The sequence below is a fragment of the Peromyscus eremicus genome, chromosome 3 (genome assembly GCF_949786415.1).
Source record: "Peromyscus eremicus chromosome 3, PerEre_H2_v1, whole genome shotgun sequence".
NCBI lineage: Eukaryota > Metazoa > Chordata > Mammalia > Rodentia > Cricetidae > Peromyscus > Peromyscus eremicus.
Window position 1 is genome coordinate 81,917,400 of NC_081418.1, and position 72,089 is coordinate 81,989,488.

The 72,089-nt window shown below is 38.2% G+C and overlaps 1 pseudogene and 5 gene segments (V, D, J or C); all 6 read right to left on the reverse strand.

Annotated features, from left to right (window-relative positions):
- Positions 1 to 7,102: 7,102 nt before the first annotated feature.
- On the reverse strand, positions 7,103 to 7,666 carry LOC131906361 (immunoglobulin kappa chain variable 12-41-like). The segment is given in 2 exon segments: positions 7,103 to 7,494; positions 7,618 to 7,666. Coding segments are annotated over 2 exon segments (441 nt in total).
- Positions 7,667 to 10,962: 3,296 nt separating this feature from the next.
- LOC131906362 (immunoglobulin kappa chain variable 12-41-like) lies at positions 10,963 to 18,583 on the reverse strand. The segment is given in 3 exon segments: positions 10,963 to 11,066; positions 18,024 to 18,413; positions 18,535 to 18,583. Coding segments are annotated over 3 exon segments (543 nt in total).
- An 11,373-nt stretch (positions 18,584 to 29,956) lies between these two features.
- On the reverse strand, positions 29,957 to 30,451 carry LOC131906363 (immunoglobulin kappa variable 1-39-like). The segment is given in 2 exon segments: positions 29,957 to 30,279; positions 30,403 to 30,451. Coding segments are annotated over 2 exon segments (372 nt in total).
- A 7,256-nt stretch (positions 30,452 to 37,707) lies between these two features.
- LOC131906364 (Ig kappa chain V-VI region NQ2-48.2.2-like) lies at positions 37,708 to 38,424 on the reverse strand. The segment is given in 2 exon segments: positions 37,708 to 38,105; positions 38,376 to 38,424. Coding segments are annotated over 2 exon segments (447 nt in total).
- Positions 38,425 to 53,423: 14,999 nt separating this feature from the next.
- On the reverse strand, positions 53,424 to 54,199 carry LOC131906365 (immunoglobulin kappa variable 1-5-like). The segment is given in 3 exon segments: positions 53,424 to 53,461; positions 53,686 to 54,027; positions 54,151 to 54,199. Coding segments are annotated over 3 exon segments (429 nt in total).
- Positions 54,200 to 69,204: 15,005 nt separating this feature from the next.
- LOC131906366 (immunoglobulin kappa variable 1-5-like) lies at positions 69,205 to 69,755 on the reverse strand (annotated as a pseudogene).
- Between the last annotated feature and the right edge of the window lie 2,334 nt (positions 69,756 to 72,089).

The window sequence follows — 72,089 nt, forward strand, 5'->3', positions numbered from 1 at the left end:
AAATTTTAAGTTCTAATGCTGCAGAGAAGTTGAGAGCATCTGTAGGAAGGGCATCTCTCTTCCAAAAGATGTATAATTAATTCATTTCTTCACTTTCTATTTAATATATGTATTACAAAATTTTACTATGATCTAAAATTTGTTAATAATAGTTTTTAAAAACTCACATATATAACATGAATATATTCCCCATGATGCAGTTATCTTCAGAGGTTACTTGACACAGCCCAGAGTCATCTGTATGGGTTTCATTTGCAGGGAGAGCCTAAATGGCTTAGCCTATAGGAATATCTGTGAGACCCAACATCATGATTATAGAAGACTTTCACAAAATAGAGCAGTAAATAAGACTATGTCCAAGAAAACCCTAAATGCCACATTATCCTTCTCTTTACAATTAATACCTTCTTCATTTATCTCAGTCTAATCAAATGATTTTGAACCATCAAAGCACTGAGAAAACATGCATACCATTTTGGTATGTCAATTCCACGGATGTTCAGACCAAACACTGATACCATCTAGAGAAAGAAGAAAAAAGTCAGCACTCTTCTTTGAAATGGAATGAGACAACACTATTGCTCTGTGGCAACAGCCATTAAACTAGTATTCTGCTTAATGGTGGTTTGGAAAAAAAACCTGAGTGAAGAGGTACAATAAGATAGACAGACTAAATAACTACTGTGAACAATGAGCAGTGAACAGTATCCTGTCACTGAAGTGTTGGCTTTTAACTCACATTATTATCTGAGAATGCCAGAGAAGACTTTTCAAATTATGTTTTAATTATCACAATGTTGACATTCCTACATTTGAAAAATCTTGTAAGAGTCTGACCATGACATTTTCAAAGGCTCTGAAAGTTTTACTTAATATCTGGAATTTAGATTGTATTCCCATGTTTTGAATATATATGTATATATATGGATGTGCAGCATATCTACACACATATATGCACAGATCTTGTTGCATGGAGATTTTTCTATTGACTTTTTTATATTATTTGCCTTGGTCACTATTTTGTGAACATTGCTACTTCAAACCTTTAATTCCCTTGTGCTGTAATGAACCCAAAGCTTTCTATCCTGACTTCCATAACATGCTGTGTTTAGACTTCCTGAGGCAGCCCAGTATTATTCCTCAGGGGTCACAATAAAAAGCCAACTGTGGTTACTGTCAGGAAATTTTCAGAATTTTGATTCTTCATGGCATATTTATAACATGTATGTGAGACATTTCAAGTATCCTCTGCAGTTTTCAGGTCAGCAGAATGTGAGATATCATAGAACAGATGGAAAATGATGAACTGCACTAGCTATGTGGGAATCTTCTGGAATTTAATGACTAGATTGGTTATAGAAAAATATGAGGATGTGATTCTCTTTTCTCTTAATGTAAAAATGCCTTACTGTTATCCATGTTGTAACAAGAGATGAAGAGTCCACAGCAGATTAGGAAGTTCTGTTTCAAAATCATTTATATTATCTACAGTGGTCATAACAGTCACAATTTAGGAAATTTGCTATTGTTCACCTAAAATATTCGAGGAAAACAATTTTCATGTGAACATTTTTAATAAAATACATCATAAATAAAATTGCAAAAAAACACACACCTACAGTTAGAGCAGCCATTTGGATGGAAGCTGTGGAGTCTTACATAGGACATTACAGTTCTACTTTTAAATATATTTGTAAGCACTATTCTACCTCCCAAAATGAAAATTCTGTAATGAAATTAGCATGAGACAATTAGCTATATATACTCTTTTGTAGCTCATGTCCATTACCTAGATTCAGTCCAATTTCCTATCTTAATTTGAAGCATTTCTTGTTCTCTTTTCTACATATGACACTATACACACATGTTCACTTGTTTACATATATACAGTTATCATTGCCTATATTCCTCATAAGAGGGAGAATGTAAGATTTTTCTTTCTAAGATAATGTGGACACAATTAATATTAAACACTGTAGGTAGATCAATTTTCCTGAAATATTGTAATTCCATTTTTCTTTGAAGCTAGATAGTATTAATACATACACCAAATTTTCATTATCCACTCATCTGTTGGTGGACAACTATCTTTATTCCAACAGAGATACAAGATATTGAGGCTTCTTCAAAAAACACATTTTAATTACCTTAGCAGTCTTGTTTGAAGTCCAATTTGATGATGATAATGATGATGATGATAATAACAATAATAATAATAACAAGTAATGAATACAATGAAACATCTCCTTTTGTACAATTTTACCTTTTTTCAGCCATATATGATAACAATCTTACAGGTTACATCAAATCCATAGTGTAGGATTTTAAATAGGGCTTGGATATGGAGAAGGGGCTCTCAGAGAATGTGGCAAGATCTCAAATAAGTATTTTGGCGAGGGCTAGGCCACATGACTGTGTCTCAATCCTTCAAGTCTCTGAGAAGGCCTACTAAGCAGGAAGGGTTGTAGAAGACATACGGTAGAGTTTATGTTTATTCAAGGACAACAGTAGGCCCTTGTGGCTATTTTCCATTTTTCCTTTCCCTGGCTCTCATGGAACCCTACCACAGTATGATGTAACACGAATTCTACTGTCTTTTAATAAAAAAAAAATAGATCCATGTATTGTGGTAAATGCTGAAATATCAGAGAGACAAAGGAACAAGCCACTGCCAAGTTTCATCTCACCAAATCCATGAACCTTCTCACTGAAATACTCTGAGACCTCACCAGAAAGGTTCCAGCTGAAAAAGCCTCTAGCTTTCCTGCTGAAAAGCCTTTAGCTCCTATTTCCTCATGCCTTATATACCTTTCTATTCCCAGCCATTACTTCCTGGGATTAAAAATGAGTGTGTTTTCCAGTACTAGGATTAAAGGTGTGTACCACCACTGCCTGGCTCTGTTTTCGCTCCTAAACTGAGTCAATCTTATGTAGTCCACGAAGGCTTTGAACTCAAAGAGATCAAGATGGATCTCTGCCTCCCGAGTGCTAGGATTAAAGGTGTGTGCCACCACTGCCTGCCCTCTATATTTAATCTAGTGGCTTGTTCTGTCCTCTGATATTCAGGCAAATTTTATTAGCATATACAATATATCATCACATCTGCTATATCATTTTGGAAATCTCTTTGACTCTCTTAACTAACAACTTCAAGGAAGGTCTCCCCCGCCCTGCACTAAGGTTTTTTTAGATAACTATGACTCTTTGTGGTAAGCACTGTGACCCCCAAGTTGCACAACTTCTTCTAAACTTTATATAGATATCATAGCATATATATATATATAGTTATAATAATATAATAATTTATATATTTAAATAAGCATAGTATAGCAAGTTTCCCAATGGCTTTTCCAAACATGCAGGGCTATTTGTTATTCATCCCTCCATCCCTTTACTTTTTTTAACTTCCTACTTACTCATTTTCTACCCTGATACCAGTTAAACTCCTTCTCACCCAATTTTTTTCCATTATCTGTTTGCCAACACAAACCAGTGCAATAACAACAAAAACTGACAGAACATTGTAGATGAGGAAAATCTCCTACATGAAGGAAATTAATGACTGCTAATAAAGGAAAAATCTGTTATTTGCAGGGAGGAATCAATTAACAAGTATCCAACTCTTCAAAGTCACCCCTAGATACATATGAATATGAGCAATGTAAAATGGATTCAGCAAGAGCTATATATAAACGTCTCTAACTATTATATTTCTCTGTGTCTCTCTCTTACTCACTCACTCCTCTCTCTCCTTCTGTGTGTATGAGGATGGTGGTGGTGGTGGTGGTGGTGAGTGTGTAGCAATAATAACTGAAGAAGACATCAAGAATTGAAGAGGATATGGCAGACGGACATGGGGATAATTGGAGTGGAAAGAGGAGGATTTGGAAATGATGTAAATACACAACTACATCTATATAGACACACTTACCCCAAAGAAAATCCCAATAGCTCATAAACATGGTAAAAATACACATATAGATTGAAAAGATATGATTTGTAGGTCCAAGCTTTTTCTTCTCTGTTCTCCTTTGGCTCAACCTATTTATACAATTTCATTAGTAAAATACCATCACATAGCCTTCTCCCCAGCTTCAAACTGAATTTTTGTTTGTTTCATATTTCAAGCAGGACTAAATACCTTTTGCCCCAATACTTGTTAATATTTTTACATTACCCTCATTCATTTTGTCAGCTACCTGTCTGGACTTCTGCCTTCCCAGGATTTGGGATCTTGTTCAAAGAATTGGAGACACAAACATAGAGTAAAACAGGAAAGGATTCTACTCAGAATCAAACTGAAGTAAAGGACAGATAGACTGCAATAGAGTATCATTCCCTTCATGAAATTTACTCAACAGATAATTCTAGGAGCTTCTGCTTGTCATCCACAAGAAAATATGGTTGCTGAAAGGTCTAATGTATGTAATTTTTTATTTTGATTGATACCCTTTTTAATGTACATATTTTACCATGATATATCTTATTGCAATCTTATTGCAATCATATGCATGATAGATCATGAACATGTATAAGATAGTAAATAGGACATTTTTGATAAAATGTTGTTTTAAGAAATTTTTTATATAAAGTCAGTTGTAGACAGGATAGGTTGACTACTCCTACTACATTATACCTTCATGGGCATTTTTGGCCATGATGGAGGATTTTATTAAGCCATTGGTTAGAATGACTTAATTACTTTCTTTGGAAAGTGGTGTTCATGCAACTTTGTGAAGTTGTGGTTCCAAGTTAATTTTTTTTACTAGAAAGGAATGTGTCCTTAGATCAACCCCAGTGGGTCCAAGTTGCTGAGAAATGCCTACACTTACCTGTCCATCTTTGACTAAATATTTCCCTATAGTGTACTATATTGGAAATCTCCCTTGCTATGGTGGTTTGAATGAGAATATCTCCCATAGGTTCACACATTTGAGTGCTTGGACCCAAGTTATTGGAAATTTTGAGGAAAGATAAGTTGTTGGAGGAAGTATGGCACTGAGGATTGTCTTTGAGGTTTCAAAAGCTAAATCCATTCTCAGTGAGCTTTTAGCTTCTCTCTGCCTACTATTTGCGGATAAAGATATAAGCTCTTAGATATTACTCCAGCACCATGAATGCCTGCCTGTTGGCATCCTTCCCACTGTGTTGATCCCCAGCTAACCCTTCAGAAATACAAGCACTCAAATTAAATTCTTTATTTTAAAAATTACATTGGTAATGGTGTCTTATCACCACAAAAGAAAGGTAAGCCATTAAATATATTATAATCAAGCTACAATTTGTAGAATCAGAGAGGTTAGGCATAGATGAAGAGCTGGGGGGAAATGTGGATCTCCTTGGGTGGGGGAAATGGAAAAGATTTTATTAGTGGACTGGACCTGGGGGGACAATAATGGGAGGATCAGATGGGAAGGAGCTGAAGGAAGGAACTGAGGATGTGAACAAGGAGGAGAGACAACTAGAATTGAAGAGCATTTGAGGAGCATTTGAAGGGCTCTGTGGAATTCTTGGCAACGCAAACTTCCTATAATATATAATAGTGACCCCAATGAATTCTCCAAATAAGGAGGGAAACAGAACTCCTACTGGCTATCACTTGTCACCAAATGAAGCTCAATGCAGGGATTGGGTGTCATACAACTGAGTTGTTGGCCAAATGGCTTCCATGAAAATCCCCAAACAACCTAGGCTATTGACAAGACACTAAGTTGCTCTCCTTAAACTAACAGTAAGATTCCATTGATGAAGATAACACCCACACAAGTCACTGAACATGGAGAAATCAAGCTAGTGCTTACATAGAAATTCCATCCCCGTTTTCTACTGTCTATGACATGGAAAGTTTCTCTGCAGGCTACCAAGTGAATACCAACCCAACCATAAAACCTTTTATCTATATCTGTGCTACCTGCAAAATATGCTAGGGTAATGATGGCAAAAATCTTATGAGAGTAACCAACGGATGTCTGATTTGACGTAAGGGTCAATCCATAAGATGGAACCCATGACTGACACTGCTTTGATAACCAAGAACTAGAGTCTAGATGACTCAGATACCTAAAGTAAAACCAAACTGTAGCTGGAGGGCTTCTTTCTGGGTCCTGCCACTCTCCAGCACTCCCATAGCCCTTTTATAAAATAAACACACAGACGTTTATATTATTTAAACAGTTTGGCCTAATGGCTCAGGAATCTAGCTATCTAGTTTTTTATCTTAAATTAACTTATTTTTATAAATGTATATCTTTCACATGGTAGCGTCTCCTCACTCAGCCTTCCTGTTTTCAGAATTTTCTTTTTTGTTTGTCCCATCTATAATTTTTGTCTGGCTACTGGCCAATCAGTATTTTATTTATACAGAGTGATATACACAGCACCGAATACTACTAAACAATATAGTATTGATATATTGATTGTGAAGATAATCTCTTCCCAGTATCAGTTTTTCTGAAAACTAGCCCTGTAGGGTTTGGAAAATATTTAATACTTATTATTTTTATTCTATGTGTACTGGTGTTTTGGTGGTATATTTGTTTGTACAACATATGAGTACAATGCCTCAAAGGCTAGAAGAAGGGAAGGTCTAAGATACCCTGGGACTGGGGTTATAAAGAGTTGTTAGCAGTGGTATGTGTGTTGGGAATCAAACCTAGGTCCTGTAGAAGAGCAGCTAGTGTTCCTAATAACTAAGCTGTCTCGCCAAACTGCCTCCTCAGTATTTTAATGTAATAATTAGACAAAATTTTTCTTTCCAAGGCAACTCCAAATTTGTGTGTGTGTGTGTGTGTGTGTGTGTGTGTGTGTGTGTGTGTGTGTGTGTGTATGTGTGTGTGTGTGTGTGTGTGTGTGTGTGTATGTATGCTGTGAGTAGTTGGGTATTGACAACACTGTTGTATGAATCTCAGCTGTTGCCGTAACTCTGTTACTCTGGGAAAGTTATTTTTTTCATATTAGTCATAAGAAGCATTCCCTTGTTTTTAATGTTAGGCCTGGGGAAGGGGACTTAGGTTTAGGACACTGAACAGTTTATCTAAATAAATACAGATCCACAGATAGAGACATGACATTGTCCTTTAACTCCAGGCAAAGAGGAACAGTTTCAGTAACTCGAAACAGCAGAAGTAGCAATCAAGACAGCCTGGGCTTTCACTTCTGCTTCCTTGATGGTTTGTGTCATGGCATGAACCACTGTGGGAGAGGTACCGTAGTAGTGTTGACAGTAATAAGTCGCAATGTCATCAGCCTGCAGGCTGCTAATCCTAAGAGAATACTGTGGGCCAGATCCACTGCCACTGAACCTCGATGGGACCCCATCTGCCAAGCTCTTTGCATTGTAGATCAGGAGCTTGGGAGATTTCCCTGGTTTCTGCTGATACCATGCTAAAAAATTATAAATGTCCTCACTTGCCCGGCATGTCATGGTAACACTTTCTCCCAGAGATGCAGACAAGGAGGCTGGAGACTGGGTCATCTGGATGTCACATCTGGCACCTGAGATTGGAAAATTGAAAACAAATTCCCACACAATTAATCTTATTAGGTGAAGACTTTCCCATAGATGAGGCAGCAGTGACCACACTCAGAGGAACATATTTCCAATGCTGACATCCTTACCTATAAGCCAGAGAAGCAGCAACCCCAGGAGCAGAGTGGGGGCCCTCATGTCTGTGCTGTGACCTGTGTGAGGCTGACTCCAGCACAGGGTGTGACCTGACTATGAAGAAGTCCTCAGGGCAGTGGGCTGTGCTCTGGGAATATGCAAATCAATGGCTGGGGACATCCACAGGACTTCCCAAGTCAGTGACTCATTAAAGGGCTGTGTTTCACTTGTGTCAGATCAGAGAGGCAGTAAAGGTTTATTAGCAGAGAATGTGTTCCTCTTTGGAAAACAATTACAGAACCAGAATATGAGTTGCCCTTTATTTGGTCTATATCATATGCAATGTAGAATTTCCTTGCAATTTTACACCTACTCAGGGAATGAAAATGATGATAAGACACAGGAGGAGTGTCAGAAAGAATAGGATATGTTCAAAAACTAATTGGCTTGAAATTCAATACCAGGGTAACTCTGAAGTGTGCGGTCATAATTTTTGAATTGATGGGTATATTAAACAATCTGCAATAGAGAAAAATTATGCACCCTGCTCTATTTCTCTCCATTAATATGAATATATTTCATGTACTAACACCATATATTGTATGTTTAGACTGAGCAATAAAATAATGCTCAAGTACACACAGAGTTTGTCTAAATGGTAATTTATTTCTGAGTTGACAACTGCATTGTAAAAATACAGTTTATACAGAAATGTTTTTTATTTGGATTATGCTGAATATCACTGAAGATTGTAAATAAGGTTTTAAAGATTTGGTCTTTTGAGTATACAATTGTTTTGCCTGTATGTGTGTCTGGTACTCACAGAAGTTGGTGCAGTATGTTAAATCCTGGTACTCGAATGATTTCAAGCCAACATGCCAGTGCTGGGAATTGAACCTGGGTCATCTACAAGAACAAGATATGTGCTTAACTGCTGAGCAATCTTTCCAACAAGCCAATGAAAATTATATTTCAGTTGATTATGGCCCTATTGCAAATATACAGTGACAGTTATCATTTCTCACCTTTTCATTATCTGTCCTTAAGACTTACTCCAACCACATACTGACTTTCACATTCTCTGGTGCATTTCATAGAAGCACAGAACATTGACATACACAGTAACTATATGGAGTGTATTTGTTCTGCAACAGACATTAAGGAGTAAAGTCATTGTTGCTCATGCCCCAGGTCAAGAAAGCGTCTCCTGGAAGACAGTCTCTGTATGCACTGGACCTGCCTCACATCTGAAGGAATCAACAGAGAAGACTATATTTTGTCTTATTCTCTTGGAATTAAGACTTCACTATGGACACATCTGTTTAAGGTTGGATTGACACAGTTTCTGGGCATGTTCAGCTGCCCACCTCAAGCTTCACCTCCTTCATGAATTGGCATTCTCAGCAAATTCTATAGGTATTATTGGACATGAGATATGATACAATGGAAAGAACTGAGTCAGTCCCTATCCATGCTAAATCAGTCTTTCTTCACACTCCGTTAGAAGCCCATTTTCTAGTACATGCCATTGCTTTAGAGAAAATAACAATACAGTTCATAAAAGAACTAATTCTTGGGCTGATGTTTAAACCTCCATGGAATCCATAATGTGCTATCCATAGAAGTGTGTTAAAGGGTGAGATTATACAGAGAAAAACTCAGTGTCAGTAAGAGGGTTTGCCTAATTATAATACCATGAGTGAGGTCCTTGGAGTGTGGTCTATGTATTGACTTCTGAAGGAAACTGAGAACCTACACATTAAATAAAGTGCTACTCATATAGTGAGGAAAAAGAAAAAGCCTGCAGAATCTTTCCACAACACTGACAAGGCTTTGGAGATCATGAAGTTCACTCTCAGATTGGTTCACAGCCAGTTTCTTCATGGCCTCAGATATAGGGGTGGTTTGGCCCAGTGTCTCAATTTTAAGAAGCTGTGGACAATCCTCCAAACCAAAAAAAAAAAAAAAAAAAAAAAAAACTTACGGGGGAAAAAAGGTTGATTTCCATATATTCATACCATTATCAATAGTCAAGGTACTAAAAATGGAGAAAGAAACTTATCAATAGCCAATGAAATGCCATGCCTTGCTAGTCTTTTCACTTTCTATAATAATCCTTTGAGACTTTGAGATTAGGCTGGAGATTAGGTTGTCAGGTGTACTAGGTAGAATATTTTCTTTCAAAGTCATTGATTGACATGAGTTCTTCCTATGCCCCTTATATTCTCAACTTTTCAAATTATTTGGGGTGCTAAACAGCAATCTCCACTCAGGCTATATGTTTATTTAATCTAGCAGCTGCATCAGCTCTCTAATGGATTAAAGTCAGTGGGAATATAAAAAACAACAGACGTGACAGTGATCCTCCAATCCAAGAAGATTATTGCTTGAGGCCAGAGCCCTAGAACAGGATTTTCTCCATCTGTAACACAAGGAATTATTAGGATTTCTAGCCTCTACTGACTGTGGGAAAGAAATGAGCCAGACCACACCTACCAAATGGGCAGGGACTAGTGGAAAATGCTGGAACTAAAGTGAATCAGCAACTAGAAACTTCTTTTGTCCCTACTGCTACAATGACTGACTGCCCAAATGTTGATGATCTTGAATGAAATACTGTCATGATCTTGACATGTATTATTGCCTCCACTGTTGGAGAGATTGTTAAAATAAGGTCATGGTTGGTTCTTTGTCCAAGTGGAGCCCAGAAAAAAAGTCAAAAATAGTTCATGGCAAATTTTAATGTGCTCAGAAAAATTAATGAATCAAACTTGGAAATATTTATTCCTGTGAATGTGATAATCAGAATTAGGAAGAATTCTACATAGATTATCACACATAAATATGTCAGAACACATATCATTAATACAATACTGGATAATAAGAAGTAAGAAAATATTGGATTTTGATGCAGGTTAATCATGGACTGCTTGCCTACTGTAAAAAAGATCCCTGGGTTAGAGCCAAACATTGAATGTGCCTGATGGTGCACTCCTGTAGTCCCAGCTCTTTAAATTAGGAAGCAGACATTTCAGCCAGAGCTACATGAGACCCAGACTTTATCAGGAAAAAATCTAATTTGAAACAGGTTAGGAAATATTGATGACAATTTATTAAACATAGTTACATGAGTAAACATAGTAGAGAATTTATTATCCCCAACTCACACATCCAATCCACATTTGAGTTACTTCAGATAAACTTTATATATTGGAAAAAGTATTAGCCAAGAATACAATTAATATATATAATCTTTGGAACCCCCAAGCATGTATATGATCAGAAATTATGTTTGACAATGCTGTGTCAAGGCCATCTAATTTAGAACAATTCACCCTCAGTAACAAATTATAGCTTAGTTAATATGGTTCATTGTGGAGTATTGATGTTTCCTCCATGGTCACTTGGACACCTGGGAGGTGTTGCTGCTGCTGCTGCTGCAGCTCAGGGTCAAGCAAAAACACTGGCATCACAAACAACAATGCAGAAAGAAGCAAACATTTAAAACCTAAAAGAAGGATCATACTGAATATTTACTGCCTTGGAATTTGTGTGTGTGTGTGTGTGTGTGTGTGTGTGTGTGTGTGTGTGTGTGTGTGTGTGTTTGTGTGTGTGTGTGGTTTTTGTTTTGTTTTGTTTTTTTGTTTTTTGTTTTTTCAAGACAGGGTTTCTCTGTGTAGTTTTGGTGCCTGTCCTGAATCTCACTCTGTAGACCAAGCTGGCCTCAAACTCCTGGCTCTGCCTCCCAAGTGCTGGGATTAAAGACATGTGCCACCACCTCCTGGCAGAATATTTTTTTAATTACTCAGTTCATTCACTGTATGTAAAAACACAGTTGGGGACTTTGGTATATGCATATAATAGGTGTATTTGTACCTCCAAACTCTAAAATTTAAAGACTAGATAATACAATGTTCTATATATAGATTTTATTTTGCAGAATGAAGTGTATTTATTATAAATTAAAAGATTTACAACTTTCTTATATTAGTGTTTGTTAGGCACACCCATTCTCACCTTGTGGCACATTATTAAAAAAAAAAAAAAGAACACAGTAAAATGTCCAGTCAGTGGTTGTGCATGCTTTTAATGCCAGTACTGGGGATAGAGATGCAAGTGGATTTCTGTGAGTTTGAGGCAAACCTGGTATACAGAGCAAGTTCCAGGATAGGCTCCAAAGCTACACAGAGAAACCTTGTCTTGAAAAACTAAAACAAAACAAAATAAACAAAAAAAAGCAGTAGGAAACTATCATCAAAATAAAATTTCCCACCCCAAGAAGAGTTGACAGAGAATTCTGCTTTCATTGTTTAGTTTCTTCCTAGAGGAGACACAGGCAGTCTCTGATGAAGGAGAATCTGGGGAAGAGCTGTTGTTCCTCCTGGAATTGGAAACCAAGACAAAGCATGGGCATGGGAGTTTCTGCTCAATTCCTAGGGCTGCTGATGCTCTGGGTTCTAGGTGAAAGAAGGGTTATATCTGTAAATTTCTCCAATCATAGTCAATATTGCTGTTTGGTCTTTGAGGAAAATTCTGTAGAAATATTATTTTTGTATGTATTTGCTTTTAATTTTCCAGTCTTAGGGGCTAGATGACCCAGTCTCCATCTTCCCCATCAGCATCTATAGGAGAGTGTCACTCAACAATTCCATGCCATGAAAGTCAATATATTAACATTTGCTTACACTGGCACCAGAGGAAAGCAGGAAAAGTTTCTAAGATCATGATATATGATGAATTCCATTTACAACCTGAAGTCCCATCATGGTTCTCAATGAAAAGTCAGTTGTTATTGCTATATTAGAATCTTCAGTATGCTTATTCTTAGGGTAATATTTGTAATATGTGTATGTAAACTTTGATGTATCCTTAGCAAATTTCACTTCAGTAAAAGGAGAAACTTCATAGAGTCATAGAGCAGATGGAAAACGAGCAATTTCACCAACTCTGCAGGAGGTTTTTTTTGGAAAATAATAAATAAAATAATTATAGAAATATGAGAATATAACTTTTTTACTTTAATGGAACAATTTCTTACTGTGATCTATGTTGTAGCAAGGCATCGAGTATTATTTTAGTATTAATTGAAGTTCAGGACAGATACAATGCAACAGAAAATAAGCAACCACATGAAATTTCCTCAATAGAGAATTCTGGGTTCTCAAATTTGTCATCCAGAAGAAGGAGGTGTTGGTTGCTGAGGGGTCTAATGTATATGATATTCTGTTTTGATTAATAACCTTTTTCATCTCATGTAAACTTTTCCCGTGATGTATCTGGTAGCAATCATATTTGTGGTAGATCATGCATATGCATAAGATAAGAAATAGGAAGACTTCCATAAAGTGTTATTTTAAGGACACTGTTTATTGCCCAAAGTCAGTTATAGTTTGGATTGTATAACGACTACTTCATTATATTTTTCTGTGTCTATTGGCCATACTAGGGCTGCTATGGAACCATGGGTTACAATGATCTAATTGCCTTGTTTGGAGAGTGGTGTGCATGCAGCTTGATTAAGTTGTAATTCCAAGTTGCTAAGTATTTTCTTTGGAAAGGGATGTGTCTGTAACTCAAGCCCAGCTGAGTTCTAGGTTGATAAGCTATACCTACAGTTAACTTACCCCATTCTGACTTGGTCCTTCCCTAGAGTGTTCTATCTAAGAAATTGTACTTGCAACAGTGGTTTTAATGAAAAATTTCCCCATAGACTCACACATATGAACATTTGGTTCCCATTTCATTATGTTTGCTAATGATTAAGAGGTGTGGCCTTGTTGGAGGAGGTGTGTCATGGTCAGTGTACTCTAAGGTTTCAAATTTTCAAACCATTCTCTCTGTCTGCATGCCACTGGCAGATAAAGATACAGGTTCTAGAGCAATTAGAGCCAGGCAGTGGTGGCACACACCTTTAATTCCAGCACTCAGAAGGTGCAGGCAGACAGATCTTTGTGAGTCCAAGGCCAGCTTGGTCTACAGAGTAAGTTCCAGGTGTAACTGTAATTTTCATGTGTCCACACAGCTCCTGCGTCCTTGTGTTTCCACAGCCGCTCAGACCCAAATACACACACATAGGATAATATTATTTAAAATTGCTTGGCCATTAGATCAGGCCTACCACTAACTAGCTCTTACACTTAAACTCAGCCCATTTCTGTTAATCTAGATGTTGCCACATATTCCATGGCTTTACCTGTGTGCCTGTTACATGCTGCTCCCTGGTCAGTGGGCTAGAGTCTCCTGACTCAACCTTCCTCTTCCCACAATTTTCTTCTGTTTGTCCTGCCTATACTTCCTGACTGATACTGGCCAATCAGCATTTTATTTATACAGAGCAATATCCACAGCATCCAGGACAAGCTCCAAAGCTACACAAAGAAATGCTGTCTAGAAAATAACAACAAAAATATGCAGGTTCTAAGCTCCTGTTCCAGTGTCATGTCTACTTTCCTGTTGCCGGTCTTTCCCACCATGTTGGTCATGGACAAACCTGGAACTGTGAGGTTCATATTAAATGCTTTCTTTTATAAATTGCCTTGGTCATAATGTTTTGTTCCAGCAATAGTAAAGTCACCAAGACACTTGCCTTTCTAGTAAGGAGAGAAATGAACAAAAAAGTTAACTTAGGAAAGCCTCCTCCCATTCACACATATAATAGTCAACTTACACCCTAGCTGAGGACCCTGTGGTCAGGAAGACTTACTTTCATTTTAAAATGGACTGTAGATTCTGAGAATAATCTGTTCTCAGTATCATTTTGTCTGAATACTAGTGCCTTAAGATTTTCAAATATTTCAGACTTACTTTTGGTTTATGTTTATTGCTGTTTTGCCAGCACACATATTTGTGTACCATATGAGGACAATATATTCAGAGGTCAGAATAAGGGTTCAGATACTCTGGAACTAGAATTACAGACAGTTGCTAGGAGTCATGCGAGTGCTGACAATCAAACAAAATTCCTCTGGAAGCTCTCTGTCTCTCTCTATCTCTGTCTCTGTCTGTGTGTGTGTGTGTGTGTTTGTGTTGACACCTATGCTGTTTGAATTTGAGCTGTTGTCGTCACTCTACTCAGGAAATCATACTTTTTCATGTAAGTCATGAGAAGCCTTCTATATTTTTAATGTTAGTGCTGGAGAAGAGGATAGAGATTTATAACTTAGAAAAGTTTATATGAACACTATACAAAAATATCACATTGAATTTTAAATCCCACCTAAGAGAAATACTGTCAGCAGAAGTGAACATAGAAAGAGCAATTAAAGCATCCTAGGCTCTCACTTCTGCTTCCCAGGGGGGTTTAGGTTATGACTTGAATCATTGTGGGAGGAAAAGTATTATGCTGTTGGCAGTAATAAGTTGCTACATCTTCAGGCTACAAGCTGCTGATCATGAAAGAATACTGTGTGCCAGATCCACTGCCACTGAACCTCAATGGGATTCCATCTGCCAAGTTTTTTTGCAAGATAGATCAGGAGCTTGGGAGAGTTCCCTGGTTTCTGCTGATACCATGCTAAATAACTATAAATGTCCTCACTTACCCCGCATGTCATGGTGACACTTTTAAATACATTATAATAAAGCTACAATTTGTAGAACCAGAAAGGATAGGCATAGAGGAAGAGCTGGGGAAAAAATGTGGTTCTCTTTGGGTGCGGGAAAAGGAAAAGATTTTATGGTTGGAATGGACCTGTGGGGGAGTCAAGAATGGGAGGATCAGATGGGAAGTAGCTGAAGGAAGAAATTGAGGATATGAACAAGAGGGAAAGACAGCTAGAACTGAAGAACATTTGAGGAGTTTTTGAAGGGCTGTATGAAACCTTTGTGCAGTACAAACTTCCTATAATATACAATAGTGACCTTAATGAATTCTTTAAATAACGAGGGAGACAAAACTCCTATTGGCTATCACTTGTCACCAAATGAAGCTCAGTGCAAGGATTGAGTGTCATCTAACTGAGTTGTTGGCCAAATGGCTTCCAGGAAAATCCCCAAACAACATAGGCTATTGACAAGACAATAGGTTGCTCTCCACAAACAGGAAGATTCCATTGATGAAGACAACATCCACACAAGTCATTGAACATGGAGAGGTTAAGCTGGGCCTACATAGAAACTCCATCCCTATTTTCTAGTCTCTATGACATGGAAAGTTTCTCCGCAGGCTACCAAGTGAATACCAACCCAACCATAAATCTTTCAATCTATATCTGTCCTGCCTGCAAAATATGTTAGGGCAATGGTGGCACAAACCTTGTGAGAATAATCAACTGATGTATGATTTGATGTAAGGGTCAATCCATGAGATGGAACCCATGCCTGACACTGCTTTGGTAACCGAGAACTAGAATCTATATGGCCCAGAGACCTAAAGTAAAATCAAATACTACTAAACTATATATATATATATATATATATATATATATATATATATTGATTTGTATATCTGTATATATATTAATATAAATAATAAAATGACTCCTAATGATATGTGCTCTGCTCATCAATTGATGCCTTATTCAGCCATCATCAGAGAAGCCTACTCCTGCAGCAGACAAGAACAAATAGAGAGACCAATAGCAAGGTATTACTTATAGAGAGATAGAGACCATTGAACATGTAGCCCTACATGGGATGTGTCCATCAAATCCCTCCTCCCAGAACCCAGGGAATACCATGAAAGAGGAAGGATAAAGTGTGCAGGGAGACAGAAGGGATAGATAACACCAAGAGAACAAGGTCCTCTACAGCCAATGAGCCAAGTTGATATGAACTGACAGTGACAGAAGCAGCATGCACAGGACCTCCCTCTGTCTGCACCAGGTCCTCTGTCTGTGTACTACCGTTTTCAGTTTAGTTCTTTCATGTGAATCCTAAGTGTGTAAGGAAGTAGGGCTCTGATTCTTGCTGCTTCTCTTGGAGTTCTTTTGCTTTTCTGTTAGGTTTTCTTGTCCAACTTCAATATGACAGGTTTCATTTTATCTTACAGTATTTTATTTTGTTGTTATCTTCTAGAAGTGTGTTCTTTTCTAATGGGAGACTGAAATGGAGAAGGTCTGGCTGGGGGAGGAAGTGGGTAGCAACTGAGAAGAATAGAGGGTGGGAAAAGTATATTCAGATAAAAAATAAAAACGTAAAAAATTGAGCAAGCCACAATGAACAAGACCATAAGCATCACTCCTTCTTAGCCACTGCATCAGCTCCTGCCTCGAGGTTCCAGCCCTGTGTAGTGGATAGCCATTCAACCTTGATCTGGAAGTTCCAAACCCCACTGAGGCTTTGGTAACTGTCATGCCTACAAGGTGGGGCCAAGAGAGGACCCTGAAGACCCAAGATCTGGATGCGCTGGCTCTCTTGGTTCCTGGACCCTGGACGCTGGAGGTAGACCGAGCAGAGTTCTCCAGAGAACACCGCCGGACTATGCCACACTGTTCCCTGACCCTGCAACCTACCTATCCCTTCACTTGTAAGTTACACCACTAAATAAACCTCCCTTTTAACTACGTGGAGTGGCCTTAATAATTTCACCAATAGCCCTGTTTGAGTTCCTCGCCTAAATTCCTTCAGTGATGAACTATGATGTAGAAATGTAAGCCAAATAAAGCCTCCCTTGCCCAAAAAAAGAAAGAAAAGAAAATTAACTAAGACACTTGTACTTCTAGCAAAGAGAGAGATGAACAGTTGATGAAAGAAACTCCTTCCTCTCCATTGATATGATCCAAGACTTGACACCCTACCTGAGGAACATGTTATCAACAAGACTTATGTTCAATAAACAGTAGACTCTAGATTGTGAAGATAATCTCTTCCCAGTATCAGTTTTTCTGAATACTAGCCACTTAGGGTTTTGCAAATATTTAATACTTATTATTTTTATTCTATGTGTACTGGTGTTTTGGCTGGATATTTGCTTGTACATCATATGAATACAATGCCTCAGAGGCTAGAAGAAGGGAAGGTCTAAGATATCCTGGGACTGGAGTTATAAAGAGTTGCTAGCAGTGGTATGTGTGTTGGGAATCAAACCTAGGTCCTGTGGAAGAGCAGCTAGTATTCCTAATCACTAAGCTATCTCGCCAAACTGCCTCCTCAGAATTTTAATGTAATAATTAGACAAAAATTTTCTTTCCAAGGCAACTCCAAATTTGTGTGTGTGTGTGTGTGTGTGTGTGTGTGTGTGAGCTGTGAATGGTTGGGTATTGACAACACTGTTACATGAATCTCAGCTTTTGCCATAACTCTGTTACTCTGGAAAAGTTACTTTTCATATAAGTTATAAGAAGCATTCCCTTGTTTTTAATGTTAGGCCTAGGGAAGAGTACTTAGATATAGGACACAGAACAGTTTCTCTAAATAAAAATAGATCCACAGATAGAAACATGACATTGTCCTTTAACTCCAGGCAAAGAAGAACACTTACAGTAACTCGAAACAGCAGAAGTAGCAATCAAGACAGCCTGGGCTCTCACTTCTGCTTCCTTGATGGTTTGTGTCATGGCATGAATCACTGTGGGAGGGGTACCGTAGTAGTGTTGACAGTAATAAGTCGCAATGTCATCAGCCTGCAGGCTGCTAATCCTAAGAGAATACTGTGTGCCAGATCCACTGCCACTGAACCTCGATGGGACCCCATCTGCCAAGCTCTTTGCATTGTAGATCAGGAGCTTGGGAGATTTCCCTGGTTTCTGCTGATACCATGCTAAATAATTATAAATGTCCTCACTTGCCCGGCATGTCATGGTGACACTTTCTCCCAGAGATGCAGAAAGGGAGGCTGGAGACTGGGTCATCTGAACGTCACATTTGGCTCCTGAGATTGGAACATTGAAAACAAATTTCCATGCAATTAATTCTGTTATAAGAGGACTTTTCCAGAGACCAGGCAACAGACCACACTCAGCTGTATACATTTGCAATGCTATCTTCCTTACCTGTAAGCCAGAGAAACAGCAATGCCAGGAACTGAGTGGGGGCCCTCATGTCTGTGCTGTGACCTGTGTGAGGCTGACTCCAGCACAGGATGTGACCTGACTATGAAGAATTCCTCAGGGCAGTGGGCTGTGCTCTGGGCACATGCAAATTGGCAAAGGCTGGGCACAGCTGCAGGGATAGTCAGATTAGTGATTCATTAAAGGACTGTGGTCCTCTTATGTCTCAGACAAAAGAGGCAGTACAGGTTCATCTGTAGGGAATGTGCTCCTCTTGGGAGACCAAAGAGCAGTTCCAGTCTATGAATTGCACCTTATTTTCTTTTCTATTATTTTCAAAATAGGATTTCTTATTCCATTTCCCTCAATGGCAGGGACTGTGACATGTGGTACAGTTCTAAACAGTAGCCAAATTATTACAGGGTCCTTTCATAGGTATATAGATGTGATTGAGGTGGTGCAGCTTTATCTTTTTTGTTTCATGGTTATGTGTGAGACGGAATTTTAATTATAACATTTCTCTTTTATCATTCCTTCCTCTAAAACCCCCCAAATACCTGTTCCTGACCTCTTTAAATTCATGAATTCCTTTTGTTTTCATTAATTGTTATTGCATATATATACATATATATATTCTTAAATAACATTGTTGGATCTGTATAATGTTACATGTCCATTAGGCCATGGACAACCAATTGGTGTGCTTTTCCTTGGGGAGGAGCACATCTTCTGCCATGAGCTTTGTTCAGTTGTCTATGGTTTTTTTGTGAAGAACTGAGCCTCATGAAAATTTTCCAACCAGTATGGCAGGTTCATTGTTATCCTCCTTGTTCAGCTCACATTTGTGCAGACATATTGGTGAGATTTTACAGATATAGCTTTGGATGTTATTAGGAGATATAATCTCAGAGCAAACTTCCTGATCTTCTGGCTCTTACAATCTTTTTACCCAATTTTCCAAAATTTTCCCTGAACCTAGATTATCCATTGGGACTGATCTACACAACTCACCATGCAGCTTCTTGATCATGATGATTTCCATATGAATGAAAATATGATATTGGAAAACATGGTTTGTAAAGGTCAGGATCTCATGTAACTAATTCATTTTTTTCACACAATCTTTTTTACTCTATTTATGACAGCTCAGTTACTAAAGAATTACTATGAAAGGCAGATAAAGTCATAGCTTTTCTCCCCTTCAAATCTCTTCCTGGATTAGGCTAGAATTATATCTATGCCAAATCTTCCCATGAGGCTTCACATTATTGCATCTGATTTCCATTTCCTCTTTAACATGAATTATTGTCTTTAAGTAATAGGTGTTTTCAGTTAGAAGTATCATTAATGTCTTTGAATGTACAGTGGTTGCTACCCTTGCATATGTTATGGGCACCATAACTCTTCCAGATTATAAGAGGAGATATCTTTTTGTTTGGTTCAAAGAAGAGGGATACAAGTCATGTGGTGAGAGAAACATGTAAGAAAGTGAAGTGGAAACTACACACAGGGAGTTATAGCCATATTGGAGTCCAGATTGTGTCTTCACTGGGAGTAAGGGTATGGTGGACTTAGTGTGAGTTTTCATGAAGGGTTTAATGCAAAGAGTTTAACATGTGCAGGCAACTACTCCACAGGAGACAGAGATCTGTCAGGGCTAGAATGTCACCTACACAGGGCCTGGAAAGGATGATAAGCACAGGAGTGGTCTCGAAAATAATGAGTGGATACATTAAAAAACTGGTTGACCTAAGTAATTAAAGAAAAAGGTGACTGGAGTCATAGTATTTGCTTTGAGGGATATATCAAAAAGTCTGCAGCAGAGACAAAAAATATGCCTCATGTCCTCATTATATCCATTAACATGAATATATTTAAGAAACTGATAATATGTATGTATGTTTTGATTAAGCAATTATGTTATGCCCACAAATATACAGAATTCATCAAAATAATAATTTATTCCACTGTTGGAAGTAACTGCCTTGAAAAAAATAAAAAGAATTCATTTCCACAGATTCATACCATTAGCAATATGCAAAATAGAAAAAAAATACCAAAATTGATGTCTCAATAACCAATGAAAAGTTATACCTTGCCTGTCTTTTCCCTTTATATAATGATCCTTTGAAATCAAAGTGGAGATATTACATGTCAGCTGTATTATGTCAAATATTTTCTCTCAGGCGTACTGATAGATTTCTTCCTATAGCCTTTATATTCTCAATTTTGGAAACTCTTTAAGATGCTAACCAGCAACCTCCATTCAGGTGACAAGAATCTGCACTCCAGCAGCTGCATCAACTCTGCACTGGACAACAATGAGTGAAAGGAAATGGAAACAGGTGTGATACTAATCCTCCTGGCTAGTAGTGTCCCAGGGAAGGCTTTTCTCCATCTACAAAACAAGGATTGTCAGGATCTCCTGTTCCCACTGGCTAACTATGGATACAAAATGTGCCCAGAACACTCTCACAGAAGTGAGAGGGACTAGGAAAAAATGCTGGATGGCAAGTGAATCAGGAACTGGAAACTTCTTTTGTCCTTAATGTTACAGTTACTGTTACTGGATAGCAGTCCAAAGGCTCCTGTCTTGATTGGATAAACATGTATTATTGGCTCCTCCTGCTGGAGAAATTGTTAGAAAGAGGACATGGTTGTGTGTTTGTCCATGTGGAGGCCAGAAAAAATATGAACAATCATTAATAGGAATAGTAATGTGCTCAGCAAAATTTATGTACTGAAATTGGGACTGTTTCTTCCTGTGAATGATCAGCAGCATTAGAGAGAATAAGGTGTAGGCTTAAGATAAATACATGCAGAAAACATACATATGCTCCTAAGAGGTAAGAAACTATTCTTTTAAAGTAGCTTAATTTATGGACTTCTTGCCTACTATTAAAACTTTACGCTTGGTTAGAGGCCCAGCATTGAATGAACTGGTGCACTCCTCTAGTCCCAGCTCTTGAGAGTAGGAAGCAGGAATGCCAGAAGTTCAAGGTCATCTTCTACTGCAAGTTTGTATTCAGGCAGATCTATGTGAGACCTTGACTGCATCAGGAAAAAAATATCTGATTTTTTGAAACCAGTAAGGAAATATTGATTATAATATATTAAACTTAGTTAATGGAGTAAAGAAGTTATTACTCCCTACACAAATTTTCAAGGCACATTTGAGTTACTTCAAATAACACTATGTAGATTGGAAATAGTATTAGCCAAGGATAAAGTTAATATGCATAGTTTTTGGAAAACCCTAAGTATATATATGATTAGAACTTACATTTACCAATATTGTGCCAAAGCTATCTAACACAAAGCTGTTCCATGATTCTACAACAAATTTTGGGCTATTTTAGGTCGCTTGGTTAATGTGGTGCTTCAGTGATGCTGCTACTGCTGCTGTAGCTAAGGGTCAAGCCAAAACATTGGCACCACAAACTAGAATGCAGGAAGTGTTGAACATTTAAAATCTAACAGAAGGATTGTGTTGATATGTAATTACTTGAAATTAATCTTTTTTAAATTATTAAGTTGAATTGTTCTTTGTATGAATATAATTTAGGACCTCTCTATGTTACTGTGTATGCGTGTATGTACTTCCAAAATCTAAAATTTAAAGACTAGAGTACACAAATTCTCAATTTACATTTTAGGAAGCAGAATGAAGACTCTGCTGTAAATTGAAAGTTTCACAATTTTGTTGCATTAGTGCTTGTGTGTTAGACACACCCATTCCCACAGTGCTGCACAGTCTACAAATATGTAGAAAGATACTATCATCAATATTCCCCACCCCAAGAGGAAAGACAAGACAACTCTGCTTTCATTTTATACTTCTTCCAGATGAAGACAGATCATCACTGATGAAAGCTTACTCTTGGGTAGAGCTGTTGCTCCTCACTGAATTTGAAACATTTATGAAAATATTAATTCTTAAAGTGCTGATATTTTCTCAAAACCCCATTGATGTTCTCTCCAGAATCAATTCCCAGTTTAAGAAATCTGAATCACAGCTCTCAATCACTCCTTTGCATAGGATGCCACAAAGATGGGGCATCTGGTTGTCTTATCCCAATATCTCCATCTGTACATTTCCTTTATTTCCTTGCAGGAAGGGACAGCTTAAGGCCCATCAGTAAAACTGCCCTGCGTCTGCTGCAGAAATATTGAGAGAATCTGTTACAGTTCAGTCAAACTCTTGACCGCATTTCGTCTTCTAAGGTGGAAGCCTCTGTGTCCTGAGAAGCTGAAAGGGGTTTTATTCTGTTTTGTAGAACTGTGTGAATGGGATACTACATTTCTGTTGTCATTAGTAAGTGGAGGCATTTTAAGGCTCCATTCTGCTGATTGTGAGAGATTAAGAGGTCCAAGATTCATGTCACTGAAGCAAGTTGGGATCTTAGGAGCCTGGTTGGCTGTGCCATAAATAGGTAGCTTGAGAGTGGCTCTTGGCTTTTTCTGGTGCTAGTGAAGGTTAGCAGGGATGCCAATTGAGCTGGCCTGGCAGGTGATAGTGACCCTCTTTCTCTGCGAAACAGAAAAGGATGTTTGGGACTAGGAGAGAACTATTTGTCCATTTGATACAAAGAAGGGAAAGATAAAATGAAACAGAAGTTAGTAGAAATCAAGATTCCGGTATATCTTTATACTACACACTATGTAAAAAGAAATGTATGATGACAAAGAAGTAGAGGAGGAGGAAAAGGAAAAAAGGAAGGAATTAAATAAGGAAGGAAGAAAAGATGGAAGGAAGGAAGGAAGGAAGGAAGGAAGGAAGGTGTAGCTTTTGTTTGTTTGTTTGTTTGTTTGTTTTTCGAGACAGGGTTTCTCTGTGTAGTTTTGGTGCCTGTCCTGGATCTGTAGACCAGGCTGTCTTTGAACTCACAGAGATCTGCCTGGCTCTGCCTTCCAAGTGCTGAGATTAAAGGCGAGCCATTGCTGCCCGACCTTTTAAACTAAAACTTTCATGAGTAAAAGGATGCTCGTTTTGAGCTTGGAGGCTCCCCTCTTTCTCACCTAAGACACTGAGTAGCAGTAAGTTGACAGTTTGCAGCAGCAAACCCATCTTGGTGCCTGGTCTCTTCCTGTGACTACAAGCTCCTATTTTCTAATTTCCTTTTCTTAAAAGCAAGTCTGAGCCATCTATTGCTTCTGGGGAGTAAATACGCAAACAGCAGGGTGTAGACAAGGATGTACTTAGCTTATCAACACCAGCACTCTTATAGTATTTAAGTTGCAGTGTTTGGGTTTTTTGTTTGTTTATTGTTTTTTGTTGTTTTCTTTCTCTCTTTGGTGTTGCACTCTACTGGTCCAGAGTATTACTTACATGCTTCCTCATAGGTAGGCTTAATTTGATCTCCATGGATGAGAAGTTCTACCCTGTAATATGCAATATGAGGAACTTAATTTTTCCATGATAAAGCTCAGCAAAGATGACTGTAATATATATATATATATATATATATATATATATATATATATATATATATATACATGTATATAAAATCCTGATGCCACAGATTTGCCTATTTGCCTGCCCTAGATATAATAGCTGCTCTGATAGTGCTCAACTAATACTTTGCTCATCCATACCAGTCTCATCAACTCTTCCTGAGTCCACAAAGCCCTGGGAATACCAGTGTACCAATGTGTAGTCTGGAACTCATATATTTTCAGGGATATTTCTACAGAAGTTACATGCTGATAAACCCTCTTTTATGAAAAATAAAGGAACATAAATACTGTTTATGTAGCAGCTGTCATGAATCTAACATTCTGCCTCCTGCTGATTTTAAGAGGAGCTTGGGCTTCTGTCTTCCTGAACCATAGTTGTTTTAAACAGGAGTGAGCATCTGGAAGAAGCCTTTTTCATCTCTGAAGAGAGTGCATTTTTAGGGTCACCAGCTTCATGTGATTTGTCAATGAAATGTGCTCAGACAAGACTCAAGAAGTGGCCAAATTTGTGGAGACATTTATGGATTACTGGATTTATCAAGAACCTGGGACCCTCTTTCTCTGATTTGTATTTTACAGTGGTTGTCAGTGTTGGTATTGTTGCCTGCTGGAGAAATCGGTAATAGGCCAAGGTGGAGCCCAGAAGAAAAATTACAAGGATGATGAATCGGTATAAATGCTGGTGTACTTGGAAAAAAAGAGTGTTGAAAGCCAAAGGCAGGGGTGTTCATCACTCTGCCTGATCAGAGAAAAAGGGATAATTGTGCAAATACAGTCAGATACTCATGTAAACACAATAAACACAAACACACATCCCATTTCATTCTAAAAAGAAATAAACATTGATAAGGCAGTAAACAAAGATGCAAAATGTGGAAAGTGTATCAATTCCTACAAACATATTCTGTCCCTACTCACAAATATGTTTCACAATGGGGAAAAACTGAGTAATATCATGTGTATTTGAAATATCAGAAGTAAAAAGTTCATTTGGTAATTCCTAATGATATTCTGCTATACTCACAGATTGGTGCCTAGCCCAACTGTCATTAGAGAGGCTTCGCCTAGCAACTGATGGAAATGGATGCAAATACCCACAGCCAAACATTGGGTGGAGCTTGGGGAACCCTGAGGAAGGGGAGGAGGAAGTATGGTAGGAACCTGTGGTGTCAAGGGCACCACAAGAAAACCCATACAACTGACAAACCTGGGCTCACAGGGACTCGCAGAGACTATAGCAACAACTAGGGAGTCTGCCTGGGACCAGCCTCTCCAGAAGGGAACACTAAGCTGAAGACACATTCTGTACAACACCTTCAAATAGCAGAGATCAGGCTCAGAGGTTCCAAGAGACTAACAGCAAATGGCTGATAAAAGGAGCCCCATATGCTTTCTCTATCACAAAGACAACTCAGTGCAAAACAACACAACAATAAACAGTCACCAATAATTGGGTTATGTGAGGGACATTCAATGGGAATATGGCAAATTATGAAGTTACCTGCTTTTTATTTACCAACATAAAATAAAGGGTCCACACATATGGTACATAGACATACATATGGGCAAAATATCAATACTGATAAAATAAAAATAGAGCAATATTTTTGAAAAAAACGAAAAAGAAACTAGAGATGTGTATGTGCCTGATGAGATGAGAGATTCAGAAGAAAGTATCTGAATTGTGCATGGGTGTGAATATTAGGAGACATTCAGATATGTATGACTATAAGAGTGAAAGAGACAGACAGCTTCAACTCTGAGTGCTTGGGTAGGAGGGAAAATTATAATTCTCAGCAGGGATATAAGTAAAACACTATGCTATGCTGGGATCCCCACAATTATAAATTCTGAATCATGCAAATACACAGCCTAAGGATTTTTAATTACTAAGCCATCTTTCCAGGCCTAGATTTCTAGACCCCCGGGAAGGTCAATCTTGTGGCTGTGAGAGTGGTTTGCTTTCTGTGACCTCTTGCACAGTGCATCTCTCACCTGTAGAGAGCAAAGTCCATCCAGGATTTTGTTTCTTCCTTTTCCTCTGTGCTCTGCACATAGCCACTAGAGGGTGTAGTTGGAGGTCTGATCAGTCAGTGTCTATGCAGGAAAATCTTCTCAGTGCCATGCATATTGAGCAGACTGTCATATTCCTGTTAGTTGTTTCTAATCTGGCATCAGCAAATGTGTATTTGTAAAGCCATGCTGCCCTATGGGGATGCAATTTAAACTATTTTTTAGGATGGTCAAATTTTCTACCCTCTACACATCACATATTTTGGATTTACCTTCTGTTCATAATCAACTGCAATCATCTTTTCTCTATACCAGAACTCTTTCAGTAGCCTTCCAAATTTATAACTCCAAATAAGAAAGATTAGGTGGGTGTGGTGGTTTGACTAAGAATACTCACCATATGCTCTCGTGTTCTAATGTTTGGACTGTAAGGAGTGACATAATTAGGAGTTGAGTCCTTGTTGAAGTAAGTGTGGCATTGCTGGAAGAAGTGTTTCACTGAGGGGCCGGTTTTGAGGTCTCAGATGCTCAAGCTTGGCCAGTGTGTCATTGTCTCTTGCAGTTACCTGGGGATCCAGATGTAAAACTCTCATCTACATCTCAAGCACCATGTCTGTCTGTTTGACACCATGCTTCCTACCATGATGATAATGGAATAAACCTCTGGAACTATAACACAGCTCCAATAAATGTTTTCCTCATTAAGAGTTGCCATGGTCATGGTGTCTCTTCACAGCAAACAGAGACCCTAACTAAGACAGAAGTTGAGTGCAGGAATAGAAATACTTCTGTGATAGGCTTGACCGTGCATTTGTTAGTAGGAATGTGGACTTTGGAACTTTGGAAATAAAAGTCAGTTGAACACTTGAAGTGGGGCCATCCTAATAGAAACATGGAAGACAGTGGTGCTGAAGGGTGATAAAATAAAAGCACAGGGACAGGTGGTTTCAGTGCAGAATTCTATGAGAATTTCAAAGACGATCTAATACCAAATACTCCTCAAATTATTCCACACAAAAGAAACAAAAGGAACATTGCCAAAATCTTTTTATTAGGCTACAGTTACCCTGATACTTAACCCACACAAAGATGCAACAAAAAAAGAAAATTACAGACCAATCTCCCTCATGAGCATTGACACAAAAATAGTAAAACACTGGCAAACCAAATCCAAGAACACACACATACACACACACACACACACACACACACACACACACACACACACACAAATTTCCACCATGATCAAGTAGGCTTTACACCAAAGATACAGGGGTTGTACAACATATGAAAATCTGGCAATGCAATTCACCATATAAACAAACTGAAAGAAGAAAAAAACATATATCATCTCATTAGATACTGAAAAAGCCTTTGAAAAAATTTAACACCCGTCATCATAAAGGTCTTGGAGATGATAGCAGGGATATAAGGAACATACTTAAATATAATAAAAGAAATATACAGCAAGCCCACAGACAACATCAAATTAAGTGGAAAGAATTTCAAAGCAATTTCACTAAAATCAGGAACAAGACAAGACTGTTCATTCTCTCCATATCTATTCAATATAGCACTAAAAGTTCTATCTAGAGCAATAAGACAACAAAAGAAGATCAAAGAGATAGAAATTGGAAAGGAAGAAGTCAAAGTTTTGCTATTTGTACATGATATCATACTATATGTAAGTGACCCCAAAAATTCTACCATGGAACTCCTAGAGCTGATAGACACCTTCGGTAACGTGACGGAGTACAAGATTAAATTAAAAAAAAATCAGTATCCCTCCAAATATACAAATGATAAACATGCTGAGATAGAAATATAGAAACAACATCCTGTAAAATATTCACAAATAAGAAAAAAAAACTTAGGGTTAACTCTAATAAAACAAATGAAAGGCCTGTATGACAAGAACTCTAAGTCTTTTAAGAAAGAAATTGAAGAAGATATCAGAAAATGGAAAGATTTCCCATCCTCTTGGATAGATAGGTAGGATTAACACAGTGAAAATGTCACTACTATCAAAAGCAATTTGCAGATTCAATGTAATCCTCATCAAAATCCCAACACGATTCTTCACAGACTTCGAAATAACAATATTCAACTTTATATGGGGGAAAAAACAGGATAGCTAAAACAATCCTTTTCAATATGGGAACTTCAAGAGGCATCACCATCCCTGACTTCTAACTCAACTACAGAGCTATAGTAATAAAAACAGCATGGTATTGGCATCAAAACCAACATGTGGACCAATGGAATCAAATTGAAAGCCCTGGCATTGGTCCATACACCTATGAACACCTGATTTTTAATAAAGAAGCCAAAATTGTATAATGGAAAAAAGAAAGCATCTTCAACAAATGGTGCTGTCATAACTGGATGTCAACATGTAGAAGAATAAAAATAGATCCATATCTAATGCCATGTACAAAACTCAACTCTAATTGGATCAAAGACCTCAACATAAATCCAGTTACAATGAACCTGATCAGGACAAAGTGGTAAGTAGTCCCATGTCCTTTTGATATGATGCAACTGATTGCACTCATATGAGTGTTAGATCATGCATATGCAAAAGATAATAAACAGGGGCACTTCCATAAAATGTTATTTTAAGGACACTGTTTACTGCTTAAAGTCAGTTTTAGGCTGAATTGTTTGTCTATTCCTACTTAATTATATCTCTCTGGGTGTATTTGACTGCCATGAAGCCATAGATTGGAATGGCCTGATTGTATGGTTGGAAACTGGTGTGCATTCAGCTTGATGACGTTGTCATTCCTTTCCCAGTTAGCTCTCTTCCTCTCTATGTTTTCTATTTGCAGATAAATATATAAGCTCTTAGCTACACCTCCAGGGCCATCCCTGTCTGCCTGCTGCCTGCTTCTAACCATATTTTTCATGGACCAACCTTCCACAATGGTAAGCCCCCAAAATAAATCATTTCTTTTATAAATTGCCTTGGTTGTGGTGCTTTGTTGGAGTAATAGGCAAGTAACTTAGACACTTGCCCTCCTAGTAAAAAGAGAAATGAATAAACATTTAATGTAGAAAAGGTTCCTTTCCTCCATGCATATAGAGAGTTAACAAGCTAACTGGAGAACCTATGAACAGGAAACCTTACTTTCAATAAAAAAAATGGACTCTAGATTTTGAGAATACTGTGTTCTCAATATGTTAGTAAGAATGCCAGTTCCTAAGAGTTTTTAAATATCTAAGACTTATGTAAGTCTTAATTTTATTGTATGTGTATTCATGTTTTGTCTACATATATATTTGTGTGCCATAGGAGTGCAATGACCTCAGAATCCAGAAGAAAGTCTCAGCTATCCTGGAAATGGAGTTACAGAGAGTTGATAGCAGTCTAGTGGGCTCTGGGAATCAAACCCAGATCCTCTGAAAGACAAACCAGGGTTCTTAAACAGGGCTCTGGCTATGGGAGAGGCTGCTATGAGGCCAGGGGTTTTGGATGACCTTATTGCATTGTTTGGAGCCTCTACCCACAGGATTTTAATTTTATACTCAGATACTAATTTTCTGATTTTAATTGGATAATAATTTTTCTTATAACTCCTGCTTGGGGTTATGTTTGTGTAGGGGTATGAGTAGGCTCTGTGTGTGTGTGTGTGTGTGTGTGTGTGTGTGTTTGTGTGTGTGTGTGTTTGCTTCTCTGTTGTGTAAATCTCATCTGTTGCCATTGCTGCAACCCAGGAAAAGTTAATACTTCTTGTGAGTCAGGAAGGAGAACCACTTCCCTAATTTTAGTGCTAGTGCTCAGGAAGAAGACAGAGATGTAGGACATAGAAAAGCTTATCTGGCCCCTGTACAAAAACATCACATTGATCTTTAAATACCGGCAAAGAGAAAAGAAAAACACTCTCAACAGCTGGAGACACCAGAAGGAGCAATTTGATCAGCCTGGTCTCTCACTTCTGCTTCTCTGGGTGATTCATGTCATGACTTGAATCACTGTGGGAGGAATACTATAACCATGTTGACAGTAATAAGTTGCAACATCTTCAGACTGCAGGTTGCTGATCTTGAGAGAAAACTGTTGTCTAGATCCACTGCCACTGAACCTTGATGGGACCCCATCTGCCAAGCTGTTTGCACTGTAGATCAGAAGCTTAGGAGGTTTCCCTGGTTTCTGCTGATACCATACTAAACTCTGTTCAATATCCTGACTTGCCTGACATGTGATGGTGACACTGTCTCTCAGAGATGCAAGTAAGGAGGCTGGAGACTGAGTCAGCTGGATGTCACAACTGGCACCTGAGATTGGAAAATTGAAAACAATTTTTCACACAATTAATCATGTTAGATGAAGACTTTCCCAGAGACCAGACAACACTGACCACACTCAGCTGAATGAATTTCCAATGCTGTCTTCCTTACCTGTAAACCAGAGAAGCAGCAACCCCAGGAGCTGAGTGGAGGCCCTCATGTTTGTGCTGTGACCTGTATGAGGCTGAATCCAGCACAAGGTGTGACCTGACTATGAAGAAGTCCTCAGGGCAGTGGGCTGTACTTTAGGCACATGCAAATCAGTAATGGCTAAGTTCACCCACAGAACTGACCAAATGACACATTATAGGCCTGTGGTCCTCCTGAGTCTCAGAACACAGAGGCAGTACATGTTTATTTGTAGGAGTGTGTTCCTCATTGGACAGCAAAGAAGAGCATCTGTCTATGAGGTGCACCTTATTTTGATTTCTCTCATGCTCAATGTAAAATCCCTTTATTATGTTTTCCTCCGTGGCAGGGCCTGTCAGATATGGTACCATTCTAGAAAGCATACAAATGATTACAAGTCCTGTCATAGGTGGGTACAGATGTTATTGAGGTCACCCAACTTCTTCACTTTTCCCCCATTTTTGTTAGATTGTACTTTTTTAAATTCATTTTACATACCAACCATGGATCATCCTCTCATACTTCCTCCAGCTCCCCCCATCCCCACCTTCCCCCCACCCAACCCATTCCTTATACCTCCTCCAACAGGGTAATTTCTCCCATGAGGGAACAGCTAAGCTTGGTACATTCAGTTGAGGCACGGCCAAGCCCTTCCCCCTGTATCAAGGCTGAGCAAAGTGTCTGACCACAGGTAATGGGATCTAGAAAGCCCCTTAAACAGACCCAGCTACACATCTCTTTCCTGTATGCAGAGGGTCTAGTCCTGCCCCATGCAGGTTCCATAGCTGTTAGTCTAATGTTCATGAGTACCTATGAGGTTTTTCAGTTGTCTCTTTAGATTGCCCCATCATGATCTTGACCACCACCCCCATTGCTTATATAATCCATCTTCCCTCTCGTCAATGGGACTCCCACAGCTCAGCCTGATGTTTGGTTGTAGATCCAGAGATCTTGGATCAGTAGGTTCCATCAGTTAGGGTATTCACCTATCTGATTACCAGAGTAGTCCAGTTCAGGCACCCTCACCACTATTGCTAGTAGTCTAATCTTGGGTTGTCCTTGTGGGTTCCTGAGAATTTCCCTAGCACCAGGTTTCTTCCTTACCCCATAATGTTTCCCTCTATCAAGATATCTCTTGACATCTTTCATTTCTCTCCCACTCATTTCCTCCCCCAGCTCAACCATCTCATTCCCTCATGTTCTCATTCCCTATCCTCTACCCTCTATTGCCTTCCCACATCCCCAGTTTACTGATAGGTATCTCCTCTATTTCCCCTTCCCAAGATGACCCATACATCCCTCTTAGGGTCCTCCTTGGTTCCTAGCTTCTCTAGAGCTGTGGGTTGTAGTCTAATTATCCTTTGCTTTACCTCTAGTATCCACTTATGAGTGAGTACATACCATATTTGTCTTTATGAGTCTGGGTTACCTTATACAGGATGATATTTTCTAGTTCCATCCATTTGTCTGCGAATTTCATGATGTCATTGTTTTTTTACAGCTGAGTAATACCCCATTGTGTATATGTACCACATTTTCTTTATCCATTCTTTGGTTGAGGGGCATCTAGGTTGTTTCCAGGTTCTTGCTATTACAGACAATGCTGCTATGAACATAGTTGAGCAAGTGTCCTTGTGATATGATTGAGCATCCCTTGGGTATATGCCCAAGACTGGTATCATTGGGTCTTGAGGTAGATTGATTACCAAGTTTCTGAAAAACCACCACACTGATTTCCAAAGTGGCTGTACAAGTTTGCACTCCCACCAACAGTGGAGGAGTGTTCCTCTTGTTCCACATCCTCTCCAACATAAGCTGTCATCAGTGTTTTTTTATCTTAGCCATTCTGATAGGTATAAGAAGGTATCTTGGAGTCATTTTTATATTTGCATTTTCCTGATGACTAAGGATGTTGAACAGTTCCACAAATGTCTTTCTGCCATTTGAGATTCTTTTGTTGTGAATTCTCTGTTTAGATCTGTGGCCCATTTTTTTAATTGGATTGTTCAATATTTTGCTGTCTAGTTTCTTGAGTTCTTTATATTTTAGAGATCAGCCCTCTGTCAGATGTGGGGTTGGTGAAGATCTTTTCACATTCTATAGGCTGTCATTTTGTCTTTTTGTGCAGATGTAATTGAGGTCATGCAACTTCTTCTCTTTTTCCCCTTGTTTATTTGTTAGATTGTACTTTAATTATAATATTTCTCCCTCTATACCCTCCCAAATATCCATCATCACTCTCCTTCAAATTTCTGGCTTCTTTTTCATCATTATTGCATAAATATATGTATTTGTAGATGCAAATATAAGTCGTTGAGTGCATATAATGTGCTATGTATATTTTTAGGGCTGATCATTTGACATTGGACAATCAGTGTGCTCTTTCCTGAGTAACTTTACCTCTCCCAGCTTTACTTAGTTGTCCATAGTACATTGTGTAGAATTGAGCTTTTATGGGATTTCCTCTGTACTACTTTATGTATTTCTTGTTGTCCTCATTATTTAGTTCACATATTGGGGGTAACATTCATGAGCCATTACAAGTAGAGTTTCTGATGTTACTAGGAGATAGAATCTCACAGCAAATTCCCTGATCCTATGGCTCTCCCAATCTGTCCACTACCTTTTCCAAAATTTTCCCTGACCCTTAGTTATGGAAGAATTTTGTACATTTATCTATTAAGACTGATCTCCAGAACTCACTATGCAACTTCTTGCTCATGATGATTCCCAGAAGAGTAGTAGAATAACACTGAGAAGTGTGGCTTTTAAGGAGGGACAAGATCTCATATAACCAAGAAGCTTTTCAGGTAAACAATCTTGTCTTGCTCTATTTTTCATAGCTCAGTTATTCAAGAACTACTTCCATCAAGGCCAGATGAGATCATGGGTTTTCTCCCCATTATATATGTGCATAGAGTTTCCTTTCTAAATTGAGCTGGGATTGTGAAACAAGAGAGAAGCCAATCTTCCCAGTCTTGACTGGGAAGACTTTACAATGAATACGTGTTTTATGGTTGGATTAACATAGTGTCTGGACTCTATCAGCTGGCTACCTCTACTTTTACCTTCTTCATGAAGCTACATTCTCATAACATTCTACAGGTATTATTAGACACAAGATATGATAAAATTGAGAGAACTTGGTCAGTCCCTGACCACCATAAATAAGTCTAACAAACACTCCTCTGGAAGCCATTTTCCAGCACACTCCACTGTCTTACACTGTGGTCCATATATGATCTATTTCTTGGACTGCTGGTTAAACTTCCATAGCACCCATAATGTATTATCTATAGAAGTGGGTGAAATGATAAAATTACTGGGAGGAAAAACATATTGTCAATAATAAGGCTCACCTAATTCTGATATCATAGGCTAGTTCCCTGCAGTGTTGTCTATGTATTGATAACTGAAGGGCACCAGGAAAGAACAGAATAAAGTGTTACTCACTTAGTGTGGAAAAAGTACTTGTCCTCAGATCCTTCCCACAGCAGTATCAAGAGACTTTAGAGATATGAAGTTCACACTCACATACATTCACAACCATTTTCTTCATGGCTCCAAGTATAGGGGTGGTATGGCCTAATGTCTAAATTCTAAGAAGCTTTGGTCAGTCTCCCAAAGTGGAAAAAATAAACACAGGGAGAAAATTAATTTGCATAGATTCATACCACTACCAATATTAAAGATAGAAATCGGGATCTGCACCCATCTGGGCAGCATGCTCTTGTCTGGGACAAAGGTAAGCCGGCCCTGAGGGTATGAGAGCAGGAGAGCTGACCCTGCCCAACTCACTTGCCTTGTATGCCCGCTAAAGCAATGGGGAGAGAGGGTCCTGCAGCTCCCCTGAGTAAAGCAGTAGGGTGTGGCCTTGGTTGTGCTAGTGCTGGTGAGCTGGAACTAAGGACCTGAGAACAGGAGAACTGGCTCCTCCCCTTGCTGCAAATTGGACTGGGTGAGCTAGCTGAGACAGTGCTGGAGAATTTGTCCCAATACTGATGACAAGGGAAAGCTAGAAGCTGACAGCTCAGCTACCTGCCAGGCCCAGAACCAGGGCTAGGAGTCAGTCCACTCCACCATCCACTGCATCTGAACTGGTGAAACACATGAAGGTGATAAACCTACGGATCCCAAACTGAGGGATTTTCACAAAGCAGGACAACAGGATATACAAGAGGAGCCCAAGAGAGAACACATTATCTATAATGTAGCAGAAGCCAGAGGACTTGAACCACAACAAGGACACATAGCAATGAGCACATACAAGAAGAGATGAATAAACTAAAAGGTAAACTGCATGACTCAGTGGTCCACACTACAGCTTCCACGATGAGAGTCTTCTTCTTTCTCGTGTTTATATCGTTGTTTGTTTTGTTTTTTGTTTAGTTTGGTTTGGTTTTGGTTTTGCTATTTTATTTAAATAATGTTTGGATTTATAGGGGAGGTTGCATGTACAGATGGGGAATGTGAGGGGACAGGGAGATATGTGGGATTGGGATGCATGATGTGAAATCCACAAAGAATCAATCAAAGTCTTTAAAAAGAAAAAGAAAAAGATGGACAGAGGAAACTTCACAGTAGCCACTGAAAAGTCATTCCTTACATGTCTTTCACTGTCTATGATGATCCTTTGGAATCAGGATGGAGATATTGGATGTCAGTTGTATTTTTTTTTTTTTGAGACAGGGTTTCTCTGTGTAGTTTTGGTGCCAGTTCTGGCTCTTGCTCTCTAGTCCAGGCTGGCCTTGAACTCACAGAGATCTGCCTGGCTCCTCCTCCAGAGTGCTAGGATTAAAGGCATATGCCATTACAGCCTGTCAATGTCAAATGTTTTCTCTCAGGCATAGGAATATGATTTCTTCCTATGTCTCTTTTGTTGCCGACTTTAGCAAGTCTTTAGGATACTAACCAGCACCCTCCATTCAGGTTGTAAGGATATATAATTCAGAACCTGAGCAGCTGCATCAGCTCTATGCCAGACCACAATGGGCGCCAATTGAAAAGAAGCAGGAGTGACACTGATTTTACTAACCAGGAAGATCATTGTTCAGGGATACAGTCCTAGAACAGGCTTTTCTAACTCTGGAACTCAAGAAATTCTCAGGAACTCCAGTCTCCACTGACTAACTGTTGGTGGGAAATGTCCCTAGACCACTCTCACAGAAGTGGACAGGGACTAGGAGGAAGTGCTGGATGACAAGTGAATAAGAAATCAGAAACCAGCTGGTCGGTGGTGGTGCACACCTTTAATCCCAGCACTGGGGAGGCAGAGCCAGGCGGATCTCTGTGAGTTTGAGGCTGGGCTACCAAGTGAGTTCCAGGAAAGATGCAAAGCTACACAGAGAAACCCTGTCTCAAAAAACCAAAAACAAAACAAACAAACAAACAAACAAAAAACAAATCAGAAACCTCATTTGTCCCTAGTATTACAGTGATTGGCAGTTCACTGGTGGGTGACTTTGACTGGATAGACATATATTATTACCTCCCTCTCCTGCAGAGATTTTTTTTTTTTTTTTGGTTTTTCAAGACAGGGTTTCTCTGTGTAGCTTTGTGCCTCTCCTGGAACTCACTTGGTAGCCCAGGCTGGCCTCAAACTCACAGAGATCCGCCTGGCTCTGCCTCCCGAGTGCTGGGATTAAAGGCGTGTGCCACCACCACCCGGCAGAGATTAATTGCTAAAATAAGGACCGAACTGGGTCTCTGTTTAACTGTAGCCCTGAAAAAGTATACAATGATTGATGGCAAATTGTAATGCACTCAGAAAAAGCTACTAAACCAAAGATAGCCTGAGGATGAAAAGAATCATTAGAAAGAATTTTGTATAGGCTATCAGACACAATTATGTGCAGAGCACATTCTTACACAGTCCAATTCTTGCTACTAAGAAGTAAGAAAATTGTACTGAGATGTAGCTTAATTGATAGAGATCGTGTTTATTATGAAAACAAAAACAAAACCAAACAAACAAAAAAACCCTCTGGGTTAGAGCCCCAGCATTGCATGAACTGGGGCTGGTGGTGCACTCCTGTAGTCCCAGTTCATGGGAGTGGAAAACAGGGGTGCCAGAAGTTCAAGGTCATCTTCCACTACACATTTGAGGCCAGTCACAGCTAGATGAGAACAGGAATTTATCAGGAAAAAAAACCTCTAATTTTAAATCAAGCTCCAAAACACTGATAAAGGAGTAACCATAATTGTAAAACTTAATGAAGTAGAAAGCTTAATATTTCCTACACAAACATTCAATCCACATTTAAGTTACATCAGATCAAAATATATAGATTGGAAATAACATTAGCCAAGAATACAGTCAATATAGGTATTCTTTGGAATATCCTAAATATATTTATATTTGGCAATATTGTGATCAGGCGGCCCAATATAATCCCTTCCATAGTTCTATAACAAACTGTAGGCAATGTATTGAAGCTTATTAAATAAGATACATTGAGGGGTTTCCTCAGTGGTCACCTGGCTTCCTGGGTGTTGCTGCAGTTACAGCTCCTACAGCTCAGGGTCAAGCAAAAATACTGGCACCACAATCCACAGTGCAGAAGAGGTAAGCATTTAAAATCTGAAAGAAGGATTATATTGAATATGCAATACCTTAAAGTAAAAACTTTAAAAAAGATCCAATTGAATCATGTAGGGGGCTTCTGTCTGTGAGTATATGTATGTATGTGTGCCCCTACAGCCTCTAAAACTTAAAGCCTAGATTATAGACAATTTTCTCAAGCTACACTTTAGTAGTAGATTGAAGGCCCTTTGTCATAATTTGAAAGTTTTACGGCTTTCTTAAATTAGGCCTTTTTTGTTAGTCGTACCCATTTCCACAGTGCTGCGCACTCTACAAATTGCAGAAAGATACTATCATCGCTATTTCCCACCTCATGAAGAGATGATAGAGAACTATGAGTTCAGTGTTTAGTTCTTCTCCTGGAGACTACGCCATTCTCTGATGAAGGACTACTCTGGGAAAGAGTTGTTGTTGCCCCCTAAATTGGAAACAGTTATGAAAATATGCCATCTACAACCCTGCATATATTCCCAAAAGTCCAATAACATCCTCTCCAGAATCAATTCCCAGTTCAGGAAATCTAAATCTCAGCTCTCAAATATTTCTCTGCACAGAATGCCAAAAAGATGGGGTCTCTAGTTGTCTCATCCCACTATCTCCATTTATATAGTTTTCTCTTCTTTGCCAGGAGAAGTAGCTTAAGGCCCTTGAGTGAAATTTAGCCCTGCTTCCATTGCACAAATATTTGGAGGATTTGTCACACATCAATCAACATCTTGACCATATAGTATTTTTAAGAGGGAAGCAGTGGTGTCCTGAGAAGGCCAAAGGGTTTTTTGTTCTGCTTTGTAGAACTGTGTGAATGGTTCACTGCTCTTCTGCTGACAGTAGTAAGTGGCAGCATCTTCAGCCTCCATGCTGCTGATTGTGAGAGAATATGATATCCCAGACCCACTGCCACTGAAGCAAGCTGGGACTTCAGAAGCCACGTTGGAGCTTCCATAAACCAGGAGCGTAGGGGAGGCTCCTGGCTTCTGCTGACACCAGTGGAAGTAATTGGAGCTTACACTTGAGCTGGCACTGCAGGTGATAGTGACTTTCTCCCCTGGTGATGTGGTCATGGATGCTGGAGACTGAGTGAGGACAATTTCACCATCTGACACTATGGAGAGAAAGATGAAAATAGATAGACATTAGTAGAAAACAGGATTCCATGATACCTTCTTATTACACACTATGCAAAGAAGAAAAAGATGACAACAAAGAAGAAGTAGAGGAGGCAGAGGATAAAAGGAAGTAAAGGAGAAAGGAAGGAGGGAAGGAAGGAAGGAAGGAAGGAAGGAAGGAAGGAAGGAAAACTTTTCCTTTTAAACTGAAACTTCCATAATGGAAATGATGTTATGTTAGAGTTGGAGATCCCCTTCTTTCTCACCTACTACACTGAGTAGCAGCAAGTTGACAGTTTTCACCAGCAAATCCATCTTGTTGTCTGGTTTCTGTCTACAAACTTCTCTTGTCTAAGTTAGTTCTCGTAAAAGCAAGTCTGAGCCATCTGCGATTTCTGAGGAGCAAATATGTGAACAGCAGTGTGTAAGCTGGGATGTTCTTGGTTCATAAACACACGAGTCCTTTCACTTATTTGTAGTATTTAAGTTGGTAAAGACCAAAGTTCTTAGTGTTTTGGATTTTGTTTTGTTTTGTTTTTTGCTTTTTTTTTTTTTTTTACAATGTCCCACACCCCAGGTCCAGAGTATTCTTCACATGTTTTGTCATAGCTAGGGTTAGTTTGACTTATCTGATATGATAAGTTCTGCTCTTCAATGTCTGGAATTTATTTTTTCTCAGACAAAGCTCAACTGAGAATGACTGGAATGTACATTAGAAAATCTGAGGCTCCATATCTGCCTCCTCCTCCTTCTGGTGCTGCTCAACTAAGGTTTTACTCATCCATCACATTCTAATCAAATGGTCCTGAGCTCACAATTCCCTGGGAAAACCTTTGTGCCAGCATGTGATCTGGAACTCATGTATTTTCAGGGATATTTCCACAGAAGCTACATATTAATAAACCCTCCTTCAGAAAACATTCACTGATTTTTATAGCAACTGTCATGAATCCAAAATTCTGTCTCTTGCTGCTTTTAGGAGGACCTTGAGCCTCTGATCCTCCTGAGCCAGGGTTGTTATAAACAGGAGTGGGATTCTGGGACAAGCTTTTCAGGGTCCCCAACTTCAGAGAATATGTCAATGAAATATTCTTGGACCAATCTCACAGAAGGGGTCAAAGGCCTGGAGACATTTGTGGAGGCTAGTTAATGGAAAGTGTTACCAGGGTGTCAGCACTAAGGTGAACTTGTTTATAAAGTGTATTACTGCCCTCTGTTGGAGAGATGAGAAATAGGCCATCTCAGAGCCTAGAGGAAAAACTACAAGGACAACAATCAGTACAAATCCTAGTGTGCTTGGGAAAGGGATGGGTGGAGAGGAGGAACTCATGAAAAGCCAAAGTCTGGAGAGTTGCTCACAATGACTGATGGAAGGAAAATGAATAATTGTGCAAATACAGTCAGATACACAGGCATAGACACATAAACATGCACCCCGCTTCTTGCTAATAAGAAATAAGGACCTATTGATAAGAAGGCATTAAACATAGATGTGAAAACATGTAAAGTGTTTGCTTGCATGCTGCCATGCCTCTTGCCATAATAATGGACTACTTCTGATCTGTAAGTCAGACCCAGTGAAATGTTTTCCTTTATAAGTGTTCTGCCATGGTCAGGGTGTCTCTTCACAGCAATAGAAACCCTAACTAAGACAAATATTAAAAGTTTCCAGGGAAAAAAGGAATATATAAAAACAGACCTATTTGAATAAGGATGACAAGCCAGGTGATGGTGGTGCACACCTTATTCCCAGCACTTAAGAGGTGGAGGTAGGCAGATCTCTGTGAGTTTGAGCTTGGCCTGGTCTACAGAGGTATTTCCAGGACAGTCATGGCTATACAGAGAAACCTTGTCTCAAAAAGCCAAAAAGAAAAAAAAATACATTTCAATGTGGACTCTAAATGCCAGAAAGGCCTAGCAAATATTATACAGACTTAGTCCAGACTATTATAGCCAACATAACTTTTAATCACAGTAGGTGAAGAGAATAAGACATTACATGATAAAATCAAATTTAAGCAATATCTATCTATAAATCTAGCCCTAGAGAAAATACTAGAAGAAAAACTCAAACTTAAAGAGTTTAATCACACCCAAGAAAACACATGGATTAAATAATGTCAGATCAACAAATCAAAGGGACACACACACACACACACACACACACACACACACACACACACACACGGAGCACCACAACAACCAAGTAATAGTAATCAACAAAAACTGTTCATTTTTATCTCTCTATATGAATGCTATCAGTCTCCCAATAAAAAGACACAGACTAATATATTGAAAGTGAAAATAGGATCCATCCTTCTGCTGCATCAAAGAAACATATGTGAACATCAAGGATAGTTAACATCTCAGGATAAAAAGATGAAAAAAAGATATTCCAAGTAAATGGACCTAAGAAGCAAGCTGGTGTTGCCATTTTAAAATCTGACAAAATAGACTTCAAAGCAAAGCTAATGAGAAGAGATATGGAAGGATGCTACATACTTATTAAGGGAAAAAGCCATCAGGAGATATTGCAACTCTTAATATCTATTCAGCAAACACAAGGACACAAAAGTTCATAAAAGGAGCACTACTACAACTCAAATCACAAGTTGCCCCTCATAAACTAAGAGTCAGAGACTTAAGTATACCACTTTTGCCAGTAGAAATGTCATAAAGACAAAATTAAACAAAGCCGACTGATGTAATAAATCAAATAGACTTAACAGATATTTGCTGACCATTTCACCCAAACAAAAAAGCATATACCTTCTTCTCAGCACCTCATGGAACATTCTCAAAAATTTACCACATTCTTGGACACAAAACAAGTCTCAAGAGATTCAACAAAATTAGTGTAAAACCCTATATCCTGTATGACCACTTTGGATAGGAACTGGATATCAAGAAGAGAAACAGTAGAAATGTTACAAATTCATGAAAACTGAACTACCCACTACTGAATGAATAATGGACCAAGGCAGAAATTAGTAAAGAAAGTAAAGACTTCCGACAATCCAATGATAATGAATACACAATATACTCAAACGTATCGGACATAATGAAGGCAAGTTTATAGCACAAGTTTCTATATTTAAAAAAAAAAAAGTGGAGGGTGCTGTGGGATACTTTTGTACACTGGTTTAATAAAATGCTGATTGGCCAGTAGCCAGGCAGGAAGTATAGGTGGGATAAACAGACAAAGAGAATTCTGGGAAGAAAAAGGCTGAGTCAGGAGATGCCAGCCCTGGTCCAGGGAGCAGCATATAATGGCCCACAGGTAAAGCTCTGAACAAGTGGTGACATATAAATTAACAGAAATGGGTTGAGTTTAAGTGTAGGAGCTAGTCAGTGGTAGGCCTAAGTTTATGGCTGAGTAGTTTTAATTAATATAAGCCTCTGTGTGTGTGCTTGGGTCTGAGCGGCTATGGGACCAGTGGTTGAGAAAGATTAGTCCCGACTGCCAGCAGGAGTCAGAAAGGAGACAGAAAAACTTCCAGCTACAAAAAATTGGCAAGGTGAGGTTGAATGTGGCTTGTTCTGTTTCTCCGAATCTTTCAGCATTCACCCCGATACCTGGCCCCGGGTTTGTTTTTATTAATAAGACCTTTTAAGATTCGTGCTACAGTCTTCAATTTGATTTCACTTATCAATATGTCTGATTTTTTGCCAATATCATGCTATTTTTATTAAATGACTCTATAATACAGCTTGTCAGAGTGGCTATGGTCAACTGGCTCTCTCCTGCACTAAACCCAGGCATACTTTTTAAAGAAAAATCTAAAATCTCTGTCTAATGTCAGAAGATCCACTTGATATGGGACAGAAGAAAAACCAAAATTAAGGGACTATTCTATTACTAATCTTAGAATTCTTTAGTTGTATTTTGACTCTTTAATTTTTTTCTTAAGGTATGAATATTATCTCAAAATTTATAAGACGAATCTATACCTATATCTATATATTTTAAACTTTCTGTCATATTAATGGTTATATAGAGAAATAATTCCAGAAAAAGTCTTCATCTACCTTCTTATACATGATTTTGAGTGTGAGTCTCTATCAGGTCATTTGGAATTAAGTTTGTGTACCCTGGATATACTTAACAAATTGTGATTCTTTAACCTCACTGACATCTCCTACATATGACTTTTCAAATGTTTAAAGTTTTCCGCACTGAACCATTACCATTCCTAACAGCAACCTTTAAGTCTCTGAAAGGATGATATGGCACCACATTGATTCCACCTGGATTGTGATTATACCACTAAGGTGACAAACACCCACCCAAAGATTATCATTGTACTGCAGACTACAAACTTCTCAGGACAATTTCAATGTGACAATTTCAATGGTCCAGCCTCATGCACTACTCCAGCCAGAACTTCAGATAAGCTCTACACTTTCACATTATACAGAGACTGGAAATAAATGATACAGCTAGCTCTCACAGAACTTAACTATTATCTTAATTATTTCAGGGTCCCCTAGAGATACCATGGGAAGCAACCTAGAGAACACAATGCCCACATTCCCAGGAGGTGGGAGAGTGGTTTTGATCATTCAGTGAGTTATGGATATTTGTCAGCATTTGGGGCATTGGTTACAGGTTTGTTATTGGTAATGGTCAGGAAAAAGGCTGAACAAAGGAGATGAAATTCAGAGATCTCATTCTGAAAAGAAAAAGGGGAATATAAAAATGATAGAAAAAAGGGTAGATTATTCAATCTACTTTTAAAGTAAAAAACAACTGCTAGTCTTAAATATTTTACAGTGGTATGGATTTCTGTATATTAATACAAATTTAATGTTATTTTTGTTGTAAAATTCTGTCATACGTTTCTACTCCTGTTTAACTTTTTGTACCTATGCAGCTCATCTAACAATGTAATGTAAATGTCTAGTCCTTTCAACTTATTATTATAAACTATTTAAAATAATATTGAAATGTAAGTTGGTAGTTAGTCACCTATTACAATCGAACTTGCAGTCATGTTAGGCATACTTTCAAGGTCAAACAGAGATACATTTGAGATAGACAGGTGGTCTTGAAATACATCAGAGATCTACAGAATATGGCATTTAAGATGTTTTAATAGTATAAGGCTTTTTATAACATTGAGACATGTCTACTCTTGGCAGTACCAATCTACTTCAGAGAATGTGGTGAGTATCAAAGAAACTTTATATGGAGTTTACTTTCTTTGTGGCAAAAGTTAGCCACTGGGCAAGAAACTGCTCTTGCCATGAGTGGTGACAATAGGCTGTCCAAATTGGACAAGCAGGATACCAAAGAAAGTGACTGCCAAACTACCAAGACAAGGTGGGACAGTCCTTCAAAATTCTTGTTTCACAGAAAAGTCTATAAGATATTCTAGGCGTGTAGACTAAAGATGAATGCCCCAATATTACGGAATAAATGTGGGTGACTGTCCAGGCATCCAACTGTTTCTGTCAACTCTATAGTTTTGAAAGTTTTTTGTTCTTCAGTTTCTGCTTACTAAGGTAATAATATACCCTTCTCAGGACCCCAATAGAGTTGAAGACTAGATAGTTATAGTTTTCCTTGTTATCAAATTAAGAAAAGAAACTCACAAAAGATGTGCAAAGTATATAATGTTGAGAGATATAAAAGGGTAGTTTTGGGTTAGCAATCAAAATTAGGATAGAAAGTGAATTAGATAAAAAAAAGAATACTTTAGACTCATTAAGATCGGATAGATACTGAAGCATTTTCTCTAAATTGACAAGTGACAATGGACTGGACATTACACATGTAATTCTTGCCCAATAATTTTCTTATTGTGTATAGTTTTGCTATGTTAGAGTTAAAACCTTTCCTTTTTATTTAGACAAAAGTTGGGAAATGTTGTGTGATATGTTTATTGCATTCTGACAATAAAGCTTGCTTTGAATTAGAGAGCAGAACTAGCCACTAACTGACCAAAATTAACCACAGAAGTTTTGGAGGACCGAGTACAGATAGTGAGACAAGAAGGCAGTAATTAGAGAGGGTCTCAAACCTTTAGGATGGAGAAATGGAAGAGATAGGAAGTCACTTGTGGCTTTTCCATAGCTTCTCTGATCATTCAGGTTCTTATTCCTATATCTGACTCCCAACTTTTTATTGATAAGGAATAATTAGATAAATGCATCAAGTAAGTTACAATAATGACTGTCATGCTACTAATGCAGTGTGTGAAACTTTTGAGAGCATCTATGGATGTTTCACTCTGTAATCCAAAGAACAGAAGCTTAGGCACTTTGATGTCTTAAAATCTTCCTTTTAACCTCTCCCACATATCCTTTGTTCCTGGTCATGAAGGAATAGTTCTTCTACATGCTTACCCCTCCACATTCCCCAGCATGAAGGAGGAGAGATCACAAACCAAAACAAATCTTTACTTTTATGATTTTATTATGTCAGAGACTTTATACATTGATACTATGCTTGCTAATACAATAGCTCACTTTCATTAGCAACAATGAACAAACTGAAAGTTTTAACTCAATGTAACAGCACTCTGTCAGAGATAGGGGTCTATAAAAAGAAATCAGAAAGAAGTGGAACAGAAGCTTTATTCCTTTAATGACAGAGTCAGCTTCCCTTGTGTAGGTGAGTCTTCTGAAGGGGCACAACCAAACTGAAGAGAAATTGTTGACAAGAGCTTCAAATAGCAGATCGGGCTCAGCGACTCCAAGAGACTTCCTGCAAATGGCTGATGAAAGGAGCCCCAGATGCTTTCTCTACAACGAAGACAAGTCAAAGCAAAACAACAAAAGAGTAAACAGCCACCAATCAATTATGTTATGTGAGCAGCACTCAATGAGAAAATGGCAAATTAAAAATACCAGAGCATACTTGGTTTACCCTGATATCAACATAAATGGTCCACACATGTGGTGCATAGACACATATATAGGCAAAACATCAACACAGATAAAATAGTTTATCCTCTTTCAAGAACACTGCTTACTTTCATAATTGTGCCCTCCATTTTCTTTTGTAATGAAATGGTCTTTATGGACAGGCTGTTGTTAATGTCATGTATTTTTTAATCTCTTCCATTCCATAACAAGTCTGAATTCTTCTGTGGAATTTCACCTTCTTATCAGTTTTGAGCAATGAACATCTGTTCCTCTATAAATTGACCTTGCTTTGTAAGTCTTTTTTTCCTAATGATTAAACTCAGCTGAATCAGCAGTGGCCCTGTATTATCTTTCAAGACTTCATAATAAAGTTACACAGAATTGGTAGCTTAAGTATCAGACAATAATTTTCTCACTTAAAGAATGAAGGTTTGGTACCAGATATCACAGGGTTACTCATTCCTGAGTTCTCTTCTTGGCTAACTCTTCCTGTAGCTTCAATGGTCTTTTTTTTTTTTTTTTTTTTTTTTTTTTTTTTTTTTTGGTTTTTCGAAACAGGGTTTCTCTGTGTAGCTTTGCGCCTTTCCTTGGACTCACTTGGTAGTCCAGGCTGGCCTTGAACTCACAGAGATCCGCCTGGCTCTGCCTCCCGAGTGCTGGGATTAAAGGCGTGCACCACCACCGCCCGGCTCAATGGTCTTTTTAATGGTGCCTCTGAGTCTTTATTTCCTCTCCTATTTTTATTATTACATAAATTAAAGAAATAAATATCCTCTTAATTCTTTGATAATGCCACACAATGACTTTATCAAATTTACCCACATTCTTTGTTTCAACTTCTTCTGGGTCTTCCCCCACTTTCTGTCTTTTGCATGGATTCTTTCTTTACTGTATAACATCTCTAAAACTATCATAATCATCCATCCACCATGTTGTCATATTGTTACAGTAACACAAACAAAAGCTGAACACACTGACAATTTCCAGAAGTACAAAAGGGTTTAAATAGACAGCAGCAATGAAAATATATGCATTGTTATTATGTGTCCATGGTGGAGGACAAAGCTCTGGACACAAGTTTTAACAACCCCAAACAAGTCAACTGTTATGGATTCCTTGGAAGCATGGAAAGCACTCTAGAATTTGTAGTTCAGATCTTATCAAATATTTGACATAGAAAACTAGCCACATGTAACAAGCAAATTCAGAGTTGTTTGTTGTTTTTCTTATTGTAATTTTTTTTACCGATTCAAGTCAGAATTGTCTACATGAACTTGGAATTTTGTGGAAAAAACATCATAAATTTGAAACTGAAAAATTGTGACTTGTTCTTAGTCAGAGATAATAGATTTAAATCTATACTCTTGCTGAATTTTGTTTTCATTTCATTATAATCAGACTAAATACTTGCATGATTTAATTTTTTATTGTGTTTTGTTTATGAAGAAGGATTTCTGTGTTGTTGGGGGTAGTATTGAACTCTTTGTAAAAGAGGTCTATTTGCCTCAACTTCTCAAGTACCTGGGGATAGAAACACAATGGCTTGAGTTAAGGGAGAATGGAAGGAAACCAATACCATGGTGAATTCAGAGAACGATATGTATGGGTATGTGTAACTAAAATTAGAGGAAGAACAGCTCCCTGCTTCAGAAGGGAAGGTAGAATACTCTTAACTTTAGGTCCTACTGGTAGAAGGAAAGGGAAAATAATCAAGAATAGAAGAAAAGTTATTTAAAGATGACAGCTTAGGCCTTAAAGTTTATGCCCATCTTTATAAAACATGTTGCTCATGGCTGCTTTGCACTTCAATGTCACATTGAGGATATGAAGGAACTGTACCAAAGAGTAATACCCTGTGATCTCAGAAACACTAAACTATGACAAATGGGAGGAGCTTGGACACTTGGTTGCAGTTTCCTGGATTGTAACAGGAAGACAAGGAAACACATTGAATGGGAGTGATATCACTGCTACTCACAGACAATGGAAAGACCCTGTTTTTCAGACAGAAGGAAGAATGTTCTCTTTGCTGCTATGGTAGGAATGAGGACACTTAGAGACTGGGGGTTTTTACAGAGATGAGCTACTTCTACACCTGTGATCAGCTCTGCTCAGATCCTGATGATTTGCATGTGCCCAGAGGACAGCCCACTGACCTGAGTACTTTTTAAGAGTTGGTCAAACTCTCCAGAACAGTTACAACACAGCATGGACATGAAGGTCTCTGCTCAATTCCTAGGGCTTCTGATGCTCTGGCTCCAAAGTAAGGAGGGTTTCTTGGGAAATTTCTCAAAATACAATGATTAGTATTGCTTATCTTTGAAGAAATTCCTGTCATACATAACATTATTAATTTTATTGATGTTTGCTTTTAATTTTCCAAAATCAGGTGCCAGATGTGACATCCAGGTTACCCAATCGCCATCCTCCTTGTCTGCATCTCTAGGAGAAAGAATCACCATCACTTGTAGAGCAAGTCAGACTATTAGCAACCATATGGCTTGGTATCAACAGAAACCAGGGGAAGTTCCTAAGCTCCTGATCTATTATTCATCCACTTTGCAATCAGGAGTTCCCACGAGGTTCAGTGGAAGTGGGTCTGGGACAGATTTTTCCTTTACCATCAGTCAGCTGGAGCCTGAAGATGTTGCAACATATTATTGTCAGCAAGGTTATAGCTTGTACCACAGTGATACAAGTCATGACAAAAACCACCCTTAGAAGCAGAAGTGAGAGTATAAACCACCCCAGATATTCTTGTTTGTTCTTTTACCCACTGACAGCATTTCTCAGATTCAACTAGTCTCTGAGGGACACTTAGAGTCTTTTGTGAATGGCACAAGGAGGTTGCTGTGCACCTAACTCTCTACCATGTCACCACAAATTTAGAGGTATGACAATGCTTCTCATAAATACTTAATAACAGAAGTCTATATACCTGATGTATGTAGGTGTCAATTGGTATGCATAAAGGAAAACAGATGCCACCCTAAATATTCAAAGAAGCAATTATTTTAATATAGGAAGGTAGAATATTAGTAATAGCTATTAACTGGCTTGGGTGCTCTTGAAGTTACTGAAGTAGATATGAAATAGTCCTCTCAGCTGTTTTCTACACAGCTCTCCACCCAGAATGTCTGGGCTATCTAACTATGATGTGCCTGACCTGCTTGGAAATCTGGGTCTGTCATTTAGTGTTGACAACAGAAAATATAGTGTGGTTGTTATTACTGAATTTTCAGAAAATGCAGACAAGGGATAGATTCATAATATGTAAATGTGTTCTTTGAAGTATTATCAGTAAGTTTAAGGTCATAGTAAAAAATCAACAGAAAAAAAATCTTACTTCAGTCATATAGTAAACACAAAAAGGAAATTTACCTGAAATATTTTTGTAATGCTAATTAAGAGACTAATTAAAAATTACTAAATACGAGTATAACACTAGTTTGCATTAATACATGAAAGTCTGGTTGATCCAATTTGCCAAAAGACCACTCATCTTCTTCTGAGTAAGATTGCTAGAAAAGTGAAATAGTAGTTTATAATAATATAGTTTATAATAGTTTATGTAAACTACTGATGCTCTACATTTTAATACGACATCCATGTTAGATTTGTATATTTGGTTTTATGGGTTTTATAATTAATCCAAGTGATTGCCATAGTCATCATTTAGGAATTTCTCCCATCATTGAGCTATGATATGACCAGAAAAGCAGTTCTCATGTAAACATTTCAAAACATTTTTTAAAACATTGTCACTTAACTATGCGATTTTTTTCAAAATACAGTCATTTTCATACTGTGGACAATTTATTGCCTTCATTGATCCCTCAATAATCTTTCTTAAGTGAGAGAAATTTCTTAAAACAGTGATAGAGATGGTTTCTCCTTGTGTTATGTGGCAACTGTTTCTACCCCGAAGTTACTGTGAATGCAGGACTTTGAAAGGATCCAGAGATATTTTAAAATTACACAAAATAATGGGGGATTCATTATGAATTTTCATATATATACATTCTATACTTTGGTCAAAACATAGTATATGTATGTATGAAATTCTCAAAATACATTGTAAGGTAGACTAAGAAGTTTTAAAGGCTGTGAAGAATCTTTGTAGACAATGCTACTCACCAAATTATTCACAATCATCTCTGTCTGGGTCTTTTTCCTGCATAGCAATGGAGACAAAGAAGGTCTTCATGTAAAACTATATAACCATCCTCCTACAGGAACCCTCTGAGCACACACACTTGCTGTGCATTCTCCCAGAAGTGAAGAGATTTTAATACTATTGTGGGTTAGGGAGACTAAATTAACAGGAGGAAGGAGAGGTTGGAAAGGGGAAACAGATGAAGTGGAGGAGGAAAAGAGAGACTATAGTGTACTTACAGAAAGCTTTACTGGGTTACTACCTCAGTGGTGTATCATAGTTTTAGCTCTCATCTGTGGGAGGCTGATTAAACAGTTGCCCCAGGATAGAATCCCAAACACATTGTATAATAGATTTAATGAAGACACGAAGGAAGTACATGTGAGCTTGGAGAACAATAAGGTGATGTGGCCACAGAGAAGTGAGAGCTACAGAGTCTGGAAGATTCAATGGGTAAAGTCTCCCTTAAAACATCTCTGGAGCCTCAACATTCACATCCTGAATTTGACTCATTGACCCTGATGGTACAATCTTTTCTTTAGAACTGTGAGATATTATACCCCCTTCATATAAAGTATAGATGTTGATGATTTCTTATGAGAGTCCCTGGAACAACTAATACAAATTAGATTCAGAGAAGAAAATAGGTGAAAGCTTCTCTGATTTAATCTACTGGGTAAATTCCCAGTATTCTGTAAAATGAAATGGAAGATTTTTATAATTTAGGAAGAAAGAGCATTGCTTCCCTTAGTGTACGATGAAGCTCATGATGGCTATGCAATATATATTCATAACTGTTGTGCCCAGATTATCTCAATCCCTGCTAATTTGCATGAGTCCAGAGCACACCCCACGGCATGAGTAATTGTTGAATAAACTGGACACAATCTGTGCAGGTGTCAGTTACAATCAAGGCACAGCATGGATATATGACTCTGCATTCAATTACAGGGGATGTTGATGTTATGGGTCTAGATGAGGAATTATCCAATCATAGTGATCACTGATGGTTGGTCTTTCATAGGAAAATCCTATATTAATATTGTTTATTGTGTATGCATTTCTACAACCAAACAAGTCGGTAAAATGTGCTTGTACCCTGAAATATTTCAATAGTTAAAGTAGGAGTATGACCTTCATTCCTACCTCAGGTTGAAAAACGTGGATCCACTTCATAAGGAGAGGAGGTCACTTTATTTTAAAAGCCAGCAAATCTTTTTCTCCCTGCCAGAAAGCTGGCATCAATATATGTTATTTTGCTGATAGTCTATCAGCTGATAATGTAAGGGATGTGTACCTCTACTGTTTAGGTGTTCTGGCTCCCTCCCTGCACTTCCCTATACATAGGGACTCTTTGGTATTTGAACTGATAACTCCTGACTGCCCTCAATCTGACCTGATTTTGCTTGTTCCTTTGTCTTCAAGCTATACAGAAAACTAGCCTGTTACCTCAATTAAAACTTTCCCTAGACTCCAACTTCCCAGGGATTCTTTAATTGTACTCACAGCCATCTGACCCTCTAGCCTCTGTTCTCCTTGGCTCCTAAGACTGACAGTGTGCAATGAAGTCTTGGGCCTAGGGAAAAATAACAACTGTTTTCATATTCACAGTTAATTTTCCAATCTAAGGAGCTAGATGTGACATCTTGATGACCCAGTCTCCATCCTTCCTGTTGGCATCTCTAGGATAGAGTCACCATCACATGCCAGGTAAATCAGGATATTAACAGTTACTTATACTAACACCAGAAGAAACCAGGACAAATTCAAAAAGAACCCAATCTATGATGCATCCCATTTGCCATCTTGGGTTCCCATCAGGGTTCAGTGGCAATAATTCTGGGATAAATTTAACCTTCACCATCAGAGTCTGGTGTCTGAAGATGTTGCAAGTTATTACTGTCAAAACAGCTATGATTCCCTCCCACAGTGATTCAAGTTATAGCATAAACCCCTTAGGCAAGAAGAGTAAGGCTGAATGATCCAGCTGTTCCTACCTGCTCACAATATCTCTCCTATGTAGCCAGAATTTTAAAATCACTGGGAAGTTTTTGTGGGAGGTCACCAGGAGACTGATGTTTCCCTAAATTTTCATACCTAACCTGCAGTCACAATGAACATATATAAAAATGTCTCTTGTGATTCTTTAAGAAGAGAAGTTTTTACAACTGAAGCATCTGGATGAGCATGACATGTGATATATACAGGAAAACAAAAGTATATTATACACACACATACATACATATATATATATATATATATATATATATATATATATATATATATATATATATATATATACACACACACACACACACACACACACACACACACACACACACACATGTAGTGATCATTTCAAAACATGCAATGGGAGTCTGAGTAACACCTATGAAATTACTAGCAAACTCTTAGTACATTGAACATTTCTACTTGAAACATTGGATTCTCTGGTGTTATTCTTTTCTCAGACCTCCCTGCCTTGAAGGTACAGACCTCCAATTATGCTGTCAGTATACCAACTCTGGTACCCTAGTAATTGTCCTAAGTATTGGCAATAGAATGCCAACTGTGGTTACTGTCATTTGTTATGAGAGTCCCTGGAACAACTAGTACAAATTTGACTCAGAGAACAAAATAGGTGAAAGCTTCTCTGATTTAATCTACTGGTTCAATTCCCAGTGTTCCGTAAGAATAAATGGAAGACTTCTATACTTTAGGATGGAATTATAAGAATGTTAATGCTTGAGGGCATATTTGTGTTGTGCATGTGCATTCTTTGAGGTATCTTCACAAGTTTTAGATAAGTAAAGAGAGAAAATTCATAGCATCACAGAGCTGATTAAAATTGACCAATTTTATTAACTATACAAGAGGCTTTTGGGAAGTTAATGAATAGATTGATTATTGAAAAATAAGGATATGGTTCTATTTTCTTCTAATAAAGGAATGCCTCACTGTGATCCACATTGTAACAATGCATTAATTATTTTATTCAGAATTAAAGTGAACTGCATGACAGATGTAATAAAGTAGACCAGAAGTCCCTGCATGAAATTTTCTTCATAGATAATTCTAGGAGCTTCTGTTCATCATCCTCAAGGAGGAGGTGCTGGTTACTGAGGAGGTCCAATGTGTATTATTTTCTGTTTTGATTGATAAGATTTGTTGAAGTCACATATCCTTTTCCCATGATGTATCTGATTGCAATCACATGCATATTAGATCATACATATGTATAAGATAACAGGCACAATGACTTCTGTAAAGTATTATTTTAATGATACTGTTTGCTGCACAAAGTCATTAATAGTCTGAATTGTTTGACTACCCTTATGTAATTCTCTCCTCTGTGTGAATTTTGCCATGCTGGAGGCTGTCATAAAGTCATAATTTGGAATGACCTGATTGCATCTTTGGTGATTATTGATCATGCAGCTTAATGATGTTATTGTTCCTTTCCCAGTTAGCTCTCTTTCTCTCTATGCCTCCTACTTTAAAATAGAGATATAAGCTCTTAGCTACTGCTCCAGGGCCATTTCTGTATGCCTGCGGCTGGCTGTCTGCCTGCTTCCAACCATGTTGGTCATGGACCAACCTTCCAGAATGGTAAGCCACAAAAATAAATGCTTTCTTTCATAAATTTCCTTTGTTGTGGTGTTTTGTCACAGAAATATAAAAGTAACTTAGACACTTGCCCTCCTAGTAAGGAGTGAAATGAATAAACACTTATTTGTGGAAAGCTTCTTCTCCTCCATGTATATGATATGACAGTTGACAAGCTATCTGAGGACCCTATGATCAGGAAAAATATGGACTCTAGATTCTAAAAATAATCTGTTCTCAGTATCAGTTTGTCAGAATACTAGTTCCTTAGGATTTTTAAATATTTAATAATTACTTAATTTATTTTATGTGTATTCATGTTTTGCCTGCATATGTATTTATGTACCATATGAGTGCAATGGCCTCAGATCCCAGAAAATAGGCTCTGCTCTACTGGAAATGGAATTACAGACAGTTGATATCAGTCATGTGAGTCCTGGAAAACAACCTGGGGTCCTCTGGAAGACAAACCAGTGCACTTAACTAGTGCTCTGAATATGGTAGAGGATTCTATGAAGCCATGGGTTGTAATGACCTTATTGCTTTGTTTGGAGTATGTACCCACAGGATTTTAATGTTATACTAAGATATTAATTTTCTGATTTCAATAGGATAATGATTTTTAATAACTCCTTCTTGCTATATGTTGGTGCACCTGCTGTGTGTGAAGGAGGTGTTGTGTTTACATGTCTGCTGCATAAATGTCTGTTATTGCCAAAGCTGCAACACAGGAAAGTTAAAATTTCATGAAAGTTATGAAAACCATTTCCATGATTTTAATGCTAGATTGGGGGAAAGGACAGAGTTCCAGGAAAGAAAAGTTTATGTGGTCTCTATAAAAAATTATAACATTGACTTTAAATCTTGGCAGAGAGAAAACAGAAACACTCTCAGCAGCTGCAGACATCAGAAGGAGCATTTGTGGCAGCCTAGGCTCTTCTCACTTCTGCTTCCGTGGGTAGTTTTTGTCATGACTTGAATCACTGTGGGAGGGTAATTGTTATACTGTTGACAGTAATAATCAGCCACATCTTCTGGCTGCAGGCTGCTGATCTTGAGAGAAAACTGTGTGCCAGATCCAGTGCCACTGAACCTTGATGGGACCCCATTTGCCAAGGTTTTTGCATGATAGATCAGAAGCTTAGGAGGATTCCCAGGTTTCTGCTGATACCATGCTAACCAACTACTAATGCTCTGACTTGCCAGGCATGTGATGGTGATACTGTCTCCCAGAGATGCAGACAGGGATGTTGGAGACTGGGTCATCTGGATGTCACATCTGGCACCTGAGATTAGAAAATCGAAAACAAGTTTCCACACAATTAATACTGTTAAAACAAGACTTTCTTGGAGACCAAGAAGCACAGACCACAGTCAGCTGAATAAATTTCCAATGCTGACATCCTTACCTGTAAGCCAGAGCATCAGCAACCCCAGAAGCTGAGTGGGGGCCCTCATGTCTGTGCTGTGACCTGTGTGAGGCTGACTCCAGCACAGGGTGTGACCTGACTATGAAGAAGTCCTCAGGGCAGTGGGCTGTGCTCTGGAGACATGCAAATCAGCAAAGTCTAGGCACAGCCACAGGACTGGCCAAGTGACTCAATACAGGTTTGTGGGCTTCCTGTGTCTCAGAGAGGCAGTACATGTTTGTCTGTAGGAATGTGCTCCTCTTTGGACTACAAAGAACACCACTAGTCTATGAGTTCTACCTTAATTTGATTTCTGTCATGTTAAATGTAGAATTACCTTGTTATGTTTTCTGCCATGGCAGGGCTTGTCAGACATGGTACAGTTCTAGAAAGCATACATATGCTTATAGCTCCTTTCATAGGTAGGTACAGGTTTTATAGAGGTCATGCAGCTTCTTCTCTTTTTTTTTCACTCTTTATTTTTTAGACTGTATTTTTGATTACAATATTTCTACCTATTTCTCCCAAAAAAAACCCTCCCAAATACTCCACTCTCCTCTCTTTCAAAGTCATGGGCTTTTTTATTTTTCATTTTTATTGCATGAATATATGTATTTGTAGATACATATATATATATTCATAAAATTGAACTTTGCAGTTTATGTTTATGTCTTTAGAGTTGACCATTTGACACTGGACAATATTTGCACAGAAGCTACATGCTCATTAAACCTTCTATTATGAAACAGAAGAAAGCATGTATTGATTTTGTAGCAACTTTCATGAATCCACCACTCTGTCTCCTGCTGCTTTTAGGAGGATCTTGAGCCTCTGATCCTCCTGAGCCAGGGTTGTTATAAACAGGATTGAGATTCTGGGACAAGCTTTTCAGGGTCCCCAGCTTCAGAGAGTGTGTCAATGAAATGTTCTTGGGCCAGTCTCACAGAAGGGGTCAAAGGCCTGGAGACATTTGTGGATGCTAATGAATGGAAACCTCATTAATTCAAAGTGTTACCAGGGTGTCAGCACTAAGGCTGGTGAACTTGTCTATAAAGTGTATTATTGCCCTCTGTTGGAGAGATGAGAAATAGGCCATCTCAGAGCCTAGAGGAAAAACTACAAGGACAACAATCAGTGCAAATCCTAGTGTGCTTGGGAAAGGGATGGGTGGAGAGGAGGAACTCATGAAAAGCCAAAGTCTAGAGAGTTGCTCACAATGACTGATGGAAGGAAAATGAATAATTGTGCAAATACAGTCATATACACATGCATAAACACATAAAAATGCACCCCACTTCTTGCTATCAAGAAATGTGGAAATATTAATAAGAAGGCATTAAACATAGTTTGGAATGTGTACAAAGCATGTTTACAAACATATTATTCTACCAGTATTTACAGATATTATTTATTATATTGGGTCAAGTAAAATCATGGTGATCAGAAATGTCATAATTCAAGTTCACTTGACACATCTCGTCTACCAAATGTGCCCAGAAACATACAGTGGTGTAAAATGGGACAGAATCACTTAATATAAAGCCATTTAGTAACACACTGTTGAACGTCCAATCTGGTTCATTCTATACAGTACACTGTATATATACTGTTGCTTTGAGTTCCAGATTGCTGCCATTGCTTAGCAGCAAGGATGGAAATTTATAGTTGGAGATAAGGTTTCTATTGAGCATTCAGGCTTTGTGTAAATTACAAAGAAAAATTCAGTAGAACAACTGGAGGTAGTCACAAAGAAAATTGAGAATGGCATATATGTGTTTGCAAATAAATGTGTGCCACCAAAATACAAAATTTAAAGGGTTGCTCAAACATTTTCCTATTTATTACTATAGAGCATGTGGCTAGTTATGAACAAATGAGTAACTGTTACAAAAACCAATATAAATAAATAACAATTGTTTTAATTTCTGCAAATGCATAGGGAACTTGAGATTTGGCTTACTTGGTAAACTTCACTAAAAGTCCAAAGGAATGAATGTAGAGAAAATATAGCATTCAAATAAAAATGTAAGCTTTATGTAAATTAGCAAAAAATCCCACAATTTTTAAATTATTTCTATGGTTAAATATGTCAGAGAATATCAGACTCTGCTTAGCTTTCTGTTTTTCCCCTTTCCTAGTCCTGTTCCCTCTGCTGGGTTTCTGCTTTGTAACTGGATAGAGGTGGAAAATGTCCTGAACTCTGAGCTGACTTAAAACAGATATACACACTTATAACTTGATATTACGGACTATATAACAAGTGAAAATCATTTTTTTATCATATAACACATATGACACATAGTACTTCTTTTGCTAATATTTTATAAAAACATTTAAATGTATTTTTGCAAGTGTATTGAAATTTTACTTAGTAGGTAACATACCACATACAATAACTACTCATTTATATACTCCCCTCAAGACAGTCATTGAGAGCTTGAGAACTGAGTGAGATCTAGTGATGGTAGTATCTTCAGGATATGATCTATTCATTACAATGGAGGGGACTGAATTAATTAATTAATTAATTAAAGAGCCAGATGGCTGGGACAGGAGGAAAGCTGTGAGAAGCTGTCCTCTAGACAAGACATGGCTGCCGCACTTAGGGACTCATAGCAGCTATGATATCTGGATGCCACCTGACAGATTCATGTGATTAAGTCAAAGCTTGCACAGCAGAGCACATGTTTCAAGAAGAAAGAGAGAAGACCCATAATAAGACAAAAGGCATGGAAGAAACTTTAAGTGGATGAAATGGATTACTTATAAATGTTGGACTAGGAACATCAGATTCTGTCCTTCCTTAGAAACCACACTTCCCAGGACTTAGCTTTGTATTTCAGCTTCACATTAAAGACATGTGTGAACTGCAGCCAGAAGGAACCTGCCACAGTCTCAGGAATATTAAATGGTACAAAATCTAATGGATTTGCAAACTCATTTGTAGATTGTTGTAAGATTTTGCATGTGGAAAAGGAAATATCTTGAACCTGGAAGAGATCAAAATAGCTGGCTGCACTTACAAACCAGATATGCTGTACTTTATCACCATAGAGTAACATGTTCTCAGCAGTGAAATCTACACTGTGCTGGTAAGAATAAGGATAATTGAAGACAGTGATCCTTTACAGGGTAAAGAGATGAACCACTTTTGCAGTTACTCAGTTCCTCCCCACCCCTGATGATTTGCATGTGCCCAGAGCAGAGCCCTCTACCCTGATGGCTTTTTCAGTAAGCTGTTCTCAAGCTGTGCAGGAGTTAAGTCCCAATCTAGATGCATTATGTGAATGAGGGTACATGCCCAATGTATAGGTCTGCTGAAGTTCTGGATCCCCAGCAAGGAGGATAATGTTGTGAATTTCCTGAAATAAGTGGTCAGTGCTGCTTGGTCTTTAAGAAACATCCTGTCATATTATTAATTGTGTGGGTATTTGTTTTTAATCTCTTAATCTTAGGTGTCACATGGATACCTAGTTGACTCAGTCTCTATCCTGCTTGTCTGCATCTCTAGGAGATGGAGTCATCATCAATTGCCAGGTAAGTCAAGGGATTAGAAATACATTATACTGGTACCTGCAGAAACAAGGGGAGACTCCTAAGGTCCCAACACATTCAATTTGCAATCAGGAGTTCCATCCAGGTTCAGCAGCAAAAGAACTGATATAGATGTTTCCCTCACCATCATCAGCCTGAAGTCTGAGGATGGAGTGGTTACTACTGGCAATACTCCTTACACAGTTGCTGTGGAACCATCTCTTTCTACACCATTAATATGCATCACTCTCATTGGTTAATAAAATGCTGACAGGCTGATAGCTGGGCAGGAAGTTAGGTGGGAAAACCAAACTGAGAATGATGGGGGAAAGGAGGATGGAGTTAGGGGAGTCAAGAGTGATGCCAGCCAGCCACTGAACAAGCAGGACATGTAAAAACTGAGGTAATGGAAATAAGGGTTAATTTAAGGGTAAAAGTTAGCAAGTAACAAGCCTGAGCTATTGGCCAATGATTTATAATTCAATTCAGCCTCTGATTCAGTTTTTTGGAACTGAGCAGTTAGTACCGGTAACATCCATTTACACATATTGATATAATTCAACCACTCAAAAGAGCATAAAATGAGGCCTGGCTGACACAGTGGCTCATCCTGCTCATGCCTCCACTTGCTGATAGCATTTCTTAGATGCAGGTAGACTTTGAAGGTCACTGGGAGGTTTATGGAAAGAACCCTGACTTTTCCCTCAAGTCCACTTCCTCAGTGCCAGTTGTGCAGACATTGCCATTTTCTGCGATACCTTAAGAAGAGCACTAATACGTATTAGGTTCCTGAGTCTCAGAATCAGGTGTGATGTATAATGGAAAATATACTAGTAGAGATATTTATATAGGGGTGTTTTCATGCTGGAAATCAGAGTCTATATGGCAACTATCAGTTGATTACTGTGCCCTTATGTTCATGAAAATTCATGCTTTTATATCATAGAAAATATAGCTTCTCTAGAGTGCATAGCTCACATAGCTCTCTGTCTCTAGACAGAACATCACCCATGTGCATAAAAACAAACCTTAAAAATGGAATAAAGTAATATATTAAGTATTTAGCATTCCTTTGACAAGTAAATAATAAAATTACAAAATAAAATAGCCATCTTGAAGCCTGCTGAATACTGGATAATGAAAAGTTGCAGAGACTAGGCCATGACTCCTCTATAGACTGAGCTTCTCTACAGGTGGTTTGGGCCACTGCTGGCTGTGTTATTCCCTCTGCAAGAGAATGCTGACAGAGCAAGTCTTTATGTAAATCCTTACAATTCCTACACATTCCCTCTCAGTTCAACATTATTTGTAAAGTATAAACATAGAAAGCTTGTAATATGTGTAGCTGTGGAAGCAAGAGATGGAAGGGGAGAAAAGGCATGTTCCTTCAGTGGTTGATTACCCTGAGTATTATCCTTTGGCATCATGATCATATTCCCTGGAAGTTATAAAAATACCTTAGATAAGAAAGGGGGCTTTGAAGATGTAAACTACAGACATTTATGGGGAGTGATTTCCCTACATTGATTACAGGGGCCTCAAATGAAACAAAAAAGAGTCTCATTATGAGATTAAACACAGACACAAGGGGATGAGGCTGTGTCAACACAGAGCACAGTGGTGTACTGATATAGTCACAGACAACAAGAGCTTCAGTTCATGAAACCTAGAAGATGTCAGGGGTAGTGTCTCCTCTAAAGCCTTTGGAAGGATCCACAACACTACACAGCCTGAAGATGACTGACTGAAGCTCATTCTAGAGTTCTGACATTTAAGATTGTGAGAGGTTAGAACTTCCTGTGTCAGACCACTAGTTATTGGAAATTTCTACAACAGCCCTTGGTAACAAATAATATTGGGAATCAGATGAAAGACAAATTCTCAGGTTAAAGTTGCCTTTATATTTGTTTTCAATTTTCTAATGCCAAATGTAAAGGAATAGAACATTTTTATATGACAGAAAGAGGCTTGCTAAGGAGAAGCTTTGGCCTAGGCCTAGCCACAAATTGTGGCAGTGGGACCATGGAGGCAGCAGCTGCTGCTCCGAGTTGCTGGCTCCTTCTCATTATGTTGGCAACTTTGGTGATGCTGCTACTTGGAGCAAAGCATTTACTGCTGCTTGTACAGAGAAAAAATTGCCAGGACCATTGTGTTACAAGAAAGCATTGGCAAATGTCAGTTGGGAAAAGTATGACAAGACAAATGGTGGGGAGAAATTGCTGTGAAGATTTTCTCTTCTAGTGAGGAACATTCATGGTTCTGAGAGACAGACATTTATCAGACTGTGATTGCTCCAAACCACAAAGGAGGGAAAAAAATCAGCAGAGAACCATGACCACGCCTAACAGCAACTTTGAAATCTTCAAAAGGATGACTTGACTCCACAAAGTTGATTCCACATGCACTATGGTAAAGCCATTAAACTGATTAACACCACAAAAAAGGTTGGCTTTGGACTACAAACTGCTCAGGACAATTTCGAGATGATTAGCTCAGATTATCCAGATTCACAGACAACTCAAGCAAAGACTTGGAACAAACCCTGTATTTTCTCATTATCCAGAGACTGGACAACAAATGATACAGCTACCTCTCCCAGGACTTGACAATTAACTCCTAAATTTTCTTTTCAGGATTCATTAAAGGTGCCTTCACCCCCAGAAAACAGGAAGCAATTTTAAGAACAGGACACCCACATTCCCAAAGTGGTGCTGTGGGGCAGGTGATTTTTGGTCTTTTAATGGGTTTTGGGTCTGGGATAAATTTCATTGTTTAGAAGGGTTGATTACAAGTTGCTGTTAGTTGTTAGGAAAAGGACTAAGCAAAGGAGATTAGATTTAAGTTTCTTGTTTTAAAAAAAGGATATATAGAAATAATAGAATAGAGGGTAGATTATTGAATGTACTCTGAAAAGTAAAGAGAAGATACAGATATGATATAGATTAAAAAGATAGATTATTGAATCTACTTTTAAAAGACAATTACTAGTTTTAAATACTTCACATTGGGATTTTTGTATATTGTATACAAATTATATATATTGATATTGACATTGTTAGAAAATGCTATATGTATATGTCTAATCTTGTTCAAGATATTGTACTTATACAGTTCATTTAACAATATAATACAATTTGCTAATCCTTGAATGTTATTATTACCAACTATTAGGTTAGAAAGAAATGAAAGTTAGTAGTTAGACATTACAATCAAACTTGTAGTCATATTTGGTATGTTTTTAAGGTCCAGCAGATATATTTTAGATAGATAGGTCATCTTCAAACCCTTCAGAGATCTACAGAATATGGCATTTAAAATGTTTTAATAACTTAGAATTTTTTTATGACTATGAGACATGTTAGCTCCTGGCAGCACTGATCTACTTCAGAGAATATGGGCAATGAAGAAACTGCATATGGAGTTAACTTTCACTGTGTCAAAAGTCAGCCACTAGACAACACAGTGTCCTAGCACTGACTGCTGACAAACAGGAAAAAATAGACAGACAGGACAAGAAGCACAGGACTACCAAATCTTGCCAAGATAAATGTGGTTGTGGCTTTAGTAACAGGCTTCCCCTAAGGCCAAGACAAAATGATACCATCTGAGGCCAAGACAATATGGTACCAATGCTGAAGTGACTTTACAATCCAGAAAATGTACAGTGCCCATTTCTTCAAAGGCAGCTGAATAGACAATGGACTGATGGCTTTTGGTGTGCAGTGGAACAATAGCTGAAACAGTTATTCTTGAAAGAGTAACTAAGCTGACAGAGTCTAACATCTCAATGGTAGACTGGCATTTAATAAAAAAGATGAAGCCACCACAAGCCAAGAAGAATGGACAGCTGAATTCAAAAAAACACCAACAATTTCCAGAACTTAAAATCCGAATCGTAGGGCCGGGCGGTGGTGGCGCACGCCTTTAATCCCAGCACTCGGGAGGCAGAGGCAGGCGGATCTTTGTGAGTTCGAGGCCAGCCTGGTCTCCAAAGCGAGTTCCAGGAAAGGCGCAAAGCTACACAGAGAAACCCTGTCTCGAAAAAAAAAAAATCCGAATCGTGACAGGACACTGGTGGATTTCAGGTGTTTCTGGGATATGGACTACTCTCACCCAATGTGAGGTCAAACTACATGCCTTGTGTACATCCTACTTCACAAATGAGTCTGTCAGATACGCCAAGCCTATAGGCTGAAGATGATGCCCCAACATTGCGGAAAAACCTCAGGTGACTGTCCGAGCAGCTGGCTGTTTCTGTCAACTCACAATTTTTTTAGAAGTTGCTTGCATGCACTTCCTGATTTTTTTAGGTAATATTATTTCCTTCTTGGGTCTCTGAGGGAACTGAAGATTAAATAGTTATAGATATAGTTATAGCTAAAGATTAGACAGTTATAGTTATAGTGTTCCTTGTTAAGAATTTCAGAAAAGAAACACACTAAAGAGGTGTAAGTGTATAAATTTGAAAGAAATTATAAGATAGTTCTCTGTTAGTAATATAAATTTGGATAGAAAGTGAATCAGGTACATTTTGGACTTACCAAAATAGGATAGATAATGGAATATTTTCTCTGAGTCTGTCAAATGCAAATGGAAGACATTGTTTAGTTATTTATTGCTTGTATATGTTGTATATAGTTACTGTACTTATTGTATATAGTTTTTCTAATATTCGTTATAACTTTCTTTTCCTTTTTTTTATTAGAATAGAAAAGGGGAAATATGGTGATATTTTATTTGAATATGAAATGTGGTTTTATTTGTATGTTAATAAAGTTGCCTGGAGATCAGAGTAAAAGCCAGCCATTAAGCAGAAGTCCGGAGGTGGTAGCACATGCCCTTAAACCGATCACATGGCAGGCAGAGTTTCTGTGTGTTCAAGGACAAGCCAAGTGTGGTGACCCAAATCTTTAATTCCAGTACCAAACATAGAGACCTGGAGGTCTGTATAGACAAGCAGTGATGAGGAAATCATGTGGTTGGGTTTAGAGCCAATTAGAAGGCAGAACAGAAAGGCAATAAAAAAACAAGTCAGACAAGAAGAAAGTTTGTCTCTCAGGGGAAGCTACTGCTGATGGTGAGCTAAAGCTAGGTGGCTCTTGCTCTGATCTCTTTGGCTTTAACTCTGTAATTGGCTCTGTGTTTCCTATTTAATAAGACTATTCAGAAATTTGTCTACATTATTAAGTATTGTATTACAATACTAAGAAAACAGTCGATTCCGCTGTTTTCTACAGAGCTCTCTACCCAGAATGTCTAACTATGATGTGTCCGACCTGCTTGGAAATCTAGGTCTGTCATTAATGTTGACAATAGAAAATATAGTGTGGTTGTTATTACTGAATTTTCAGATAATGCAGACAAGAAATAGATTCATAATATGTGAATGTGTTCTTTGAAGTATTATCATTAAGTTTAGGATCATAGTAAAAATCAACAGGAAAAAACAAAACCTTACTTAAGTCATATAGTAAACACAAAAAAGAAATTTACCTGAAATGCTTTTGTAATGCTAATTGACAGGCTAATTAAAAATTACTAAATACAGATATAACACTAGTTTCCATTAATAGATAAAATTCTTGTTGCTCAAATTTGCCAAAACACCACTCATCTGCTTCTGAGTCAGATTGCTAGAAAAATGAAATAGTAGTTTATGATAGTATAGCTTATAATAGTTTACATGAGCTACTGATGCTCTAAATTTTAATAAGACATCCAATAAGACATATTTGGTTTTATGGGTTTTATAATTTAGTCCAAGTGATTGCCATGTTCATTGTTTAGAAATTTCTCCCATCAATGAGTGATGATATGACCAGAAAAGCAGTTCTCATGTGAACACTTCAAAACATTTTTTAAAACATTGGCACTTAACTATGCAATTTTTTTTCAAAATACAGTCATTTTCATACTGTAGACAATTTATTTCCTTCATTGATCCCTTACTAATCTCTCTTAAGTGAGAGAAACTTCTTGAAACAGGGATAGAGATGGTTTCTCCTTGAGTTATGTGGCAACTGTTTCTACCGTGAAGCTAAGGAATGCAGGACTTTGAAAGGATCCAGAGATATTTTAAAATTATACAAAATAATGGGGGATTCATTATTAATTTTCATAAATGTACATTCTATACTTTGGTAAAAAACATAGTATATGGGTGTATGAAATTCTCAAAACACATTGTTAAGTTAGACTAAGAGGTTTTAAAGGCTGTGAAGATTCTTTATAGACAATGCTACTCACCAAATTATTCACAATCATCTGTGTCTAAGTCCTTTTCCTGCATAGTGATGGAGACAAAGAATGTCTTCATGTAAAACTACATAACTATCCTCCTACAGGAACCCTCTGAGCACACACACTTGCTGTGCATCCTCTCAGAAGTGAAGAGATTTTAATGTGGGTTAGGGAGACTAAATTAACAGAAGGAAGGAGAGGGTAGAAAGGGGAAACAGATGAAGTGGGGGAGGAAGAGAGAGAATAGAGTGTACATATTGAAAGCTTTACTGGGTTACTGCTTCAGTGGTGTATCATGGTTTTAGCTGTCACCTGAAGGAATCAGATTAAACAGTTGCCCCAGGATAAAATCCCAAACATGCTGACTAATTAATTTAATGTAGACATGAAGGAAGTACATGTGAGCTTGGAGAACAATAAGGTGATGTGGCCACAAAAAAGTGAGAGCTACAGAGTCTGGAAGATTCAATGGGTAAAGTCTCCCTTAAAACATCTCTGGAGCCTCAACATTCACATCCTGAATTTGGCTCATTGACCCTGATGTTACTATCCTTTCTTTAGAACTGTGAGATATTATACCCCCTTCATATAAAGTATAGATGTTGATGATTTCTTATGAGAGTCCCTGGAACAACTAATACAAATTTGATTCAGAGAACAAAATAGGTGAAAGCTTCTCTGATTTAATCTACTGGGTCAATCCCCAGGGTTCTGTAAAATGAAATGGAAGACAATAATTTAGGAAGAAAGAGCATTGATTCCCTTAGTGTATCATGAAGCTGATGATGGCTGTGCAATAGATATTCATAACTGTTGTGCCTAGATTATCTCAATACCTGCTAATTTGCATGACTCCAGAGCACACCCCACTGTATGAGTAATTGTTGAATAAACTGGACACAATCTGTGCAGGTTTCAGTTACAATCAAGGCAGAGCATGGGTATATGGCTTTGAATTTAATTACAGGGGCTGCTGATGCTATGGTCTAGGTGAGAAAGGGTAACTCTGGGGAATTATCCAATTATAGTGATCATTGCTGGTTGGTCTTTCATAGGAAAATCCTATAATAATATTGTTTATTGTGTATGTAATTCTACAACCAAACAAGTCGGTAAAATGTGCTTGTGCCCTGAATTATTTCAATAGTTAAAGCAGGAGTATGGCCTTCATTCCTACCTCAGGTTGAAAAACCTGGATCCACTTCATAAGGAGAGGAGGTCACATTATTTTAAAAGCCAATATATATTTTTCTCCATGCCAGAAAGCTGGCATCAATATATGTTATTTTGCTGACAGCCTATCAGCTGATAATGTAAGGGGTGTGTACCTCTACTGTTTAGGTGTTCTGGTTCCCTCCCTGCACCTCCCCCTGCATAGGGACTCTTTGGTATTTGAACCGATAACTCCTGACTGCCCTCAATCTAACCTGATTTTGCATGTTCCTTTGTCTTCAAGCTATGTATAAACTAGCCTGTTACCTCAATAAAAAGTTGTCCTAGACTCAGACTTCCCAGGAATTCTTTATCTGTACTCACAGCCATCTGACCCTCTAGCCTCTGTTCTCCCTGGATCCCAAGACTGAGAGTGTGCTAGGGAGTCTTGGGCCTAAGGAAGGATAACAACAATTGTTTGCATATTCACACTTAATTTTCCAATCCTAAAGATCCCAAACTATGATGTATTCCATTTGCCATCTTGGGTTCCTATCAGGGTTCAGTGGCAATAATTCTGAAATAAATTTCACCTTCACCATCAGAGCCTGGTGTATGAAGATGTTGCAAATTATTGTCAAAAAAGCTATGATACCCTCCCACAGTGATTCAACTTATAGCATAAACCCCTTAGGCAAGAAGAGTAAGGCTGAATGCTCCAGCTCTTCCAACCTGCTGAGAAAATCTCTCCTATGTAGCCAGTGTTTCAAAATCACTGGGAAGTTTTGGTGGGAGGTCACCAGGATACTGAGGTTTCCCCTAACTTTTCATAGCTAAACTTCAGCCACAATGAGCAAATATAATAATGTCTCTTGTGATTCTTTAAGAAGAGAAGTTTTTACAACTGAAGCATCTGGATGAGCATGATATGTAATATATAAAAGAAAACAAAGTATAATACACACACATATGTATATACACACACATACACGTCGTGATCATTTCAAAACATGCAATGGGAGTCTGAGTAATACTTATGAAATTCCTAGCAAGCTCTTAGTACATTGAACATTTCTACTTGAAACATTGGATTCTCTGGTGCTATTCTGTTCTCAGACCTCTCTGCCTTGAAGGTACAGGCCTCCAACTATGCTGTCAGTATACCAACGCTGGTACCCTCGTAATTGTTCCTAAGTATTGGCAATAAAATTTCAACTGTGGTGACTGTCATGGAATTATAGGAATGTTGATGCTTGATGGCATATTTATATTGTGCATGTACATTCTTTGAGGTATCTTCACAAGTTTTAGATAAGTAAAGAGAGAAACTTCATAGCATCACAGAGCAGATTCAAATTGAACAATTTTATTAACTATACAGGTGTCTTTTGGGAAGTTAATGAATGGACTGATTATTGAAAAATGAGGATACAGTTCTATTTTCTTCTTATAGTAAGATCCTCTAAGATCCATGTTGTAGCAATGCATTAATTATTTTATTCAGAATTAAAGTGAACTGCATGACAGATACAATGCAATAGACCTTCTATGGGCCAAGCATTCAAAGACATGAGTCTATGGGGGGCCACTCTATACAAACCATGACAGCAAGTAATTATTATTTTTTTTAATTTTTATTTTGCAATACAATTAAGTTCTACATATCAGCCACAGATTCCCTTGTTCTCCTCCCTCCCGCCCCCCTCACCTTCCCCCCAGCCCGCCCCCCATTCCAATCTCCTCCAGGGCAAAGCCTTCCCCACAGACCGAGATCAACCTGGTGGATTCAGTCCAGGTAGGTACAGTCCCCTCCTCCCAGGCCGAGCCAAGGGACCCTGCATAGGCCCCAGGTTTCAAACAGCCGACTCATGCAATGAGCACAGGACCCGGTGCCAGTGCCTGGATGCCTCCCAAACAGATCAGGCCAATCAACTGTCTCACCCACTCAGAGGGCCTGATCCAGTTGGGGACCCCTCAGCCATTGGTTCATATTTCATGTGTTTCCGTTTGTTTGGCTATTTGTCTCTGTGCTTTATCCGACCTTGGTCTCAACAATTCTCTCTCATATAAACCCTCCTCATTCTCACTAATTGGACTCCCAGAGATCCACCTGGGACCTAGTCATGGATCTCTGCATCCAGATCCCTCAGTAGTTGGATGAGGTTTCTAGCACGACAATTAGGGTGTTTGGCCATCCCATCACCAGAGTAGGTCAGTTCGGACTGTCTCTCGACCATTGTCAGCAGTCTGTTGTGGGGTTATCTTTGTGGATTTCTGTGGGCCTCTCTAGCACTTTGTTTCTTCCTGTTCTCATGTGGTCTTCATTTACCATGATTCTGCCTTCCTCCAATCCTTGATTTCTGAGGCTCACTGGGGTGTCTGTAGGAAGTGGCACTGGTACTTAGACTTTGTAGTTCTCAGAATAGGTTTGGGAATTAGGTGCTTTGGGTTTTCTCATAGATTTGAAGATTAATTTGTCCATTTCAACAAAAACCTGCTGAGGATTGATAATATTTGCTGATGACTTTGGGAGTTGGGGGAGGGAATGGGAGGAGAGGAGGGAGGGGAAACTGGTCTGTATGTAAAATAAATTAAAAAATCTTAATTACAAAAAAAAAACCCAATGCAATAGACCAGAAGTCCCTGCATGAAATTTTGTTCATAGATAATTCTAAGAGCTTCTGTTTATCATCCTCAAAGAGGAGGTGCTGGTTACTGAGGATATCCAATGTGTATTATTTTCTGTTTTGATTGATAAGATTTGTTGAATGCACATATTCTTTTCCCATGATGTATCTGATTGCAATCACATGCATGGTAGATTATACATATGTATAAGATAATAAACATAATGACTTCTGTAAAGTGTTATTTTAATGACACTCTTTGCTGCACAAAGTCAGTAATAGGCTGAATTGTTTGACTACCCCTATGTAATTTTATCCCTCTGTGTGAAATTTGCCGTGCTACAGCTTTCCATGAAGTCATTAATTGGAATAACCTAATTGCATGTTTGGTGACTGTTGATCACGCAGCTTGATGATGTTATTGTTCCTTTCCCAGTTAGCTCTCTTTCTCTCTATGCCTCCTACTTTAAAGTAGATATAAGCTCTTAGCTACTGCTCCAGGGCCATTTCTGTATGCCTGCGGCTGTCTGTCTGCCTGCTTCCAAACATGTTGGTCATGGACCAACATTTTAGAATGGTAAGCCCCTAAATTAAATGCTTTCTTTCATAAATTGCCTTGGTTGTGGTGTTTTGTCACAGAAATATAAATGTAACTAAGACACTTGCCCTCCTAGTAAGGAGTGAAATGAATAAACACTTATTTGTGGAAAGCTTCCTCTCCTCCATGAATATGATATGAAAGTTGACAAGCTATCTGAGGACCCTATGTTCAGGAAAAATATGGACTCTAGATTCTAAAAATAATCTGTTCCCAGTATCAGTTTGTCAGAATACTAGTTCCTTAGGATTTTTAAATATTTAATAATTACTTAATTTATTTTATGTGTATTCATGTTTTGCCTGCATATGTATTTATGTACCATATGAGTGCAATGACCTCAGATCCCAGGAAATAGGCTCTGCTCTACTGGAAATGGAATTACAGACAGTTGATATCAGTCATGTGAGTCCTGGAAAACAACCTGGGGGTCCTCTGGAAGACAAACCAGTGCACTTAACTAGTACTCTGAATATGGTAGAGGATTCTATGAAGCAATGGGTTGTAATGACCTTATTGCTTTGTTTGGAGTATGTACCCACAGGATTTTAATGTTATACTAAGATACTAATTTTCTAATTTCAATAGGATAATGATTTTTAATAACTCCTTCTTGCTATACGTTGGTGCACCTGCTGTGTGTGAGGGGGGTGTTGTGTTTACATGTCTGCTGCCTAAATGTCTGTTATTGCCAAAGCTGCAACACAGGAAAGTTAAAATTTTATGAAAGTTATGAAAACCATTTCCATGATTTCAATGCTAGATTGGGGGAAAGGGCAGAGTTCCAGGAAAGAAAAGTTTATGTGGTCTCTATAAAAAATTATAACATTGACTTTAAATCTTGGCAGACAGAAAACAGAAACACTCTCAGCAGCTGACATCAGAAGGAGCATTTGTGGCAGCCTAGGCTCTTCTCACTTCTGCTTCCCTGGGTGGTTTTTGTCATGACTTGAATCACTGTGGGAGGGTAATTGTTATACTGTTGACAGTAATAATCAGCCACGTCTTCTGGCTGCAGGCTGCTGATCTTGAGAGAAAACTGTGTGCCAGATCCAGTGCCACTGAACCTTGATGGGACCCCATTTGCCAAGTTTTTTGCCTGATAGATCAGGAGCTTAGGAGGATTCCCAGGTTTCTGCTGATACCATGCTAACCAACGACTAATGCTCTGACTTGCCAGGCATGTGATGGTGACACTGTCTCCCAGAGATGCAGACAGGGAGGTTGGAGACTGGGTCATCAGGATGTCACATCTGGCACCTGAGATTAGAAAATCGAAAACAAGTTTCCACACAATTAATACTGTTAAAACAAGACTTTCTTGGAGACCAAGAAGCACAGACCACAGTCAGCTGAATAAATTTCCAATGCTGACATCCTTACCTGTAAGCCAGAGCATCAGCAACCCCAGAAGCTGAGTGGGGGCCCTCATGTCTGTGCTGTGACCTGTGTGAGGCTGACTCCAGCACAGGGTGTGACCTGACTATGAAGAAGTCCTCAGGGCAGTGGGCTGTGCTCTGGACACATGCAAATCAACAAAGTCTAGGCACAGCCACAGGACTGGCCAAGTGACTCAATACAGGTCTGTGGGCTTCCTGTGTCTCAGAGAGGCAGTACAGGTTTATCTGTAGGAATGTGCTCCTCTTTGGACTACAAAGAACACCACTAGTCTATGAGTTCTACCTTAATTTGATTTCTGTCATGTTAAATGTAGAATTACCTTGTTATGTTTTCTGCCATGGCAGAGCTTGTCAGACATGGTACAGTTCTAGAAAGCATACATATGCTTATAGCTCCTTTCATAGGTAGGTACAGGTTTTATAGAGATCATGCAGCTTCTTCTCTTTTTTTTCACTCTTTATTTTTTAGACTGTACTTTGATTACAATATTTCTACCTATTTCTCCCCCAAAAAACCCTCCCAAATACTCCACTCTCCTCTCTTTCAAAGTCGTGGGCTTTTTTATTTTTCATTTTTATTGCATGAATATATGTATTTGTAGATACATATATATATTCATAAAATTGAACTTTGCAGTTTATGTTTATGTCTTCAGAGTTGACCATTTGACACTGGACAATATTTGCACAGAAGCTACATGCTCATTAAACCTTCTTTTATGAAACAGAAGAAAGCATGTATTGATTTTGTAGCAACTTTCATGAATCCACCACTCTGTCTCATGCTGCTTTTAGGAGGATCTTGAGCCTCTGATCCTCCTGAGCCAGGGTTGTTATAAACAGGATTGAGATTCTGGGACAAGCTTTTCAGGGTCCCCAGCTTCAGAGAGTGTGTCAATGAAATGTTCTTGGGCCAGTCTCACAGAAGGGGTCAAAGGCCTGGAGACATTTGTGGATGCTAATTAATGGAAACCTCATTAATTCAAAGTGTTACCAGGGTGTCAGCACTAAGGTGAACTTGTCTATAAAGTGTATTATTGCCCTCTGTTGGAGAGATGAGAAATAGGCCATCTCAGAGCCTAGAGGAAAAACTACAAGGACAATAATCAGTGCAAATCCTAGCGTGCTTGGGAAAGGGATGGGTGGAGAGGAGGAACTCATGAAAAGCCAAAGTCTGGAGAGTTGCTCACAATGACTGATGGAAGAAAAATGAATAATTGTACAAATACAGTGAGATACACATGCATAAACATGTAAAAATGCACCCCACTTCTTGGTATGAAGAAATGTGGAAATATTAATAAGAAGGCATTAAACATAGTTTGGAATGTGTACAAAGCATGTTTACAATCATATTATTTACCAGTATTTACAGATATTATTTATTATATTGGGTCAAGTAAAATCATGGTGATCAGAAATGTCATAATTCAAGTTCACTTGACACACCTCGTCTACCAAATGTGCCCAGAAACATACAGTGGTGTAAAGTGGGACAGAATCACTTAATATAAAGCCATTTAGTAACACACTGTTGAACATCCAGTCTGGTTCATTCTATACAGTACACTGTAAATATACTGTTGCTTTGAGTTCCAGATTGCTGCCATTGCTTAGCAGCAAGGATGGAAATTTATAGTTGGAGATAAGGTTTCTATTGAGAATTCAGGCTTTGTGGAAATTACAAAGGAAAATTCAGTAGAACAATTGGAGGTAGTCACAAAGAAAATTGAGAATGGCATATATGTGTTTGCAAATAAATGTGTGCCACCAAAATACAAAATGTAAAGTGTTGCTCAAACATTTTCCTATTTATTACTATAGGGCATGTGGCTAGTTATGAACAAATGAGTAACTGTTACAAACACCAATATAAATAAATAACAATTTTTTTAATTTCTGCAAATGCATAGGGAACTTGAGATTTGGCTTACTTGGTAAACTTCACTAAAAGTCCAAAGGAATGAATGCAGAGAAAATATAGCATTCAAATAAAAATGTAAGCTTTAAGTACATTAGCAAAAAATAACACAATTTTTAATTATTTCTATGATTAAATATGTCAGAGAATATCAGACTCTACTTAGCCTTCTGTTTCCCTGTTTTCCTAGCCCTGTTCCCTCTGCTAGGTTTCTGATTTGTGACTGGATAGAGGTGGAAAATGTCCTGAACTGTGAGCTGACTTAAAACACATATACATACTTATAACTTGATATTACAAAGTATAAAACAAGTGATCATTTCTTTTATCGTATGACACATAGTCACTTCTTTTGCTAATATTTTATAAAAAACATTTCAATGTGATTTTAACAAATGTATTGAAATTTTACTTAGTAGGTAACACACCACATACAATAACTACTCATTTATATACTCCCCTCAAGA